The following is a 71,909-nucleotide window of genomic DNA, read 5'->3' on the forward strand; positions in this document are numbered from 1 at the left end:
TGTGTGGGCGTGGTGTTTTCTTCTCCCTCTCCTCCTTCGTTCTGGCCCCTCCCCTTGTCTCTCTCTGCCCCTGCCTTCTCCTTTAGGTCACACCTGCTGTTCATCTGCTCTCGTTACAACCAATTACCCTCAGGGGTGATATAAGCTGGAGAAGAGCAGTGTGGTGGAGGAGGGAGAGGTTTCTGGTGGATTTCCTCTGTGCTGGTCAGAGTGTGCTACTGGCCTAGGTGTGGAACAGCCTGCTGTGTGTGACCAGCCTTCTGGTGTGTGGCTCTTTGTGAGTAGTGATTGCCCATGAGTGACGGCAGCCTTCATTAGTTTGTGTGGCCTGCCTGGATATTGTTTGCTAGCATCGTTGCTGTCTCTTTCTGTTGAAGCCTTATTGTTGCTTTCTTTGTTGAAGTGGTCATTACCACTTTGGGTTGACCTCCCTGATTTCTCATTAAAGCAGCGGTGCTGTCTCCTTTTGTTGTTGCCATTTATATGATTATTGAGGTGTTTGCCTACAATAAAGATCTATTTTATGTTAAATACCTCTGCCTGGCGTTCTTTCATTCCACCTGGATCTAACTGTTACTGTCCCCCACCCTCATCGCCTAGCTTTTAAGTGGGGACGTAACAAACAGGAACACTAAAACTAAGCATGGCAACACAAACTTAACAGACCTAAATACATAATGATAAATACCATCCATCCATCCATCCATCCATTAGCTACCGCTTATCCTTTTTCAGGGTCGCGGGGGGCGCTGGAGCCAATCCCAGCTGTCATAGGGCGAGAGGCGGGGTACACCCTGGACAGGTCGCCAGTCTGTCGCAGGGCCAACACACAGGGACAGACAACCATTCACACTCACATTCACTCACAGATTCACACCTAGTGGCAATTTGGATTATCCAATTAACCTATCCCCACAAACTGCATGTCTTTGGACGGTGGGAGGAAGCCGGAGTACCCGGAGGGAACCCACGCAAACACGGGGAGAACATGCAAACTCCACACAGAAAGACCCCGGCCTGATGGTGGAATTGAACTCAGGACCTTCTTGCTGTGTGGCAACAGTGCTAACCACCGTGCCACCGTGCTGCCCATGATAAATACCAAAACCCCAAAACATAGAAAACCAAGGAACAATAAACAATAACAACCCAAACTAAAGACAGATAGGAACTGACACAAAAACTAATAACATATCAAAAATGAAACCAATACAAAAGAGAGGCTCAGAGCGCTGGGTCAGAGACCCAGCCTGTGACACAAGGAGGACCACCGGAGGAGCAACCGTGTCACCCTCTTGGGAAGAGCTAAGGAGAGCCACAGATGAGGGGTCACCCAGCAGCCACGGAGCAGAGAACCAGCTCACATTAACATGCCTGACTCAATAGTCTTCATGTGCATTAGGATGAATGATCACATTGAGGCAGAGGTGGGAAGTAACGAGGTACAAATACTTTGTTACTGTACTTAAGTAGAATTTTCAGGTACCTGTACTTTGGCAGCTTGTTTTTTTTACTCCCTACAATTTTAACACAAATATCTTAACTTTCTACTCCTTACATTTCCAAAAACAGGCTTGTTACTTTTGGTTTAAGACATTTGAGGGGAGTTATTATTTCACATCACCGTGCACCTTCAAAACTCAAACCAGTTTGAGCCTAAACACATGAAAAGCATCCAAATGGTGCAGAAATCAGCAGGAGCGATCGCATCTCCAATCGCGATCGCGATCTCCAAGATTACATCGATCGGTGCTTCCAGGATCTTGTAATGAAGAAGGCCCAGAGTGCATCTTCCCCGGCCAAATGTGAGACGCCGTCGTCGAAAAGATGTCGCCCGGCAGCCAGCCGGCAAAGATATTGCCGACATACTGGAGTCAAACGACAACCGATTGTCCAGTTTTGATGCAAGGCTGCAATTGGTGTAGATCAGGGGTTGGCCACCCTGGGCACGCGTGCCACAGCTGGCGCGCGAAGGGTTAACTGATTGCATGACCATAGCTGGACTGGCCATCGTCCATACTGGGTATGTGCCCAATGGCCGATGGTGATTTTTCGTTTTTATGGGCCGATGATTTTTTTTTTCTTTTTCTTTTTTGTAAATAACGGTATAAACAATGGAAGCTGGTGGATTGGCCAGGTGCTGGCAGATGTGTAAAAATAACTCTGGCGGTGGCTATGGCGGAGTTTCCACAGAGTAGATGAGGGAAAGGGGAGACAGGAGGAGGAGAGACCCGAGGCGGCCGCCGGTCCGAGTGTCAGGTGAACTGAACTTCAGGTAAGAAGTTATGACCTTCAGTCTATCTGGGTCAGATATAAACCAAGTTTAGGTGGTTTATTTTCGTTGTGCTGACTTTTTACAGTCAGTTACAATAACTCGTACTGCGTGCTAGCTAGCATGACGGAGTTTCTACAGCTGGGTGGTGCTATGATGTTACTGATAGTGAATTTTATTTTATTCATAAGGTTAGGTAGTAGAGTTGCCAACCGTCCGTAAAAAGACGGAATCGTTCTGTATTCAGAGACAATGTTATTCGTTTCTTGTTGAGGTGAAAAGAAACACAGTTTGTCCCGTAATTCAGCTACAATGAAAAAGGCACAAAGCTGGAGTTATTCTGTGTTTACGCTGCACAGCTGCCTCTTATTCTCTCATTCTCTCCCCTGCCTCTCCTGTTTCTACTTCAATCATGAAACTGATCAATGATCAGCTGATCGTCTCTCTTGTTTGTTTATCGCTCACTTTGCGCCAGAAAGAGGAAACCAGCAGATGTCGCGCTAAACAACAGCAGCACGTTTAAGCTTGATCAGCTGTTGTTAGAATTTATTTAATATTAATTTCTAGTATCAGCTGATGTTTGCTGGAGCCACAGCTGTAAAGCTGCTGGTCATGATGTGGGTTTGGATATGTGGTGAGAGGGAAACGTGAAGATGAAACCAGGAGATGTCCTTACTGGATCATCAGAGCTGAACAGGTGATGGAGAAACAGGTTTACCTTTTAGGTGACATGGATGAGTTGAAGTTATGAACTGTTTCTGAGAGACAAATAACACCAGGATCCTTTTCTAAGCAGCTGACAGCTGGTAACTGTGCAGGGGCGGGTCTAGCAAAGTGTTGCCAGGGGGGCAGGTAGGGCATTAACAGGGAGAGGGGGGCACAAAGAAATACTTTTCTTTCTTATTCTCATTTAAAATGTCTCACTTTTAATAAATAATTATCTGAATCTTACAACCAAAGTTTTTATCTGATGTAAAATGTATAGAAATTATACATATACCAACAAGACATGCATTTTCTGTTGTACAGACCATTTGCTGTTATGGAGTTCTTGTTATGGATAAAAAATTTGTTTCAAAATAGCTGATAACTGTTCGCTGATAGCTGCAAACATCTGCAAACAAATACAATTCTATAAAGTTGTTGTCAGGGGTTGCTGAGTGGATGTGGAGAAAAGGACTCAAACGCAGGACTCATGGTGAAGATGCAGGGTGTTTATTGTGAGGGACGAATGACGAAAACAGGAGATGGCTGACTGACTGAATAACTGAATGAACGGCTGACTGATCTGAACTTGGGAGGCAAACATGGGGCATAGACAGCAGTTACAACATTAATGACGCGACGCTGACCAGGAGAGAACTGAGGACTTAAATACACTGGCTGATCAATGACTGATAGGTGACAGGTGAGTGAGCAGCTGAACACAATTGAACTAACGATGCATGGAATAAGAACTAGAACATAATGCACACAGAGTTACGTAACACACAACAGGAAGTGGAACGTACAGAGGATAAACAGTGAACATGAACTGAAAATACTGGGTCAACGACCCAGAAACCCTGACAGTTGTTCTATATAGTGTGTAACTGTTGATATAGAGGGTTATTATATTTATTGCTAATGCAATTATATGGCACATTGACTTCTGAGGAAATTTTAGATGGCACTCATCATCAAAAAGCAGAATTTACACCGTCACTCTCCGTCAGTGATCTAATTGGAATGTTTCCGGGTTTTCATGCTGCTCACCCCTGTCCTTGGTTTCTTTCTTTATTTCTTTCACTGCTTCGATCACCTGCTTCCACACTCATCCACAAACAACAACCTTTATTTCAACACATACGCACAGCACGATCATGCACAATCATGCGCTCAACGGCAGCACATTTACATCAATCAGACAGCGCACACAGTCGTATATGATACACACACTTAAGTATGAGGGGCCGTACAAGCCAAAATTTATTCTTTGACTCTCACACACATACATTCTTCTTTCACACACATATATTTTCACTCTCACACACATATATTTTCACTCTCACATACATATATTTTCACTCTCACACACATATATTTTCACTCTCACACACATATATTTTCACTCTCACATACATATATTTTCACTCTCACACACATATATTTTCACTCTCACACACATATATTTTCACTCTCACATACATATATTTTCACTCTCACACACATATATTTTCACTCTCACACACATATATTTTCACTCTCACACACACATATATTCTTCTTTCACACACATATACTTTCACTCTCACATACATATATTTTCACTCTCACACACACATATATTCTTCTTTCACATACATATACTTTCACTCTCACGTAGTTTTATTTTAATTTTTATATTTAGATATTTTTATTCTCATGTTTACACATATTTAACACACACATTGCAATATTATGCTCTCTTATACATGTATTTTAATCTACATATTTACACATTTGCACTCTAACATACATGCATTTTCATTTATGCATTCCTACATTTTGCTCTCATTTACATGCATTCAAAATGCATTTAATCTTACAAATAATATATGTATGTAAGAAGAGAATGCATACATATCTGAAGAAAATATATGTATGCAAGAGAATAATGTATGTGAATGAAAGAGTATAGTGGAAACGGAAGGAGTTTAATGGAAACGGAAGGCTGGGTGTCTGTACCGCTGTGATTGGCTGAGAAGCACGCGCGGGTCACTTTCAAGTGTCTGACAGCATGGAGGGGGGAGAAGAAACTCGAGTTCTTCAGCAAGCTGTCGGGTTGTTAAGAAATATTTTATCATCTCCTGAAACGGTCACATCGTTGTCCTCGTCACTTGATCGAGATGGGATGGGCTCAACTGCACCCAGTGTTACCCACAGCACGGTGGAAAGTGAGATGAGGGAACTTTTTAGACCAGCTAACACCCGGGTATCTTCAACGAGTCAAGTAGCTACACGGAGTTCGACTGGAGTGGGGCAGTCTTTGCGATATCAGACCCAGAAACACTTTGGCAACTGGAACTGCAGATCAAGGAAAAGGTAAGAACAAAACAGTTTGCCACTTAACTATACAACTGCGAAATACAAAATACGAAATGTGCTTTGCTGATTTAGCAACGCACTTTTTTACCCTTATAAATTTTTAGCCCTAGCTAATTTATTCAGCAGCATCCACATTAAAAACAGTAAAGACCGTGGCATTTATTTCAATATTAGTGGCTGTTTGTACTTGTGACCCGAGTGTAAGTTGATGCTTACTTTAAGATTACTTTATTAAATCTTCTTTATTAATGTGGGAGGTGGTAGCTACATTAGCCTGCTAATTAAAAGGTTGGGTTAATTTTCTTGTTGTTTTTGTTTAGTTTTGTATTTATTTATTTATTTATTTTTTGGGGTAGAATTTTAATCTTGCTAGAAGACATCAATCCAACTCTGTGTTGTGAGTGGATCAATATCTGTACCACTGTAGAGGTAGATAAACATGGATGCCAAGTCATGCCTTCAGTCCAGTTTCTACAGTGTATGAAATAAGAAAAAAAGAAATATGATCGGTGTCCTTTTTGTTCTTTAGTCAAAGTAATAGCAAATGTTTCTTTGTATGCCTCTTTGTAGAGCAGTAAAAAAAAAATCCTTATGCATTGTACTATATATATATATATATATATATATATATATATATTTTTTTTTTTTTTTTTTTTTTTTTTTTAATTCAAGCGTCAGTGAATTAAAATGGTCAAACCCCAAAACATTTTCTATTTTACGTACATTTTCCATTTTTTTTCAAAGGCAATTTATAGGCATGCTATTACTTTATGCATTTTTTTTCTTTCAAATTATGTTTCTGTTATTTGTGTTTGCTATTATACTCAACTCTTACATGCACAAGCAACTTTAAACATATTCAAGTGGGCTAAATGGCTAGCTGCGATACTGTTTTTTTTTTTAATATAAACTGTGTAACATTTTATTTTATTTATAAAAGCTTAGCAACAGTTTAACATGTAAGCTGGTCACTACCAAGTGACATTAGCAACTTTCTTAAGGAACTGATAGTGTCTAAGTATAGGTAAATAAAACAAAAGATACATAAATCTGAATATAGTTTCTGTTTTGTTTCATAGGGCCAAGACACATTATCATGATACTTTCAACAAAGATGTCATCCTTCTTCCACGGCCATCAAGCAGTGTTGTTGTCAAGCATCGCACAAAACAACATTTACATGAACAAGGGCATATATTGAATGGATTTGAATTCCAAAAATCCTGGGACCAGAAAACTGTCTCTGAACAAATAAGGGACGCCTTTGGAGATAAACTTTCTATTGATGTAAGGTAGGTTGTGCTAGCAGTCGAAACCTAATGCGACACAGCTTTTGTCAGTAGTCTTTTCGATATCTAGGCATTTCAAAGCTTTACATAACGATTTAAGTCAGAGAACAGGTAGACATGAATCAGTAAACTAAAATAAAAGAACCAAATCAGTTATCCTTTCTTGAACACTCCATTTTTGGCATACTTTTTTGACATTTGTATAAAGTTTACTTCTGTTACTACTGGTTTAAGTCTGATTCAAAGAGGAAAACAAGATTAGCTCTAAAAAAGTTATTGGAACATTTTTGCTGTTTTGGATTTTAAACATTTTACAACTTACTGTAACTGTTTTCCAGCCTGGAGTTTCTGATGGCTTGTGGAAACAGACTGATTGCGCCCAAACTGCGAGCAGGACAGGAGCTGGATGCAAATCTCATACATAAAATTTATAAATCGAAAGCCCTATACATCAGACCATCAAAACCAATTTTGGTACGTTGGTTGACTTTTGAATGAATCTACATAACACTGTACAGTAATAATATGAAGACCAGAAATTGGTGCATAAACAACCTTTGAACTTTCTCATCTCTGTTCTTTTTAAACTTGCCTTTCACCTTTTGTAGTTGGATAGAATAGTACCAAGTTAATGTTCCTTTTTTAAAATGTTAATCCTAAGCTCTGGTATTGACTAAATTTACAGCTGCTCTGTTGGACTGTTTGTGAATTATAGAACGTTCAGGAGATGTGTTACAATTTTGTCTGCCTAGTATGTAAAAGTAATTGTGAGAAAGATCTATTAACTCTTGAAATTTCTCACCCTATGGTAGCTGGGATAGGCTCCAACCACCCCACCTCTGATAAGAATAAGCAGAAGAGGTTGGATATATGGTATTTAATGTTCAAATTCAATATATGTGAATTATTATAATTATTATTTTATTTCTAAGGATGATATTACAAGCTACAGCAGTGAGGAAAACTGTGAAGAAAACCCTGTTTCATCAAGGCAGCTGCGCTCATCATCTTCAGACAGTTTTGCCAGTTCAACAGCTGCCTTCCAACCAATCTCTGCTCCGACGCAATCTCCTGCCTCATCAGTTTGTAATGGAACATTATTAACGGAAACTCCTGCCTTGACCCATGAAAGTAGTATCTCACACAAGTACAGCAGCGCTTCAACAAACATTTCCTTCAGCCAGTTACCAGTGTCTTCATTGGAAATCTACCCTTCCACTAGTCAGCCTTCTACCTCATCATCTGCATCTTTAAGTGATCCAGTTCTGGTCCTGACGTGCCGAAATACCTCAAGCTCACCCTACCAGACCAGGAATCCAGAGAATGATTGTTCAGCATTACCCTCTACATCAACACACAGTCAATCTGTAAACTACGATAACTACCTTTCAATCATGACTCCACTATCTGACATGTCTTCTGATGATGAGGAACTTAACCAGGCTATACTAGCAAGCCTGCAGAGCGAAAGGTTAGTTTCAAATACAAATGTTTTACAGTAGCCAATTAAACACACCATATTTGTTGCAATCCAATACTGTAACCAGTGTTGTGAAGGAGTGTAATCCATCCTCAGATAGTTATATGCATATATGATATTTATATTTGCTGTTAACAAAACAGTTTTTTGAATAATGTCTACAGAGTCAAATGATAATGCTGTAATGCTGGCAAATTTTATTTTATTTGAAATAGGCAGCGAATTTTTAACAGCCTATCTGACAATGAAATGAAATTTACTTATTGTGCATTGAAACTATTTTTCTTTGCTCTAGTGCTTTCTAGTTCTCCAAAACATATAAACAATATAAAAAGCCACTGAGCAATATACTCCTTTGTACATTTTGCTTATGATTATGATAATTTCCTTTAGGGATTAATAAAGTATGCTGATTCTGATTTTGACAAAACTTTGTATGTCCTTGTAGCCCTTGTATGTGAATGTTTTTACTGATGTTCTTTTCAATATTTTTTCTTTTTTTTTCTTTTCTTTTTTTTAATCCTACAGGACTTCAAGTTGTTTGGTATCAGCAAAAGATATTTTGGAGGAACTTTCTGCAAAAGTAAACCAACAGAAGAAATGCAAGTTCAACATTAATAGATCAACAGTCCTGGATGGAGCAATTAGAGGTTTTAAACAAGCGACAGATGATCCATGCCACACAATTTCTGTCAGGTTTTCTGACGATATGGGAGTACCTGAAGAGGCTGTTGACTTGGGTGGACCAAGAAGAGAATTTCTAAGACTTCTGATCGAAGCTTTACCCCTGTCTCCAATGTTTGAGGGTGAAGAAGGCAAAATGAACTTGGCGCTTGATAGTGCTGGTATGTATTGATTTTAGGCTGATATCCCTGGAGTAATGCAATAAAAAAATCATTTTTATGAAGTTCGTGTCAAGCGCTTTCATGCATCTATTGACATGTAATGTTTTTCATTATTTCTAGCCATGAGGGAGGACAGGTACTTCATTGCAGGCAGAGCCATTGCAGTAAGCCTTGTACATGGTGGTCCACCAGCAGGCTTTCTGTCCCCAACACTCTTCTCTTGCCTTGTTGATGGCCCAGATTTGGCTAAACCGGTTTTAGAAGATGTTGCCGATAGTGACCTGCATGAAAAAATTAAAAGGGTAAAACTGATTTGTCAGTTGTTGGATAATGTTTTAGTATTGTGTGTGTCGCGCTGGCCTAGTAGGTGTGGCTGTTATTCCTCTCTTCCTCCTCCTGCCCACTACCTGTTCGGTGCTGCTGCGTGCGCATGGCCACTGATTAGACCTTGGGTGCAATCAACAACTAAGCACGGCCTGGTGTGCGCCGCCCTGCCAGGTGAGCCACATTAGAGCAATCAAGGGTGGGCGTGCCTAGTAGACCTTAAAATGCATGCAGCAGTCATTTGACCTGTGAGCAACATACTGAGAGGACGGCAAACAAAGCACTTTTCCACTGTGAGGAAGACTTTGAACAAGACGGGCTATCGGTAAGCTCTTGAGCTCACATTTGCTGCACATATATTTGGAACTATGGAAGCTCAGTTGTGCAAATGTTTTACGCTTAAGGAAATAGTTGCTGCATTTAAGTTTAAAAAATTATATTGACAAAAATGAATGTTTAAGTTTGAATAAATTGTTTGTTCAGTTAGTGTTCCCACATATTTATGTTAATTAATATTAAAAATAGTTACCCCCCAAATCCTTGGGTGGATCGTAAAACTAGTGAATAAATGTTTGGTTTTGATTTAAAGAAAATAATTCTTTGTAAAGAAAATCCTTAAAGTCTATTAAAATGTTTGAACTTTAAAATGTATACTTTAAAATACAATTGTTTATAAAAAAAAGTGTTAATGCAAAGAAGACACATTTTGTATATTTAAGAACCACAGTTAAATTAACACAGTTAACCACATGGTAAATGGCTTTACTGAAGTGTATTTTGTTATTTCATCTGTCTTCTGTGTAATGCATGTAATTTATCTGAATGGTTAATGGAATGTTCTTTATTTTTGTGTTGAAAGGTTTTTTTACCTGCTGCTACCTACCAGCTATCAAACTAGCTGGTCACAATAAAGTTGAGTGAAATTCAAAGTCTGGTCTTTTTCAAGTGTGGGCACCTCACAGTCAAAGGAACACTTGACAGTGTGCATTTCGTTCTACTCCATGTATTAATTGGGGCCCATTAATTTTTTATTTTTTTATTTGAAGGTTAAAGAGTGTAAATCCTTTGAAGATCTGATAGTAGCAACTGAGCCACTTCAGGAATACTTAGCCAATGCTGGCTGCCTGAGGCCGCTACGGAGGCTGGAAGACAAGGATCTGCTTATACATGACATTATCATGTTCCAAGTAATACACAGAGTCCGTGGTCCATTTGAAAGGTATGTATTTATTTATTGTTGTCCAATAAGTAACTCAAACCCATGCTGATTGCCTTGTATTCTGGGAATTTTGTGTGACATTTCTTTATGTGTAGGTACACCATGCCTCCAAAGGTGACAGCATCACATGAAAAATGCAGATTTGGGATATACACTTTTGATGATGTGAATAATCTGAAGTAAAAATTGTGTGTGTGTATATATAAATTCATATGTTTTAGATTATACTTCTTGGATCCATTCATTTTTGATGTGATTTTTAAAGGTAATTCTGATTATCATTTAGATTTCAGGATGGACTACGGACACTTGAGGTGCTGGACAAAATCCAAGATCACCCAGAGAGTTTTCGCACCCTTCTATGCTGGTCACCTTCAGTGCTTACAGCTGACCTTCTTGACAGCCTCTTTACCATCCGCCTTTCTCCAGCTGGGAGCAATAAAAGGCATGCTGAAGCAGTTGTCATTAGTTTCTGGAGAGACTACCTAACAGATGCAGAAGGTAAATTTAGCGTTTTAAGCATTGTGTTCAATTTATAATGCAGTGCATCTTTTCATTGAATCAGTTAAAAGTAGAAATGCTTGCTGTGTTTTTGTCTTTAATGCCATTTTTGACAGTATTGCTTTTCCTTTAGATCAAGACGGAACACAGAAGCTGGGGACAATTCTTGCCTTCGCCACTGGAGCCAACACTGTTCCACCAATTGGCTTCTCTCCACAACCGTCCGGTTCTGAAATTCTGTGGCAGCTCTTTGAATACGTGGCAAATATATATGATGAAGACAAAATAAATGGACCTCATTAAGTGAATCTAATACACCATGCTCCTCCATAAAATTGAAAAGATTAACAAAATGATATGAGACCACTCGATTTAATTCTGCCCATAATCGCTCAATTCTTTGATTATGCACAGACCTGCCAGTGATAACACTATGCCTGTTCAGTCCTTGCCTGTAAAGCATGAAACGGGCAACACCAGTGTTTTCTAGTCCATGATCACATCTCACGCTGGATGGCATTCCAAAGTTCTGAACACCAACCATGAACAGTGACAAAACACTTGATGCGCTGTTGTTATCTAAACACGCAAGGTAGACGTTGGTTCTACTGAAACCATCCACACAGCCATGGAACACCATCCTCCATCTCACAAGTTTGTGGTTTCCATCTATATGCCTATAGAAAAATGAAATAAGTATAAGTTATGTATGGGGAAACTATGACATGGTCAAGGATATGCACACGTTTGAGTAAATAAAACAATGAGTTATTTTGCTTTAGATAATCCATTTCGCTATAGACTTAGAATCAGGACTGTTTTCCTGTTAGAATTTTCTCACCATAACTGATTGGGGAAAGGAACACTGTACAGTCGTCGACGTATTGCATTGAGTCTTCTGAGGGAACGTCCAAAGGGGTCAATTTCTTGTAGACTTTGTCTTACACGCCACCTTTGAATTCGTAACCCACGTGATCTCAAGCTGCCATGCACATATCGTTCACCTGCATTTGTGGTATACTGAAGGATTTCCCTAACAACCCTGTTCAGGTTTTCATCGGATAATGTTGCATAAGTCAGTGGCTCAATGCCAAGGTCCTCTCTGTGCCTGTACAGAGTACGGGAGCTAACCCCTAAGCATGTTGCAATGCTTTGCCAGTTCATTCCAAGAGATACTAAATGAGATATTTGCTCTCTTGAAATGCTGTATCGCGGTCGACCTTGAGAGCAAGTCATGAGAGGTGGAGGTAGCAAGACAAGTCTGTTCTCAGATGTAGTTCCTTGTCTGGTTTCATAAGCAGTCAGTAAAAAAATTAGCCATCCATTTAAGGACTGTAATGTATTCACTGCTTCTCTATTTCTTGCATCGTCAACAAATCTTGAGATGGACAAAATTCCAGATAAGGTTTGAATGTGATCACCAAGTTCTCTATGGAGCCTCTGACGAACAAAAGAATCTGTAGCTTCTCTTTGAATTTGTTCCAAACATTCTAATACATTATTTAAAAAAGTTCTAATTTCATTTTCATGACTACTTACTCGACAAATTAACTGCAATACTAGCAAAGAAAGCAGGACAACTTTGAACAGCTTCATTGCTTGGTTCTTCTGGTTTAGGTCTGGGTATGTCAAGTAAGTTCTCCAAGTGTATTACATTTCCTGGTTTAAGAATAACTTCCTGCTTAAAGGATTAACTTCCTGTGTTAGGAAATGCAGATGTGAATGTCAGAGTGTATGTATGCAAGGGTAAAGGATAAACACTGGGATTGTATGTGTATATGAGTATAGGAGTACAAATATATGTGTTGAAAGGTAAAGGGTATGTATATATATGTATGACTAGAAAGTGCTGCACCTGCAAGGAGAATAAATATATGTCAACATAAAAATATGTAGCATTAAGAAAAATAAAATACATGTGTGTGAAAGGAAGATTAATGGATTTATGTGAGAGTGAATATACATGGATATGAATTAAGAATAAACAGCAGCGGAACCCGTCTGGCACTGCGGGATTTGATTCCCTGCCGTTGTAGTGTGTTACTGATGGTGACCTTTGTTACTTTGGTCCCAGCTCTCTGCAGGTCATTCATCAGGTCCCCCCGTGTGGTTCTGGGATCTTTGCTCACCGTTCTCATGATCATTTTGACCCCACGGGATGAGATCTTGCGTGGAGCCCCAGATCGAGGGAGATTATCAGTGGTCTTGTATGTCTTCCATTTTCTGATGATTGCTCCCACAGTTGATTTCTTCACACCAAGCTGCTTGCCTATTGTAGATTCACTCTTCCCAGTCTGGTGCAGGTCTACAATACTTTTCCTGGTGTCCTTCGAAAGCTCTTTGGTCTTGGCCATGGCGGAGTTTGGAGTCTGACTGTTTGAGGCTGTGGACAGGTGTCTTTTATACAGATGATGAGTTCAAACAGGTGCCATTCATACAGGTAACGAGTGGGGGACAGAAAAGCTTCTTACAGAAGACGTTACAGGTCTGTGAGAGCCAGAGATTTTCCTTGTTTGAGGTGACCAAATACTTATTTTCCACCCTGATTTACCAATAAATTCTTTACAAATCCTACCATGTGGATTCATGGATTTTTTTTTTCACATTCTGTCTCTCACAGTTGAAGTGTACCTCTGGTGCAAATTACTGACCTCTGTCATCATTTTAGGTGGGGGAACTTGCACAATCGGTGGCTGACTAAATACTTTTTTGCCCCACTGTAAATGGAGAAAGGGTGGGTGGTTTCTCTGCACAGTTGGATAAATGGTAAATGGCCTGTATTTATATAGCGCTTTACTAGTCCCTAAGGACCCCAAAGCGCTTTACATATCCAGTCATCCACCCAGTCACGCACACATTCACACACTGGATGTTGTATACTATTCAAAACCGGGTATCAAAATTACACTGAAGCCTATTGGTTGAGTTTTGGTAGCATCCTGGGTATCAGTAACTAGTCATCATTAGTAGTAGGTTTGAATCTCACCTCTACCTATCCAGTGTAACGTATTTTTGTTTCATTGGATGCTTCAAATTGCAGTGGGTCATATGTGTTGACTTTCACATCTTAACATCAGGGCTCCATTTTTATATCTCATCTATAGCACCTATGTGAGCCTGTCTCAGAGTACCTGAAATCGCAAAACAGCGACAGCAAGAGAGAAAGACACAAAAGGGAAAAAATCAAGCTGCTACTATCTTCAACTATGTCATGGTTATTAATAGACAGAGACTTTCACCAGCTGAAAAACTGCATGAAAACTTACTAGAAAATAATCTAGTCAGATTCTGATATTCCTGTTTTTGTTTTGATTTTTAAAGAATGAAATGAATGAAAGAAATGTGCAAACACACATCCTGTAAGTGTCTATTAGAGGAGAAGCTAAAGGCTTCTACAGAAACTGGAAGAAGAAAACATTCCGTTTGTATTTCCCTTAAACTTTCAAACTCAGTCACTTTTTGTCTCCGTGGACACACACAGCGTGTTAACGTCAAAGCTAGTCAGAAAGATTGAGACAATGAGGGAATGTTTTTAAACTAAATTCTTTTCACCCAGCAACTCTCCTGGTCTCTCTCACCCTTCTTATATTCTATCTCTTTGCAAAGTTCAATATTTCCCCCCATCGTGTCCTTCCACCATCACACGGATTAATGTGGTTCACGGGTGTATATTTGTAGCTATCACTAAGGTGTCAGCTTTCTGTCTGAAGGTTTAGTCATTCCAATGAGCAACAACTGAAAAGCCCTTTTTGGACATGAATTCCCAGCCTTCATGTGCACTTTGATGTGCATCCCGCTTGTTTTCAGAGTCTGTGTGTGGTTTTCACTATTCTTCCAAGTTCATTTGTATGTGTATGTGAGTTTCTAGTGTATTCGTGTGTGTGTGTGTGTGTGTGTGTGTGTGTGTGTGTGTGTGTGTGTGTGTGTGTGTGTGTGTGTGTGTGTGTGCAGTCGGAGGCTCCAAGCCCTCATGCGTCAGAATGCTTTTCTTTTTCTGTGGCCCCTGAGCAAACATATTAAGAACTACCTTATCACTGCTTATACAGCCATGTCCACATACACAAGACACACATATTAAACACAAGCCTAAGCACACACACACAGACACCAGATTCACAAAACAATACAGCTGACACCAAACACACAAAGCTTGCCGCCACACTCTCCAAATGTCACCGACCCATCGAGGAGGAAGGGCTGGGCTACGTGGCCTTTCAGGTCTCATTGGTTGATGCTGAGAAATCAGTCTGACGCTCTGGGACAAACCAAGGATTATAAAAGCGAGGTACGCTGACTGTGTCCGAAAAAGCAACACACTCTTGACAAGCCTTCTTTGAGAGGTGCATCCATGGATTATGAAAAGAAAAACTTTCTCTGTTTCACAGATGAAACTGATGCTGAACTGTAGGTTTTTTAGAGAAGCTGCAGAGATTTAATTGACAAATACCAATTTAGGTGTAGTATCACACCTGAAGATAACGCTGATTATCTCTTTGAGTAAACTGGAAACGACAGACTCTCCATAGACAAGTCACTAAAAGAACCCAGAAAATCTCCAGAGCTCATTTTTTGGATGGATAATTTGAGCATCAGGAGAAACAATACAGACTGAGAACTTGTAGAACAAAAACACTGTGGGAAAAAGATTCTTAGTCCAAGTTTGAAACTTTCAGAAAAAGTAAATTCATATAGACTTCAGGCCTGAGCATCATCTTTTCTTCTTTTTCAACTAAAGCCACAATGCTAAACAGAGCAAGAGCTTTGATGGGGATGGCGTTCATCCTGCACGTTCTGATGATTCTAGGGATGCAAGTGGAAGCAGCAGCTGATGAAAGAGGTAAAAAAATGTTAATAATACAAGACCGCCTAATTCTCATAGCCGGCATTTCCTTATTCTTGAAGAGTTACTGGTTAAAGGTTTGTTTGTGTTTAAAAAAACTGTGCTTTCATTTAAAGCACGTCACAGTTTTTAAAAAAGTCATTCAGTCTTCAGCCTCGGTCTTTGCATCAATCGTTTCAAAAGAAGGTGTATGATGGCTGGAACCGAATAGCAGCTTCTTGTGTTTCTGTGCACGCTCTTCATGGAAAAGCCAGCCTAATCGCTTTATTGTTATTTGTTTTGTAGGCTTTGTGAAACAACCACGTTCCCTTCGTAGTCTTTTTCATGTCTCAGCTGTTCCACAGAAGACCTTAGCATTCAATTCAAACCAATACCTGAAGCACTGGCTCCTCAAAAGCACAGCAGCTCAACATGATGGTACAGCACAAACCACTGACCGAACTGCCACAAGAACTATTGCAGACACCAAGTCCAAGCAACCAGTGGTCAACAGCAACACAGCTGGTCCTGGTACACAAGCCAAGCTGCAGAAGATGATCTCAGCCCTGGAGGAATTTCACCGGGCATTTAACAGAACCCGGAGCTCACAGCTTACCATCATGCCACGAGGTAATACCACTCTTCTTTTAACTTTTTTATGCATTTCCTTCTTCATTGTATTATAAAATGTATTACTCTTTAAGGTTCCAGCATTAGCAGAAAGAAAACGCCAAGAGAAAGGTCTCAACATAAAGAATATCTCTCCCACATTAAGACACTGTATCTGGGATATTTTCTACCATTGGCCTTTATCACAGCACGAAGGAGGAGATCAGATAATCAGAGCATCAGTCAATCACCTGCCCCTCCCCATGTACCTCGATGTCTCCACCAGAATGAATGAATATGCCTTTGTGAATATGTTTTTTAAAGTTCTTTGAGTACTCTGACTAGACTAGAAAAATATTAGTTCATTTCAAAACACTTTGTACTTACGAGTTGCTGCATTAAAGACTATTTAACATCAGACTAACTCAAACATGCAGCTCCTTAGGTAATGTCTGGAGAGACTCAGGACTGCACAGTATTTACAGGCTTGGCCTAAACCAAGAAGTGACCTCTGCTTTCCTGACATTTTTGTTTTGTTTTTCATTTCAGTAAGCAGCAGAAATGCCGGGGGGAAAGAGAAAGTGGTAAGTTAGACCCAAAGTCTAAAGATCTGAGTGCTGCATGAATGTATGAACAAATGTCACTTAGTAGGGCCCGCAGTCTGAAGCGGTTCAAGTGGTCAGTCAGATTAGAAACATGCAAAATAACTGCATTCAAATTAGACATAAAGAAAACAGATACGTGAATTGGCTGACAAGAAATGAGAATTTTGTGCTCCCTGCATTATTCACTTGCTTGAGTAGTCTTTGGTTGCTTGCAGGTTAATAGTCTATCTGAAGAGAAAACTGGCTTGTTGTTTAGTTTTATTCAAAACACTGGTCTTTGTCCCAAAGGTGGGCAGTTCTAATGAAGTGCTGGTTGCATTTTGAACATGACTTCTTAAATCCAGCAATAAAGAACTTTGACCAAAGGATTAAATGAACCAGAGTGTGACAGGGTGCAGAAACGAGGATGTCTTGAAATCCAAGCAAAGCCACTATGTAACAATTTCCACGTATAGGAGTGTAAAACAGCCAATGATGTTTGTGTGGTTGCATTCTTAAAAGGGGGGAGAAGGAAAGTATCTCGTTGATGACTCGTGCTTTGATTGCTGACAGCCAGTTTAATCTTTTTGTTACCGTTGTGATGGAAGCTCACTGCTGCTGAAGGAGCGGTGAATCCCACCACTGCGTGCCCAGTGTTACTTGACAGCACTGCATCCAAAGCCAGTGCAGACGTCATCCCAAGCCTGACTGGTCGAAACTTTAGGAAGTCCTTCCCACCACAGACCAAGAAGACCAACAAAAGAGGTGAGCAAAGTTAGTATATATCTTCTGACAGGTGGTGTATTTGGTTGACAGACCATAATAATAAACAGGTCAAACCTATTTATGTATTAAGCCAAGCTGCTCTCATTCAGCTTTGATTAATGCAGCACATTTGCAGAGCGGCAGTTCTTGGGGACTGGAGTGCATAATTATGTGTGCAATTTTTAGTGTGCATGAATTTATCATTGCTCTTTGAGGTGTTGTCACAGCTTTTTCACCAGCATGTCTTCAGACTGATTTATAACCACGTGTTCCTTCTTTGCTTCTTCCACAGTGTGTTTCTGGAAGTATTGCTCTCAGAAATGACAGCTTTCCAGCCGCGGCTCACTTTTGTGTCTCATCTTCTTCCTTTCGCTCATCCTTCCATCTACCCAAGTATGCGTCTCCATTTTTTATTCAGCCTCCATCCTCTTCTGTATCTCCTGCCTGACTTTTGAGTGCTAAGAAACTGTGGCTATGACAACAGAAAGATCTTCGTGCCGAACCAGGCCGGCGCCAGCCTTGGACCTTTTCATTCATGCATCAACTAACAAGACAGACCAGTCAAAACAAACCTTGTGCACCCTTGGTCAAGACACACACACTTGTTAACCCTTACACTCCTTTATAAGACAGACACGCGTCAGTTTTTCAATGTGTGTGCCATATTTTAAATAAAGTTTATCATTTGCATAGCAAATACTGACTGTGATGACAAAGGCTGCCATTTTATTTCCTACAGTCAGAGATCTGAAACAGTAACTTCACTTTGTGGTTTTTCTTTGATTACACAGTTTGTATTTAAAGGATTTTGTAACACTGGTTGTTGAGCTGAGATCAAATACAGTACTTTATTTAGATACAGCTTCAGCAGCAGTATGTTGCAATCTGACACTAAATCATCATCAGAGTTAATAGTATTTGATGAGTGACACCAGCTAGCCTCAGTAGTCAAACCAGCCTATGTCCAGACCAGCAGTGAATTCTTCAACCGGGCGTTTCTGGGGAAACTGGACTGTGAGTATTTGGTGTCCGGGTATGTAAATTCTGGGTCACTTCATTCAAAGGGTTTCTGCAGAAGTCAGCGTCATTGTCATCCAGCTGGTGATTATATACAAGTCTCTGTGTTAAATGTGCTTGACCTTGCAATCACAATCATTTTGTCTATTTTTATTTACCACAATGATTCAAGCATACACTGCTTTGGAAAGTCAAAAGTCTAGCACAGGACCAAGAGCAGGCTATTATATCAAACATCACACCACTGTTTGAGCACATGATGGACATGGACAGTGGTTAGGTTGTGGACTGTAGCAGTGATGTAGCAGGAAAATATCTAAAAATAGTCTATCCTCGCATGGCAATAATTTGTGCATCCAGCCTTTACACTGCTGCCTTCTTGTGGCCACAGTTAGCTACAGTCTGCTGCCCTTGCTTAAATTTCATAAGGGAATGCAACCCTTGCTGTTTTGAAGGTGTGTCAGTCAATTACTTTAGTGGGCAAGATGAGAGGCCAGGAGGTTTTTCTGATGGTTTGTGCGTAAGCATTGTGGATAAACCACTGGCCTTTGACTATAAACTGATTAGAGACCAGCATGTGGCACAAGCGACCACTGACTGACCTTTCACTGTTCTGAGATCACTTACTATCTGCGCTTCATATACAGCTAGCATTAGCAAGTAAAAGAGCCTCAGTGGTTTGTCAGCGTAATACGAGTCTCCTCTTTGTACCTACTTTGGCTAACATGTGGGATGAAGAGAAGATGGAGAATAAAAAAGCCGTTAATAAATTTTAGTACATTAACAAGGAAAGCTCTGATTACGATAGAGAGGGGATGGCAGCTCTAATCATATCTGATCTAATAAAATGCAGGCTCAGCAGTACTTATTAACATCTATGAGATTATCTGAATGTACTGTCTTTAACCAGCAGCTCCAAATTCATTTTCATTCATATTTTTAATCCCCTGTAGATATTTACAGTTAAAGCGTTTGCTCAAGCCTTTAATTCAGCTGATTTTTTTAATTATTAACTTACTTAATGTGCTTTAAAAAATCTAAATGAAGGCCTGTATTTCTGAGCTCACTAGTTTTTCAGAGATAAGTGGTCCTCACAGGACAGCAACTACAAACGTGATTTATTTTATGAACCATGTTGCTGGGCACTAAACTGTATATATGCAGTGTTGGGGAGTAACGGAGTACACGTACCGCCATTACGCATTTAAAATACAAAATATGAGTAACTATTCCGTTACAGTTACCGTTTAAAAAGGTGGTATTCAGAATACAGTTACTTTGTTGAAATAAAGGCATTACACGGCAGTCTTTTCCTGTTTCATTAGGCTATGCCCTCTCTATTTTTGGTTTCCACGCCGGTGATACTCCCCCACTGAAGCTAAAAGTGAGTCCGCTGGATCCATCCTGGTCTCGTCGTTCTGTCAGGGCTCTGTGTGCGGGCAGGCGGAGATGAGCATCCAAATGCAGGACTTGGAGACATAAATGTAACTGAGAACCTCAGTTTTATTGCTGGCACCACACAAAAAAAGAAACCAAACCGTGAAAACACAAACTGGAACACACAGGCAGGATCTGAGGGTACAATGCAACAGAGAGCAGAGGAAAGCACAGGAAAACACAGGGCTTATATACACAGGGCGGTAATCAGGGAATGGGCAACAGGAGGGAGACACAGCTGGGAGAAATTAGACTAACGAGACAGGGGGAGCGAAGCTGGACACACTGACATAAGACACAATCCTTCAAAATAAAACAGGAAACAACACACAAATCACAAAGACGCAGACTTGACACTGAGAGGCAGACAGAAAGAATATAAGACATGGAACTCAAACTATACTAAACATAAGACACAACCGAAGAACTAATCCCTCACCAAGAATAAGACATATATATTTATAATAATAAAGCACCAGAGAATAAGAAAATAATCCATAATGCAAAAAAATAAACAATGACAACTCAAAATGCTGCGTCAGAACTGACCCAGAACCGTGACATCCCACCGTTCATCTGACTCCTCAGGACTTGCCTGACCCTCTGCAGCTTGCAGCTTTCCCAGCAGTCTCTTCATGGTTTCTATTTGCCTGTTGTTCCCAAGTTCCTGTCTTGGATTTCCTCGAGCTGTCCTTTGTTGTTATCCGACTACATTTCTCTAGTCCGAATAGCATTCCAGTGTTATTGCAGTAGATCTTGGTGGTGTAGATCAGTGCACTGATGTCTTGTTCACTCTTGGCATACAGTTTGATGTCATAAAATAAAATTATTTGCGATACTTTCTGGATGTCATAATACAACAAAAATCGACATACTACTAGAAAGATAACTTTAGAGTAACTTTGTGCTGAACATTGGGGGGTTAGGGGTTAGGAGGTTAGGGGGTCTCTGGATCTCCGTTTAAATAAATAAATAAATCTGGGTAAATTCCCAGATGGTAAACATGGGACTATTTTGCTGGTAATACCTGAAATGAATAAAGAAAAGCAACAGCCTATTTATGCAAGAATATTCATAATTTTATTGGGGGGGTTATATTGGTTGGGTCTGATTATTGGGGGGCGGGGGGGGGGGGGGGGCGGGGTGTCATAACCCCCCTGACCCCCCTGGAGATTCTGCCCTTGTACAGACCATAATACTATTCTGAATGCTGACTGCTTTTAGTCTCCTTACCATTCTAACAATGCACCGTCAGATCTGCCTTCAGGAAATGTTTTCACTTTGATTACATTCATGTATACCTTACATAGAAGGGCTGCAACACAGACAGCAAAGGCAAAGAAAGTCCACAAAGTGATCCAATCAGTTTAATTCTAGCACTGAGCATGTACATGAAGAACAAAGTGATTTTAATACTGGGACAAGCACGGCTGAATCAGAGTGAACTGTGATCTGCATCCATCAAAAACACATTTACAGTAGACAAATCCAGAATCAAAGCACGGCCACACACAGCTAGTGACAAGCGTAAGATTCAAAGTATTTCCAAGATTATTACACTAAACAGTCCCACTGCATGAGCACACATCAGTGTGTTATTGATCTGTTTTGTTGAGACACACTGTGCTCTTTACTACCTAACAAATGCTTTATGTTTTCATTTTCTATTATCACGAAGTAGATCATGAGCAGTGATTATAAATCAGCAGTGATAGAACTGAATCACTAGCTAAGGAGTAAACACATCACACTGGAAAAATAAGATCTTTCCATGTTGGGATTTTAATGGTGTGTGAAATGAACATCATTAACATTTTCACTTTAAATAGAATAAAAGATGAAAAAATCATTTTGATTTCCTATAAACTGAGTGTTGTTATTGATCACAAAGTCAAGGCTGCGATAATTGTTGTCTTTGAGACTGCGTCTCTCACTCTCTCGCTGTGTGTGTGTGTGTGTGTGTGTGTGTGTGTGTGTGTGTGTGTGTGTGTGTGTGTGTGTGTGTGTGTGTGTGTGTGTGTGTGTGTGTGTGTGTATACAACGGTCAGAGTCAGTGTTGCAGTGACACGGTCCTGCCATTATCTGAAAAGTGAAGTAGTTGTGTTGTCATCATTTTTAAAATGGTCAAGATAGAGATGACACACACACACACACACACACACACACACACAGACCCGTGTGTTAGTGCTTTCCTCTTTACTAGTTTTCCTTATGTTCTTTACATATTTCTTGATTTCCTTGATTTATACGCTGCCCTACATTTTGTTTAATTCATTTTGCAACATGCAAATAGGCAAACTCAATCTCCCTCTCAGCAGGACAGGTGCCGGTGAACTCCTCTCTCTGGTAGGCACGGTTCAAATACCGCCACACGCAGGTCATCTCCCGAGGAATCTCAAAGCCACGATATTTCTTTGCTACAACCTGAGAAAAAAGGCATAGAAAATAACCAACAATGGGTCCTTCTGATCGAGCTCGTGTAAACGTTCTAGCAACCTGAATAAGCTGCAGACCTTTAGAATGTGGAGTTTGGGCAGCAGGTTGCAGTCAGCCAAGGTGAGCTCTGGCCCATCTAGGAAGCTCCTAGTTGACTCTGGCACATCTCCTAAGACATCAGCATCAATCTCTGCAGACAGGGGAGTCCTTAGGAAGTCATCAAGGCGCTGAAGAGACTTCAACAAAGCTTTCTGTAAGGCTACAAAGTCAGAGGGAGAGAAGTTCAAGTTCAAGTTCAAGTTCAAGGTTCTTTATTTGTCACATGCATAGTTATACAAGTATAACACACAGTGAAATGTAGCCTGACACGCTCCTCGACATGTGCAAAAAAAAAAATTGGGGGGGGGTGTAGAGGAAGAACATTATATATATATACATATAGTATATACATTGGGTGAATGTGCAGTAGTAGCAGCAAGCAGGTGAATTCTGTACATAATATGAATAGATATCTGACTATTTTACAGGATAGACAATATAAACATATTTAAAATTAAAGGAATTGAAATGTACATTGTGCCTTGGTTTAGTGTCTGGAAGAGTCCTGTCTCAGTCAATTATAGATGATGTGAGAGGGCGGGTGTGTGTGTTTAGGGCACGGATGGCTTGGGGATAGAAGCTCCTCTTGAGTCTCTCCGTCCTTGCCCGGAAGATGCGGAACCTTCTACCAGATTGCAGAAGTTGGAACAGTTTGTTGCCAGGATGGGACGGGTCCTTCAGTATCTGCGCTGCTCTAGTCCGGCATCTCCTGGTGTAGTTGTCCTGAAGCGGGGGGAGAGCAATCCTGCAGCAGCGTTCTGCTGTACGGATCACTCTCTGGAGAGCTTTTTGGTCCTTCACACAGCTGTTCCCAAACCACGATGTCATGTTCTGTGTGAGGATGCTCTCCACAGCGCCTGTATAGAAAATCCTGAGGATCTTTGGAGAGACCCTGAACTTCCTCAGTTGTCGTAGGTGATACAGGCGCTGCCTAGCCTTTTTGGTCTGGACCTGAATGTGGGCAGCCCATGTCAGGTCTGAGGATGACATGGGGATGAGGATGACATGACATCCTGTCAATCACACGCTGATGTGATTGACAGGATGAACTATCTGAACAAACACTGATGTTTTCCACAACAACCAGCTCCTTATTTACACACCAGTATTCACCATTTCCAAAAGACTTTTAATAAAATGCAAATATTTGCAGGTTTGTTTGGGTTTTTTTGCAAATCATTTATAGTTTAAACATATTGAATACTGTTTTTCAAAAAATACATGATTACTTTAAGGGTCTTTGAGGGTCACCTGAGCTACCCTCCCAACAATATGCTTTATCACAAAGGAGAGTTTTAAGTCTTAAGCTCATCTTAAAAGGGCGTCTGTCTCCTGAATCCAAACTGGGAGCTGATTCCACAAAACAGCCTCTGCCTCCCATTCTACTCTTAAATATCCTGAGAAGCACAAGTGAGTCAACAATCTGAGAGCTTTCTGTTCAGGTGATACCATGAGCTCTGTCACCTGAGATTGAGCCTGATTATTCAAGAAGAAAAAGAGTAAGTTATGGTGAGGGTTTCCCCACAGAGGTACGGCATGGGAAAACAGCTTTAGTTTAAATAGTTTCAATTTTCCAATATAAAACGAGGAAAAGTCTGCGTATTCCATCTTCTATAGTTTAATATAGTTTAACATCTGTATAACACTGCATGGCCATGACCAATGTTCCCTCACACAAACTCCCTGAGCGTCCCTTGGACCACTGTGAGCAACAGCAGACGTGTGCACTGTGGTCACGCCAGCATCCAGTCCATCCAAGTCACATGTTTATTAAAGTAATCAAATTACAGCATTTATGTTAGACGACTTTTAATGAACTGCTTTAGCCCACTTACAATGAAAACTTAAAAAAATCTTGTTCCTGACCTGTAGCATGTTAACACTGTTGGAAGGAAAAATAACTTCAACTCCAACTTTCTTCTTTTTTTTTATATAAAGCTCTGACTTGTATTCTGAGTCTGTGGTCTGGGAGAGAGTCTGTAACTCTGTCTGTAAAATACAGTAAACAATGACCAATGTTGGGCAGTTAATTATATAGTTACTTCTTCAAAAAAGTAACTGAGTTATGCAAACAAAGCTTTTTGCAGCTGTTTACCTAAAAATGCAGCCAAGGCGTTTTTTTATGCTGCAGTCACAAACAAACCACACACACACCTTACTAACTTTCTTGAATACATGTTTCCAACCTAACTGTGTCCCTTCTTACCATCTGTTGTGTCTTTTCTTGAGTTTTTGATGTACGCTGAGAATTTGGCAAAGATGTCGATGCCAGCTGTGTTAGCTTCTGGATGTTTGGGAGCCAGTCTGGGATATCTGGAGACAAAATGGAGAAATTTGAAATTAACCTCAACACGGCTTCCCATCGCAAACACATGTCTTTCAATGTGTGCTTGCATACCGGGGTGGAGTCAGTTTCTCCTCCAAGAATTCTTCTATCTTGTTGACATCAACCTTGACTTCACCATTAAAGGTCACAAAAGGAGGGTTGGTTCCTGGAGCAAGGTTGTGGAGGTCAGCCGGCTTCCTGATAACCCAAAAGTCAGGCGCATGTGGTCACTCTCATGTGTATCATAGTCACTGTATGAATACGTGTATGCGTCTGCACCATGTTACCGCTTGAGGTCGACTGTGGTGACATTAAAAATGACTCCTTTTAGCCACAGGATCATAAAGAGTCTCTGAGAGAAAGGACAGTTTCCGATGCTCTGTCCATCACTTCCTGCCTACACACACAAAGACCAGTCATCACGTGTCCTGCAGGTGATCTATGGATAAAAACTGTAGTGCTTCACTTATGAACAGCAGAACAAATGGGTGGATGAAGGAAATAAAGAAATAAAACCCCAAAAGAACGATACGGTGTAAGTGTAGATCTTACATCTCTTTTCTCATATTATAATTAATTTGACTGAATAAATCTGGACTCTGTGTTTAACAGAGATGTACAGGAGAATATCCTCTGCATGATAATTCCTGTTTCTCTCCCATGTGAATACACAAGCACATCAGCTATCTGTTGAAGTTCAGGTGAATCTAACACAACTAAAATGTGTCTGTGTCCTATTATTAGCTGAATTGGGATAAATATCTCAGTATGGTCACTGTTAGAGATCCAATACTGGAAAGAAATTCTAAAAAAATGATCTCGCAGAGGAGTAATGTAAAGAGTAACGTGATCAATAACTTTTATAAGCAACGTGCTTCATCTTTGCGCTATGAGTGTTGTGTAAAACAGTTTTCCTGTGAGTAAAGAATTCATACTGAATGTTGCTGCAACAGCTCTGAGCTCTCAGTAACAAACAGGAGGATAATCAGCTTACCCAGCGAGACTGCTGAGATTAACATAGCACACCAGCACTATTCAGACTATTTCATTCTGTACTCTTTTACAAACAAAAGCAGAAACTGTGTTTCAGCATAAGTTGAAAGTAAAATGCTTATTTTAAGATTTTCATGATCGTGCTGTTTTAAAGAAATCCTCAGATGTGAGGATTTACAGCTTTTCTAGACCACAGAGAAGGAAACCTGAACTTCTACATAATATTTGTATCTACCTCCATCTGTGCTGCCCACAGGGCCCGTGACAAAGGAAGGCTTTGTTTGAACAAGCTTGTTACGTGGACGCGGCCGACGCTCGGGTATTTGTGCTAAATCTCTCAGGTAATGAAAGTTATTCTCAGGATGCTGTTGAACCAGAGCACAGAGCACACAATGGTCACAGAAGTGCAAGCTTCATGTACTTTGAATCTTTTTCAAATCTCATTTAAAATTACATGCATTAAGTAATGTGGGTTACCATGGCGATGGATTAGAACAGCACTGTCTTAATGGGATGAGATAAGCAGATCAAGATTAGCTTTTTCACTTGCTGTTTGTCTGTCACGGTCCTGGGGTGGTGCTCCAGTTTGGTCACTCTTGTTGTTCATTTTTGCAGATTGTTGATGTTCACTGTGAGAGAGCTCAGCTCTTGTTCAGTTTGTTTTTCCTGTCCAGTGTCTGACACCCAACTGTGGCTGTGGTTCTGCCACATTAATAATAACAGTGACTCTTACAGGCAGCCGTTTAAGTTTATTGCTCTATTCCAGGAAGCAAGCTTAGCTAACAAGTTTGTGTGAGAGAACCAGCTGACAGACATCTGTGCTTATTCATACATTTCTGCCAAACTCACATTTTACATTTTTACAAAAATTCCAATTAGATATTAGTTTTCTATTTTGTGTGCAGTGATCAGCAGTCATGGATTAATCATCCCCTGAGTTCAGTTGCTTCCAGGCACTTTATATAGTAAGATAACAACCCTACAATGAAGCAGCAAGCTCAGAATACGTAGTCTCCATCCTTCTAACTCTCGTGATGCTAGGTTCTCGGGTTAAAATGTGTTCACAGATTGAGGTTGTAAATCATGATATCAAAGAACATTTTGAAGGCTTCTGTGTCTGAAATTCAGAGTCTGAACATGGAAATCCACTGAAATTCATCTAAATCAGATTCCACTTGCATGGCATGGATGGGTCACAAATTCAGACCAGATTCAGTTTGGCTCTGGTCATTTCCCAGCTCATCCTGTCTAGATCGGGCCAGTGTGACAGCAAACATGGATGCTGGGACGTGGAGGAGAAGGGAGATGAGCTGGTAGCTGACAGCTGAGCTAATGGGCAACACTGGCCTGAACAGGCAACTGTGTGAACAAACACTGTGAATACTGAAACAGTGTGTGCAATGTGCTGGGCCAAGACCAGGCTCGACCTCCCAAAACTATATTGAAATATTTAACCTCTGTAAAAGGCACTTCTTACAGCACATTTACTGATAAAACGAAAGACTTGGAAAGTCCCCCTGCATTTGTTTTCAGGGAACTATGAGCACTAGCAGTCACACGCACCGTCTGTCAGTGAAGGCTGAATATTAGAAGAGATTAGAAATGGGAAACATTTAAGCACTTTTCTCTATATTTATTACAGATTTTTATCCAGTACAACCAGAAATAATCTTATTCTATATATAGAAAAATTACATTCTCTCAGTGTTACTGAATAATTATTCAAAGAGTTTTTATTTAATTCAGCATGTTGTGTTAAAGTGGAGTCACTGCTCTTCCTATGGTGAAATGTGGTGGAGCTCCACCGGTCATGGCTCTCTTTGCGTCCTCACACAAAGTTGAGCTTATTGAACTAATTCAGCTGCTCTGGAACAGGAAACTCTCAGCCTCTCAGTTTAAAGTCAGAGTTTGATTAACATACTGATGAAGCTGCTACAGCCTCAAAGTTTCAGGCACCAGTGACACTACATGTGGGTAACAAGTTATAGACACCAGTGACATCTCCACACACTTTACTGAGCAGGTATCACCTGAGCTGCTGTCACAGCCTTCGTGGGCTCTATAACCCTCTCTGCTGCACTGCAAACATCGGTTCTATACATTGTGTGTGTCTGCCGTCTGTCACTGCCAGTGTTGTGTTTGTTTGTGCTCAGCTCTCAGCCTCTTTTCTTTGTATCTGCTTCCTCTTGGTTTGATGAGAGAACACAGCATTGCGTTTCACTTCTATGGTGCTGACTGTCAGATCTATGTCCCTCTGCAGAACAAAGGCTCATGTTCCACACAGCCATTACTTCAGTGTCTCAATTAAGGCTTGGATGTCTCTTAACTTTTTAAAATTCAGTGATAAAGAGACTGAGGTGATGGTGTTTGGTAGCCCCACTGAGACCCCCAATGTGTATTTAGATACCTTGACCCAATATGTTAAGCCAGCTGTCACAAACCTGGGGGTCAAAGTGGACTGTGATCTGAAGTCATTTACCGAGGGTGCAAAATGCTGCAGCTCGTCTGAAGTTTGAGCACATTTCCTCTATTTTAGCTTCATTTCACTGGCTGCCCATTTCTTTCAGGATTCATTTCTAAAATTCTTTTATTTGCTTTTAAAGCTCTCCATGGCCTCGCCCCATCCTATCTCTCTGAGCTGCTACAGCCTTATACACCCACCCACTCTCTCAGGTCAGCTGATCAGCTGCCCCTGATTGTGCTTTTGCTGTAGCAGATCCAGTGTTGGTTTATTTTATTTTATTTTATTTTATTTTATTTTATTTTATTTTATTTTATTTAGTTAATTCTACGTTGTTTTATGTTGTTGGGTTTTTTAAAAAAATATAAGGCTGTTTTAAGTCAAATCTTTATGTATTATGTGTTTATTTTATTCTATTGTTATTAACTTATTTACTGCACAGCACTTTGATCGTGTGCTGGCTATTTTAAAATGCTTTATAAATAAACTTGGATTGGGGTAGACAAATTGACTGTATTTTTGGAAGTACATGAAATATCAATAAATTACACTGACAGTGAATCAGTATGTTTAATGCTAAAGTAGAATGCCATGGAAAAATCAGGATCCTTTTTGTACCACATAAAAAGACTGTAAAAACACATCTAAGCATAAATTCTACTTAATACGACAAATGCATTTATAACATATGTGGCAGTGAAATATTAACAATAAAGGTCGTTTAGTCTCTGTGTAGATTTATTTGTTATTAACTGATATTTTTGTGTAATTAAGGAAGTTTTCACTAACAATGGTGTAACATGGAAAATTATTAAAAGCTATAATTGTGCTAATTTCACTGATGGCTTAGTATCTTATAAAATTGGTTACCAAAAACATAATAAGAACAAATAAGAAGATAAATGCATATTCTTTATGACTGAGGTATTTACCGTCGCAGATTCTGGGACTCTTACAAAGAATGTGGTATTTTTCACTTTTTTTTGCACAAGTATTTAGAAGCATCGAATATTTTACAATAATTAAAAAAAAACAATCAAATAATTTATTTTTATAACGTAGGTCTCATATTTATCAAAATTATTTTCTAAGTCAGGACAGCTTGAAGTTTTTTTCGTCACATTTTATGGAGCCAATACTCTGATCTTGATGTTCAGGAAGTCGTCTTCAGGTTTGTATCAGGTTCAAACACAGACGGAGGCCTGATGGCGAGTGGGATGGAAAAAGTCTTTGATATATGAAGCTAACATTTCATAACGTTTTATCAGTCTTTATTAGTTTTATCTGTGTTTCTTGTTCCTAATTCTTTTTGTATTCATATCATATTTCCTTTCATTTTCAGATTTTCTCTTGTACTAATGTCCTCCCTGTTCTCACAAGAACTTTATATTTCTCTGCTTATTTTCTGTGCACTTTCACTTTGCTGTATCATGAGCTTCTCCATAGAGACTAATTCATTATTCATTATGACAAAATGCTCTTTGTAAATTCCCACTATGATAATAGTAATAACTATCCGTCTGGCATTCATCACAGGCCAAAGGAACCATGGAAGAGTTGATTACCTTGACATACAGGGAGATTTCATAGGGTTGGTTCTCCAGTGTTTTACTGTCCACCACAGGACTGTCCGCTCTCCTGTCGGAGGTCACCTTGATCTCTTCCCTCGTCTCTGCAGTCATCGCCTCCCGCTGAGGGACATATGAGCAACCATGTTCCAGCAGCACCACTCTCTTTTTCTTCACCTGCTCGTCTTTCTTTTTGGGCAGCGATTCATCTTTGATAACTGACTTCAGCTCATTTATCCAATCCGCCTTCCTCGGTGAACTGATCTTTTCTGCTGACGTTTCTTTATCCACCCATTCTTTCCTTCCCCACTCATTCTCCCAGAACTCTTTTTTGATGTGCCTCAGCTCTTTACTCCAGTCCTTCCTTTCAGCAGCAGTCGTCTCTTCTTCTGGCTGATCTGTTTTAATCCAGTCTCTATCTTTTCTCCTGGGTGACAGCACTTTTACTTTCCCCAGTTCGTCTTTCCTAAGACCTTGTGGCTCAGGACACAAGAACCCATTCTCCATTGTTTGCTTCAGTGTTTTAATGCTCTCATTTAGATCTGCCTCTGCCTCACTGTTGTGCACTTTTAGCTTTACGTCCTGTGTCTCCATGTCCTCTTTACCCAGTATGGCCTCGTCTCCTGGCAGCACTTGGTGATCTTCATCTTTTATCTTGTCTGTGGCATCATCAGAACCGCTCATAATGGTGAAAGGATGTACTTCTTCTGATTTTTCACTGGGCTTCTCCTCCATCGTTTCAGTCTCATCATCAAGAACGGTGACTGGCTCTTCTGCCATCTCCACTTCTCCTTCCATTGACTCTTCTACTGCTCCTCCTCCAGTCTCAAATTCTACAAGCATCTCTGTCTGTGGATGTTCTTTTGTGTTGTTTCTCCAAATTGTGTCTGCTTCTTTCAGGAGCTGCAAAGGATGCTCTTGTAAAGCACTTCCTTCTGTTGTGGATTCATTTTTCTCAGATTTGTCCTCTCCTTCTGTCCCGTCGAGCTTCACCTCGATGCCTTTCTCAGATAGAGAAGCTTCCTCCACCTGGTCCTTTGTGTCTGTATGTACCTCTTCTCCAGTCTGGCCCACTGGTTCTGGAGGAACTGTTATAGCTTGTATTTCAAGCTTAGCAGCTTTTTCTTCTTGCATTTCTAGATCATTTCTTGCTCTGTGCTCTTCTTGGCCCATTAACTCTCCAGCAACATTATTGGCTATCGTTTCCTCCATTTCTGAACTCTTTCCTCCCCCATCCATCTCTGCCAAGTTGTTAACTTGCTCTTCTGCTTGCTCCTTCTGGGTGACGTCTTCAGTCCTTTTAGCTTTAGTGTCTCCATCTGACTGTGGCTGTTCTTCAGAGGTTAGGGCCGTCAGCTCTGGTTCTTGTGCCGTTTGATTGGTTCCTGCTCTCACGGGGATCTCAGAGCCATGATTTACACACTCCTGGACTCCCTGGCATTGCCATGTAAGATTATCAATAACAACCTCCTGTTTTATGGATTCTGAGGGATCTTCTCCATCATTGTTTTTTATTTCATTTTGACTCTCATTATCTAATTGGTAGGTTTGATTGGCCACCTCTTCAGCTGTAACACTTCTATCGACTGGTGTGTGATCAGTGCCCAGAGCTGAAGCTTGGATGCTGGCCTGTTCATTTATTCCAGAAGAAAAAGGAGCCACTTCTATGTTCAGATTAACCTCTGTTATGTTGCCAGCAGTGGGCAAAGTAGCAGTTTCTGTTTCGCCTCGGTCACCAGTACATGTGTTGGAACCGATTCTTGACTCCCACACAGAAGTACCTCCGTCCTGAAGACAGGACACGTGATCGTCGGTGCCTTCGTCCATGTTTTCCTGCCTTACATCTGTTCCTGCGCTTGCTGTTTCTCCCCCTTGTTTGTTTTCTTCACTTTCCTCCTCTTTTTCATCATCTCCATTGCTGTTTAATATTTGCCGTTTCCCTGGTTCAACCACAACCAATAGAGGGGAAAGAGAGAGATTTTCAGCCATCTTTGTATCTTCAGATTCTTTGTCTGTTGTCAGTGTGGTGGTTATTTCTTGATGTCCATCTCCCGCTCCCATTTCTCCATTCACCTCTTCTTCCAGTACTTCACATTCATCCTCCCCCTCTCCTATTTCTCCATCTGATAACAGGGTCACATGTGTAATCTCTCCTTTCTGCCAATCATTGTCTTCTTTACTTTCATCTTCAGTTTGTTCTGCTTCAGCAACCATCAAAACATCTTCCCCAACCTCCTCTGCCAGTTCCACCTCATCATCATCATCATCTTCTTCTTCTTCCTCGGCGTCGTCTTTGATTCTGTGGGTATCCAGGTCTGAAAACATACCTTGTGGGCTGTGGGCAACGGCTCCATTTGGCAGGTCTGGACTTTGGCTACAACTTAATTGAGCCATTAGGAAAATAACACAACTTATTTAGAAAGAAATGATAGTGTCCAAGTTTGCAGGATGAATGTGCAGCTTTATAACATGTAAAATTAGTGAAAATGATCCGGCGTTCTAGAAGAGTTCAAAGATGGGTATGAAGAGTAAAACTTACACTCCCAGTTTTAAGCTTGAATCCCAGAGGAAATCAAAGCGCTGATAGAAAACAAATGAATACAGTCTCACAGGATTTCTGACGAGTCCAGATTCTAAAAAGTAAAGATGGATGGTTACCAAAGTTTGACATCTGTAACAGCTCTAGGAGTGACACGAGGTTCCAAAGTTCCAAAGTAAAGCAAGAAGAAAAATCCAGATTTCCCCTGTAAGATGGTTATGGGGCTCTCTCATCAGTACTGTGCCTCAGGCACCGCTCCACGTCAATAAGTACGTTTCGCCTCCTCGCTTTCTTCTCTCTCTCTCTCACTAAGGGATTAAACCAAGGCTGATCCCACATGATCACAAGCTTAAACTCTGCCACCCAGAGGCCAGCACCATTTGATCTGGAGTTTCTTAACACATTCAACCACACATCACAGCTACATCTACGAAACCTACCCTCCAGTAGATAGACAAAGCCATATATACAACATCTAGTGAACTTCAGTTTTATTTGTACAGTGCAGGTTCACCAGAACTATTTTATTGAAGCACTCTCAGCCCAGTTTACTACATGAACGTGTTTAAATGCTGTCTTCATTTTGTCATACTAGCAGTCATTTAGTATCTTTAATAGATGATATTAAGATATGAAAGAAACTTGAATAAGTCCAGACGCTTTTCTTTCCAAGCTCCTTAGACTACGACGACCTGGATGACTGAGAAGCTTCACAGACACGTGAAACAGAAAAATGTTTTTGTTTTAATTCAGCTGAAACCAATAAAAGAAAAAGTGTGTTGTTTTTGAGTAAGAAGGTTAGAGAAGGAAGAGCCTACAGACCCTTTCCAAAAAATATGAATATCATGGAAAAGTTCATTTATTTCCTTAATTCCATTCAAAACGTTAAACTTTCATATATTATAGATTCAGGGTTTCAAGTACTTAGTTGTTTATTTAATTACATAATTTGGGCTTCCAGCTCATAAAAAACTCAAAAACAGGATTTCAAAAAATGAGAATACTGTCAAGACCAGAGGCGGAGCCAGACATTTGAAACACCCAGGGCTTAGCCCTAAAGGGTAGTATGCATGTGGGATTTTTTTTTTTTTTGGGGGGGGGGGGGTAAGAAATGACTGAAAGATTAATTGGCTCTGTTTTGAGTTTTGTTCAAAAAAGAATGACTTCATAGAGGGAAAAATATATATCATATGCAGGACACCTTAAACTAGTTTTTTAATTAAGCAGCGAGGCAGAACAAAGTCAGGGCTGTATCAAGACACGAGGACTAAACCCCAATTCAACCAGACCCAGAACTGATCCAGAATTAAAACAGGACTACAACAGTTCAAAATCAGGACTACTGAGGACTTAACCAAGACAGAACCAGAAAGCTAGATGATAGTAGCACTAAAAATCATCATAGACCTGCACTACACTTATTTTTTAAATTCTACCAAAGAACTCTGTTTAGATTGAGAAAAGTTTATATAATTATTTATCCTTGTTGTGCAAACAAGCCTGCAGAACTTAATAAATATAGAATTTGAAAAATAGCAAACCTAAAAAGAAACACGAGATACATGAGGACCTATGATACGGTGATACTTTTGGTAAACAACCATTTGACTAACATATGAGTCTCACCTGCTCTTGTTCATCTGTTCTGTCCTCATTCTCCATCTCCCTCTCTGTTCCTCTCTCTCTCTCTGTGCTGACAATCATCAAATATACAGTTGAAACCAGATATTTACACACTCTTCAGATCAAAACACAAACACTTTTTTAATTGTAACATCAAATCAGACTAAATGCTTATTTTTTTTTAGATTGATAAATAAATTATTTATCAATGTGTCGGTGAAGGTTTTCAGTCAACCAGGTCATCGTAGTCAAAGGAGCTTGCAAAGAAAAGCGTCTGGACTTCTTTAAGTTGCTTGAAGACGTTTCACCTCTCATCCGAGAAGCTTCTTCAGTTCTAAGGTCAAATGGTGGAGAGTCCCAGATATAAAGCTAGTGGGAGTTTCCCCCCACAGAGGGACAAAAGGACCCCCTGATGATCCTCTAATCGCCTGAGCCAAGGTGGGAAACTGGGCGTGGGTCCCAATCAGCCAGAGTTTCGGGTGAGTTCATTGTGAAACCTGGCCCCACCTTATCATGTGAATTCCTGAGATCAGATGGCCCAGGATGTGAGTGGGCGTTAAGGCGTCTGGGGAGGGATCTCAAAACTGGATTATAGATGGCAGAGAGTTGGTGTCGTAAACCCCGCCTCTGTTCAAAGATGGTCGCTCACAGTGGACATAGATGGCTTCCCATATGGAAAAGATATATCAGAATCAGAATCAGAATCAGAATACTTTATTGATCCCTGGGGGAAATTATTTTTTGTTACAGTGCTCCATTTTAAACCAACATTAAGACAAGACAGACAATACGCTAACTAAGAATAGTACAATATATACATATATATACATACATACATACATAAGTCACTTATAAATAAATAGTTGGAAAAGAAACATGTGTAGTTGTAGCAGCAAACAGTGTGTTAAGTGGATGCGTTGTACAGGGAGATGGCCACAGGCAGGAATGATTTCCTGTGTCGTTCAGTGGTGCTTTTCGGTAATCTCAGTCTCTCACTGAACGAGCTCCTGTGACTGACCAACATGTCATGGAGTGGGTGGGAGGTGTTATCCAACATTGTCTTTATCTTGGACAGCATCCGCCTCTCCGACACCACCTTGAGGGAGTCCAGCTCCATCCCCACAACATTGCTGGCCTTACGGATCAGTTTATTAAGTCTGTTGGCATCTGCGACCCTCAGCCTGCTCCCCCAGCATGCAACAGCATAGAGGATCGCACTGGCCACCACAGACTCATAGAAAATCCTCAGCATTTTCTGGCAGATGTTGAAGGACCTCAGTCGCCTCAAAAAATAGAGACGACTCTGGCCCTTCCTGTAAAGTGCTGTGGTGTTTTTAGCCCAGTCCAGTTTATTGTCAATGTGTACTCCAAGGTATTTATAGTCCTCCACAATGTCAACACTGACCCCCTGGATTGAAACAGGGGTCAAGTGTTTCCTGGTCTTCCTGAAGTCCACGATCAGTTCCTTGGTCTTTGCCACGTTGAGCTGCAGATGATTCTGCTCACACCACGTGACAAAGGAGTCGACCACAGCCCGGTACTCTGTCTCATCATCCCTGCTGATGCATCCAACCACCGCAGAGTCATCAGAAAACTTCTGAAGATGGCAGGTCTCTGTGCAGTGGCTGAAGTCTGTGGTGTAGAGGGTGAAGAGGAAGGGGGAGAGGACAGTCCCCTGTGGTGCCCCTGTGTTGCTAATCACCTTGTCAGACACACACTGTGGGAGACGTACATATTGTGGTCTTCCTGTCAGGTAATCAACAATCCAGGACACCAGAGAAGCATCCACCTGCATCGCTGCTAACTTATCACCCAGGAGGGTCGGCCTGATGGTGTTGAAAGCACTGGAAAAGTCAAAAAACATGACCCTCACAGTGCTCGCCGGCTGGTCCAGATGGGTGTAGACACGATTGAGCAGGTAGATGATGGCGTCCTCTGTTCCGAGACGAGGCTGATAAGCGAACTGAAGGGGATCCAGATGTGGTCTTACTATGGGTCGCAGCTGGTCCAGGATGAGCCTTTCCAGGGTCTTCATGATGTGGGAGGTCAGTGCCACGGGCCTGTAATCCTGGGGGCCACTGGGACGAGGCGTCTTTGGTACAGGGACGAGGCATGATGTCTTCCACATCACCGGGACCCTCTGCAGACTCAGACTCAGCATAAACAGTTTATGAAAGACTCCACACAGCTGGGGGGCACAGGCCTTGAGGACAAGGGGACTCACTCCGTCTGGTCCAGCAGACTTGCCTGAGTGAAGTCTCCTCATTTGCATCTCAACCTGGTATTGAGTGAAGGTGATGGGTGGGGGAGGGGTGTCAGGAATCTCACAGGAGGCAACATGTGAAGAGAGAGGCTGGCACAGTGGTGTGGCTCTGGATTCCAGGCTGACTGCAGGTGAGGTTGTGGGGGTGGGAGCAGACACTGTGGTGTCGAATCTATTGAAAAACAGATTCAACTCGTCGGCTCTATTCTCACCTCCCTCAGCTCCCCTGCTGTTGGTTGGCCTGAATCCAGTGATGGTCTTCATGCCCCTCCACACCTCTCTCATGCTGTTCTGCTGGAGTTTCCACTCCAGCTTCCTCCTGTAATTGTCCTTAGCCTCTCTGATCTTGTCCTTTAGTAACACCTGGACCTTCCTCACCTCCTCTTTGTTGCCCCCTCTGAAAGCCCTCTTCTTGTTGTTGAGGAGGGCTTTGATGTCCTTAGTCACCCACGGCTTGTTATTTGGGTAACAATGAACAGTCTGAGCTGGAACAATGGAGTCGGTGCAGAAAGTTATGTAGTCTGTGATACACTCAGTAAGCCCATTGATGTCCTCGGCGTGAGGCTCACAGAGTGTTTCCCAGTCGGTCACCTCGAAACAGCCCTGTAGTTCCGCTATTGCCTCCTCTGACCACCTCCTAACAGTCCTGGTGGTCACAGGTTCCCTCCTCACAATTGGCACATAGCGGGGGGTGAGGTGAATCAGGTTATGATCTGACCTACCAAGTGGGGGGAGGGAGGAGGAGCTGTATGCATCCTTGACGTTAGCATACAGTAAGTCTAAAGTTTTCTCTCCCCTGGTGGGACAGTCCACATATTGTTTGAATGTTGGTAGTGTATTGTCCAGTGATACATGGTTGAAGTCACCCGAGATCACAATAAAGGCACTCGGGTGCTGAGTCTGTAGCCGAGCTATGGCAGAGTGGATAGTGTCACATGCAGCTGTGGGGTTAGCAGAGGGGGGAACATAAACAGCCACCAAGATGACGTGAGAGAATTCCCTGGGTAAATAATACGGCCTGAGTCCAACAGCACACAGTTCAGTGTCCGGGCAACAAATCCTTTCTTTGATTGTTATGTTGGCAGGGTTACACCACCGGTTGTTAACTAAAACAGCAAGCCCACCTCCTTTACGCTTACCGCTAGCGATGCTGTCCCTGTCCGCCCGAACAGTGTGGAAGCCTTCCACGGAAGCATTCTCATCGGGAATGACCTGGTGCAGCCATGATTCGGTGAAACACATCAGGCTACACTCTCGGTATTCCCACTGACTCCGTACCAGTGCTGAGAGCTCGTCGATTTTACTTGCCAACGTATCTGTCTTGTGTGAAACTTGTATGAAAAGCATATAAGTGTGAAAACAGATATAAGATCCCTTGAAAAATTATATAATGAAACTTGTATGTTTTGGATACTTACTAAAACAATGTATGAAAGTAATGTGAGAGTGGCCACTTTCATGAATAATCACATATAAGTTTTTACTATTTCTTTTCTGTATGGGTTCTTTCACTCCTCTTTCAAACCATCTGTCCTCTCTGTCCAAAATGTGAACGTTGGCATCCTCAAAGAGTGACCTGTGACCTTAAGATGCAGATGGACAGCTGAGTCTTGTCCTGTGGAGGTGGCTCTTCTGTGTTGTGCCATGCGCTTGTGAAGTGGCTGTTTGGTCTCTCCGATGTAGAGGTCTGGGCATTCCTCGCTGCACTGTACAGCATACACCACATTGTTAAGTCTGCTTTTCTTTGCAAGCTCCTTTGACTATTACTTATCAATAACATATTTGTTAACTTTCAGAGTAAAGAGAGAAACTGTCTGTATTTCTTAATTGTAAATGGCACCAAATTGTATTCAAACTGAGCCACACTTATGGAGCTCCACAGTTCTGTTCCTGGTGTTTTGGTTGACATCTCTTGATGTTCCCATGTCACAGAAACAGGCTCTGTGTTTTGCCTTATATGCATCCACAGCTGTGCCACCAGTTTACTCACATGGACTCTACGAACCAATCAGAAGCTTCTTCAGCTCAGAATGGAATCGTCTGGAATTTTCTTATTAATTAACAATAAACTTAGTGTACATGTACTCCTACATTTGATGAAAGTGATAAAAAATAGGAAGCTCTGTCTCTCTTTATTCTGACATTTAACTAATTCAAAAGATATTTCAATATTTATCTAAAACAAAAGTTTACTCTAAATTGATGTTGTACAGTAAAAAAAATGTTCTTGTGTTTTCCATAAAGTGTAAATATCTGGTTTCAACTGTGAATATACGGCTGTGTATTGAAGTTCCTCTTGTTTTGCATAGGAATATACTGAACAACATACAAAGCATAATATATAAAATACTACCAGAGTTTTTTCTTTGAAAGAAGCCCCTTATGTCCATTCTTGTATATCAGTGCATTACTGAAACCGATTTATTTAGCCGTGGAGGGAAACAACTGAAAATATGAAATAAACACACATGTAAGCTAAGACTCTCTAAAGAAACAGCATTGTTGTTGTTCGGCTTTTCATTTCGCCATTTGTTGATTCACTTGAAGAGCAATAACGTAATATTGGTCAAGTGATCAGTTTGATATCTTTCGTGATGCACCGTCATATTTACATTATTTGTACGGTGCGAATGATTTTCTTTGGTACCTGGTCAAACTTAAGCTCTCCTTAGTATGGCTGGCTCCGTTTCTCCAACAGCGCACTCACAGGCGGCAGCTGCCCCGCCCCCTCGCTCAGTCGCTTAGTGCCTGAGCTCGGATCATACCAATATCAGGGGGGATTCACGCACAGTCGTAAATTCCCACAGTGTGCACTATGTGCTTCGACTATTGTGTGTACTTTTTGTTTTATACAGTTGTCAGCCAGACATCTAACTATGAAAAAATAACACCCCAAAAGACCCCGGGCCTCTGACAAAACAACCCGGGCTTAAGCCCAGTAAGCCACCCCCACGCTCCGCCACTGGTCAAGACATCACTGTTTAGTTCTCAGTTTTTGCAGGAAAAAAGAAAGAAATTAGGATTACAACAAATCAATCAAAATGTGGTACTTTCAAAATGATACGTCAATCTTCAATACTTGGTTGGGAAACACTTTGCCTTAATCGCTGCTTCAATGCGCCGTGGCATTGAGGCAATCAGCCTGTGGCTGTCGGCAAAGTTATGTGACATCAGTGATGTTTGTACTAACTTGGTTTTAAAGCCTTTACTTTCAAATATACGCCGTTCAATAGTCGACCTTAATCTTACAGAGATTGTGATGATTTTGTGGATAATTAAAGTCAGTCATATATCCACAAACACAACAAGCTGAAAGTCAGTGATGCTGCTCGGTTTGCAGTCCTATCACGGCACAAGCAGGATCCACTGCACTGTTAATGTTAGCTATGTTATATTGCTGCCTCTGTTCGGTGGTGTCGAGCCAAACGGACTTTAACGTGTGTTTGAACGAGCTGACGGTTCACTCGTTAAGCTGAAAGAAAGATGCTTTAATCACAGCAGTCACACGTGTCCACTGCACCATCTGGAACTCTTCTTGTTTACACTCGTAATAACACAAACACTAAATCCTCCTGTTTGTAGCAGTGTGTACACCTGAGACTGTCACCTGTCTGTCTGTCCTGCACTCTCTCTCTGTTTCTTTCTCTCTGATTGTGGAATAAAAGTATGAACATGTGTTTATAAGTTACACTTGTGTTTGAATCCTGCAGCTTATCACACATTTGATGTCCAGGTGTGACGACTGCAAGTGTCCAGAGTGAGGACAGACTGAGGGACCCACTGCTGCACATCATCTGTGAGGCTTTGCAGCCCTGATGATCCACCAGGACAAACTCAGCAGTGTGTGAGGAAGAGGAGGAGGAAGAGCCAGCAGCAGCTGACAGATGGAGAGAATAGACAGACTGTTCCCTGTTTGTGAAGCACTGCTAGGAAAGTTTAACATAACTGTCTGTGCTGAATCAGTCTTATTAGGTAATGTTCAAATAATGTGATCATCCCAGTGTTTCCAGTGTGGGAGAAAGTACTCAGGGCCTTCAAGTTACACACTATGAAAGGCAGCAACAAGTTTAATGTTCAGAAACCTAAAGTCTGTATCAGCAGCAGAATGGAGCTAAAAATAAATGTTGGTTTCAGTTCTATGAAGCTTTGAGGATTTTGGATCAGTAGCTGCTGTGTTTGTTGCATCATATTGCTGTAATTGTTTATATGCTTTATATATTCTGAGCTAAGTTGATCTATAGTGTTACATCATATTCTATAAGGATGTTATGTGTTTGTAGACTTTCTGCCCAGTTTGACCCATTTAGCAGAAGTCAGCCTGTTTGAGGCTCTGATATCTATTCTGTATGACTTAAAGCAGTTATGACATGGTCTGATTATTACGGCGCCCCGCAAGGGACATGGGAGGAAAAAAAATTACAATGAACTTTTGCGAGATCTCTGTGCCGGGAGAGCGGTGTTCCTCCCGGCTGTAGTAGGACCTCCTGTTAGCTTCGAGATGGTGGGTGTCAGATCTACGAAAACGTCGGAGCACTTTTGCAAATATGTGATGTCTTGTAAACCGAGCAGATATTTGACGTTTACACAGCTACATTCACGCCTCAAAATATCTTAAAAGTGTATTTTGTGACCCAGAAAGAGTAATATTACAACTGAGTAGCTGCCGCCATTGTTTGAATTCAACTTTTGTGAGATCCCGAGTTACCTTTGCGAGATCTTGCAAAAGTTTTGCGAGATCCCGAGTTTGTTTTGCGAGATCTCGCAAAAGTTCATCTTAATTTTTTTTCCTCCCATGTCCCTTGCGGGGCTCTGTATAAAAGTTTATTTTGTGACCCAGAAAGAGTAATATTACAACTAAGTAGCTACAACTAAGTAACTAATCTTAAATGACTGTTCAGTACAGAAATGAAGCCCAACAATTTTACTAGTGATGTGCGGATCGATCCTGAAATATCGATTCCTCCGATACCAGTCATTTATGTTCTAGAATCGATTCTCACATTAAAATATTGATATTTTAGTAATTTAGAGTCAATTTGTAGTTTATCATTAACAGGAACACAGTGGAAAGAAACTATAACATTCGGATTGTCTACATTCAAAGGAACTACTTCCTCTTCCGCCTTTCATAGTCATGTATGAAATACGGCTGTATAAATGTCTCGCAGCCCTTTGGCGTGCGCACTCACAACAATGGCTGAGCGTAATCGGAGTCATGTGCGGACGTATATTACCTCCACAAACAGCTGAGACGTGGTTTGCGATACATGTGGCAAAAAAGTGCTCCAAGAGTGAGGTGTTGTGGCCATACTAGGGAGACGTTCAAAAGGGCTGTTGGGGGGGGTTTAAATACATTTTACAGTGTTTATTTATTGGATAAAATACGTTAAATGTCACTGTTATTATTGGCCAGCCCGGAAACAGCGGGGTGTCCAAATTCAGAGGCTGCTTCCACCTGAGGACCCGTCATTGTTGGAGACTGGAATTGTCTGGGCCGCGCTATGAATTCTGCGATATGGTTTTTCAATTTTGTTGTCCGGGTGGAAAATCGGGAGAAATTCGGGAGAATGGTGGCTCCGGGAGATTTTCGGGAGGGGCACTGAAATTCGGTATTCTCCCGGAAAAATCGGGAGGGTTGGCATGTATGGTTGTGGCAACATCACTAACTTACTTTTAAAAGTTTACTCTTCGGTTGCCCCACTTCAGCCGTCCACCGTTTTTTCGGCAAAATTGTCCACACGCACCGCCGCGCTATGCATTCTGGGATATGTTGGGCTATGCAGTCTACACCACCACGTCCTTAAAATTCAGGGAAATGAAGGGCGCATTTGAGGGCCGCATTTTGAGAAGCCTTTGAAATGGGACAGCCTTCGTCACGTCGCTGTGACGTAATCGGCCTTAAAATGCGGCCTTTAAGGCTGCAGACCCCAACCTGAAACAGTTACTCATTTGTTTTGGTCATGTAAATTTACATGTAAATTCTGGAAGGACTTCCACAAGTTTATTACTGACTCTGTTCTACCTACTTTTCAACTATACTACAAGGATGTTGTCTTTGGCTATTATAATTTTAAAGACAAGGACAGTGATGCTTTCTTCTTTATAAATATGGCTTTAATTTTGGGAAAATTTCACATACACAAAAGCAAAGTCCTCGGCAGAAAGCCTGAACTTCTTGTATTAAAAATGGAACTCAATATATAGGACAATCTCCTCATCAAAAAACACTAAGGCTCTCAAGACTGTTAACATCTGTAACCGTTTGAAACAACTAACTTGATTTTGGCTCTTGCAAACTTTTGTTTATTTACGTTCCCCTTAATTGTGTGGATGCTTTAAGCATCCACACTATTGAGTTCCTGTTTCTCTTTATTCTTTATTGTGTGGATGCTTTAAGCATCCACACTATTGAGTTCCTGTTTCTCTTTATTCTTTATTATTCCGGGTGTTTCCGTACACTTTTCGCCGTGGAACTACTCCCACAGTTTTCATCCGATTTTCGTCATTCAAACTTTAAAAAATTCTGCTCTTTCTGCTAATGCCGGCTATGACTTTTGGTGCTCATAACTTCTATACTTTTTGAGATATTGAATTTTTTTTGCAATATTTTTTGCCCATTTCTGCCATATCATCAGTGGCCTCACTGATTTTCCTTGCCGGCTTGACCTGTGTTTTAGCTCAGTGAGATGAGCGTCCGTTCTCAGACTGGGTGGCCCGGGTTCAAATCCCGCTTATGGCAACATTTCTTTCAGTCAATACTTAAACTTTTTTAACTCTTTTCAACACAAATTTAAGCTTTTTCACCCCTTTTCAGCACAATTTTGAGTTTTTTCACCACTTATCCTCTTTTCAGCAGAATTCTTCTGATTGAACTCTTTTCAGCAAAATTTGGAGTTTTTTCTGCTGTTTTCAGCACAAATACCAGCTTTTTCAGCTGTTTTCAGCAAAAACCTCTTTTCAGCAGAATTCTGCTCATTCAACTCTTTTTAGCAAAATTTTCAGTTTTTTCTGCTGTTTTCAGAAAAAAACATTTTTCAGCAAAATTCTGCTGATTGAACTCTTTTCAGAAGAAATTTTGCTGATTGAACCCTTTTCAGCAAAATATTCAGAGTTTTCACCTCTTTTCTGCCCAAATTCTGCTTATTCACCTCTTCTGAAACATTTTCAGCCTTTCCACCTCTTATCAGCACAATTCTAAGCCTCTTCTGCTCATTTCAGCACAATTGTCAGTCTCTCCACCTCTTCTTTGCGAGAATTTCTGTGGCGCAGTGAGATGAGAACCTCCCTTGAGTACCAGAAGGGCCAGGTTCGAATCCCGCTCAGGGCAATATTTTTTTTGTTTTTTTTTTCAACTTTTTCAGCTTTTTTCAGCAGACATCCTCAGCATAAAGGCATCCACACAGCATTTTCGCAGGAAATGCAATTTTTTTCTAGTTGTGTGGATGCTTTAAGCATCCACACTATTGAGTTCCTGTTTCTCTTTATTCTTTATACTTTATTATTATTGTGTGGATGCTTTAAGCATCCACACTATTGAGTTCCTCTTGGGACTTCCGTACACTTTTTGGCACTTAACTACTTCCGCAATTTTCAGCCGATTTTCACCGTTCAAATTTTAAACTATTCTGCTATTTCTGCTAATGTGTGCTATGTCTTTTGGTATTTTTCACTATTATACTTTTTAAAATATTAAGCTTAATTTGTCCCATTGAAATGAATGGGAAACTTCTGCAATTCTGCTAAAATTTGCTTGTTTCTGAAACTTAACTACTTCCTCATATTTTCACGTAGAACAAGCATTCAAACTTTAAAATGTTCACAAATTATTGGGCTATTCATGTGTGATTCAGCTTTTTCAAATCTTTTACCGTTTTACTTTTATGCCTCTTAAAGTTTTGAGTTGCACAATTGTGATTTTTCACAAAATACATGCGTTGTTATGGTTGCTATGCTCTTGGCTTCCAGTGTGCCACTGAAGCTTTTGCAGTCTTCTCTTCATGTCCGAACAACTGTTTGCTACTTGCTCAATTTTCACTCAACTTCCACAAATTATACAGCAAAACGTAGGTATTTTTGCTGGCTTTCAGGAAATGTCACTATCATTGTTGTGGGATTTATAGAATTTTGGCAAATCTCCTCAGACCAACACAAACTCTCAAAACTCTGCATAGAAAGTCAATGGAGAGCTTGTTCAAAATCATCACTGGATTTCTGTAATGAGAGGCATATTTGAATCGTCATATCTCCTTAACGAAGCGACTTTAAGACATGAGGCTTGTCCCGGTATATCTTCAGACACTCCTGACGCTCACAATTCAAGAATTTCTTTCTCACCTATTACCGTTCTGAAATGAGTTGGACTTGTTTGAGGGTAGGAAATTCGTCCGTCGCACAGATTTCTTCAGATTTCAAACTCTGGAAATGAACCACTTTTTTCTCTCGTCATAACTTTTTGTTGGATTTCCACAGAGACCTGAAAATTTCCATGACTGTTCACCAAAGCCTGCTGTCTCTTACGGTGAAAGAATGATATCAATGCTCCAAATAGATTTCGAGTTACAAAGCGTTGTTTGAGGGCAAGTCAAGGCAGTTTTTGCTTCACTCTACTCAGTTATGGTGCATTACAAGTCAAATATCTTTAATAATTCATATTTTAATGATAAATTGTTAACACTGGAAGATTCCCCCATCTCTTCTGAACAAAACGGTGTAAGAATGACCGCTCTAGCCCCTACGGTTAGGAAATTATGGTCATTTGTTTGAGGGGAGTCGTCACTATGAGAAATAGACTGCAATAATCCTGTGCCTCTCTGTGCTGCGTGTGTAAACAGATGCACCTGTTTTGGCGGGAAAACGTAAACAGCCACTCTGATTGGTGGATTCAAATTCAGCAGCTCCCAGGCTGACCTAGAAACTTACTTCTCTCTCCCTGTGTGTGTGTGTGTGTGTGTGTGTGTGTGTGTGTGTGTGTGTGTGTGTGTGTGTGTGTGTGTGTGTGCGTGTGAGAGAGAGAGAGAGAAAGGCTTTTAATGGGATGATCTCATTCTAAGATTCAAATTCAATATATTTAGACTGGTTGACTGAATTGGATCTTGTGTGTGTGTGTCTCTCTGTGCATGTGTGTTTCCTTCTGTGTACATATTTCTGATTGTGTGGCTGTTATATATTTTTTTTGCTGATTTTTTTCATTTAACAAGTATATTTGAGGGACTCTCAGCATGTTCAGCATTTTTTCAGCTGTCCATTTTGCTTTTCCAATTTTTCTGTTTAACTTATTACTATTGTGCTAAATCAAACTATTTCTGCTATTTTATAAGATTTGTGCTTAATATACTATTTCTGCTTTTAATAGGATTTGTGCTTAATATAGTATTTCTGCTTTTTATAGGATTTGTGCTTAATATACTATTTCTGCTTTTTATAGGATTTGTGCTTAATATAGTATTTCTGCTAAATGTAGTATTTATGCTTAATCATACTATTTCTATATATTTCTGCCAGGCAGCCAATCCTCTGTGCGAACTCAGACACATATCACATATCAGGGCCTGCACGGCTTCCCAGCCAGCCAATCATGTCTGAGGTCTTCCGTTTCCTCTCTCGTCATATCTCAGCGACGGTTGTACAAAGAGCAATGAAAATCGCAGTCAAAGTACACCAAAGTCCGCTGATTCACCCAGCACAAGAAATATGCCTCTAGTCCACCTAGTTTTTGAGTTACACAACGTTTTGTAACTCCAAAAAACGGCGTTTTTCGCCTCTCACCGCGATCTAATTCTGACTCCTCATCACCCTGTTTTTCAAGACGGCTCCTCTCTTTCCCAGTGGCGCAGTTGGTAATGACACGGGTCTGCAAGCTAAAGATCGTGGGTTCGATTCCACCTTGGTCAACATGTTTTTTTCCCTACAAATTAATACACTGTCACAGACCAGTAATTCATATTCATCATTTATTACAATTCTGCAAACTGTTATGATTTTACCAGCTTTTCTAATATGGACCTCACATTCTTAACACTCCATGGCACAAATACTCTTCCCTTTAGGCTCTGTGTATGTGTGTGTGTATCAATATTTCTCCCATTTTAAAGTATTACTCCTCTATAATTGTATTTCTGTTAAATCAAAGTACTTTTACTACATCTTAGTACTTCTGCTCAATCATAGTATTTCTGCTAAATCATAGTATTTCTGCTACTTTTTGGTACTTGTGCTAAATACAGTATTTCTGCTAAATCATACTATTTCTACTATATTATATTTTTCTTTCTAAATATAGCATTTCTGCTATATAATTGTATTTATGCTATGTTATAATATTTGTGCTAAACCAGAGTATTTGTGCTGAAACATAGTATTTCTGCCAAATGATAGTATTTCTGTCAAATGATAGTATTTGTGCTAAAACATAGTATTAATTTAAAATTACAATATTCATAGTTCATCACAGTGTCTCTGGTAAATCACAATATTTCTGCTAAGTTCTGCTATGCTATTGTATTTCTGCCAAGTATTATGTTTCCTCTAAGATATTGCAGTTCTGCTAAGTTATTACATTTTAGCAAACTTCTTTTGCTTCTGCAAAGTTTTTACAATTTCTGCAACTTTTCAGCTTTTTCAGCTAGTTTTTGCAGACAGCTTCAGCTTAAAGCATCCACACTGCATTTTCGCAGGAAATGCAAATTTTTCTAGTTCCAGTTGCTTCCGTACACTTTTTGGCACTTAACTACTTCCACAATTTTCAGCCGATTTTCACCGTTCAAATTTTAAACTATTCTGCTATTTCTGCTAATGATCGCTATGATTTTTGCTATTTTTTGCTATTATACTTTTTAAAATATTCCACTTTTTTCCTTTAATTTGTCCCATTGAAATGAATGGAAAACTTCCAAAATTCTGCTAAATTTTGCTTGTTTTTGAAACCTAACTACTTCCTCATACTTTCGCCTAGAACAACCATTCAAATTTTAAAATGTTCACAAATTATTGGGCTATTCAGGTATGATTCAGCTATTTCAAATCTTTTACCGTTTTACTTTTATGCCTCTTAAAGTTTTGAGTTGCACAATTGTGATTTTTCACAAAATACATGCGTTGTTATGGTTGCTATGCTCTTGGCTTCCAGTGTGTCACTGAAGCTTTTGCAGTCTTCTCTTCATGTCCAAACAACTTCTTGCTACTTGCTCAATTTTCACTCAACTTCCACAAATTATACATCAAAACGTAGGTATTTTTGCTGGCTTTCAGGAAATGTCACTATCATTGTTGTGGGATTTATAGAATTTTCGCAAATCTCCTCAGACCAACACAATGTCAGAAAACTCTCCATATAAAGTGAATGGAGAGCTTGTTCAAAATCACCGCTGGATTTCTGTAATGAGAGGCATATTCGAATCGTCATATCTCCTTAACGAAGCAAAGTTAAGACATGAGGCTTGTCCCCGAATATCTTCAGACAACGCTGACGCTCACAATTCAAGAATTTCTTTCTCACCTATTACCGTTCTGAAATGAGTTGGACTTGTTTGAGGGTAGGAAATTCGTCCTTCGCTCAGATTTCTTCAGATTTCAAACTGTGGAAATGAAGCACTTTTTTCTCTCGTCATAACTTTTTGTTGGATTTCCACAGAGACCTGAAAATTTCCATGATTGTTCACCAAAGCCTGCTGTCTCTTACGGTGAAAGAATGATATCGATACTCCAAATAGATTTCAAGTCACAAAGCGTTGTTTGAGGGCAAGTCAAGGCAGTTTTTGCTTCGCTCTACTCAGTTATGGGTCATTAGAAGTCAAATATCTTTAATAATTCATATTTTAATGATAAATTGTAAACACTGGAAGATTCCCCCATCTCTTCTGAACAAAACGGTGTAAGAATGACCGCTCTAGCCCCTACGGTTTGGAAATTATGGTCATTTGTTTGAGGGGAGTCCTCACTATGAGAAATAGGCTGCAATAATCCTGTGCCTCTCTGTGCTGCGTGTGTAAAAAGAGGCACATGTTTTGGCGGGAAAAAGTACACAGGCTCTCTGATTGGTGGATTCAAATTCAGCAGCTCCCAGGCTGACCTAGAAACTTACTTCTCTCTCCCTGTGCATTTTTTTTGCTGATTTTTTCATTTAACAAGTATATTTGAGGGACCCTCAGCATGTTCAGCACTTTTTCAGCTGTCCATTTTGCTTTTCCAATTTTTCTGTTTAACTTATTACTATTGTGCTAAATCATACTGTTTCTGCTATTTCATAAGATTTGTGCTTAATATAGTATTTCTGCTTTTAATAGGATTTGTGCTTAATATAGTATTTCTGCTTTTTATAGAATTTGTGCTTAATATAGTATTTCTGCTTTTTATAGAATTTGTGCTTAATATAGTATTTCTGCTTTTTATAGAATTTGTGCTTAATATAGTATTTCTGCTTTTTATAGAATTTGTGCTTAATATGGTATTTCTGCTAAATTATAGTATTTCTGCTAAATTATAGTATTTCTGCTTTTTATAGGATTTGTGCTAAAACATAGTATTTCTACTAAATGTAGTATTTATGCTTAATCATAGTATTTCTATATATTTCTGCCTGGTCCCCAGGCAGCCAATCCTCTGTGAGGACTTAGACATTCAAATTTTCAAATCAGGGCCTGCACGGTTTCCCAGCCAATCATATATGTGTCCTGAGGCATTCAAATTTGCATATTGGGGACTTCATGGCTTCTAAGCCAGCCAATCATATCTGAGGGCTGAGGAATTCAAATCCACAAATCAGGGCCTGCACAGCTTCCCAGCCAGCCAATCATGTATGTGGGCTCCAGGTATTCAAATTTGCATATTGGGGAATTCGTGGCTTCTAAGTCAACAAGTCATCCGTGTCATATATCTCTAAAAATTCATATTTTAATGATAAATTGTCAACACTTGAAGATTCCCCCATCTCTTCTGAACAAAACGGTGTAAGAATGACCGTTCTAGCTCCTACGGTTAGGAAATTATGGTCATTTGTTTGAGGGGAGTCGTCATTATGAGAAATAGACTGCAATGATCCTGTGTCTCTCTGTGCTGCGTGTGTAAAAAGGATGCACCTGTTTTGGAGGGAAAGAGTGCACAGGCTCTCTGATTGGTGGATTCAAATTCAGCAGCTCCCAGGCTGACCTAGAAAATCACTTTTCTCTCCCTGTGTGTGTGTGTGTGTGTGTGTGTGTGTGACAGAGAGAGAGAGAGAGAGAGAGAGGCTTTTAATGGGATGATCTCATTCTAAGATTCAAATTCAATATATTTAGACTGGTTGACTGAATTGGATCTTGTGTGTGTGTCTCTCTGTGCATGTGTGTTTTCTTATGTGTACATATTTGTGATTGTGTGGCTGTTATAGATTTTTTTGCTGATTTTTTTCATTTAACAAGTATAGTTGAGGGACCTTCAGCATGTTCATCATTTTTTCAGCTGTCCATTTTTGCTTTTCCAATTTTTCTGTTTAACTTATTACTATTGTGCTAAATCATACTATTTCTGCTATTTTATAAGATTTGTGCTTAATATACTATTTCTGCTTTTATAGGATTTGTGCTTAATATAGTATTTCTGCTTTTTATAAGATTTGTGCTTAATATAGTATTTCTACTAAATGTAGTATTTATGCTTAATCATATTATTTCTGCTTTTCATAGTATTTCTGCTTTTTATAGTATTTCTGCCAAATTATAATATTTGTGCTAAAACATAGTCTTAATTTAAAATTACAATATTCATAGTTCATCACAGTGTCTCTGGTAAATCACAATATTTCTGCTCTGTTGTACTATTTTTCTAAATCATAGTGTTTCTGTAATGTTTAAGTATTTTTGGCTAAATATATTCTTTCTGTTATCTTATACTATTTCTCCTAAATTCTTGTATTTTTGAGAAGTTATCATGTTTCTGGTAAGTTACAATATTTCTGCTAAATTCTGCTATGCTATTGTATTTCTGCCAAGTATTATGTTTCCTCTAAGATATTGCAGTTCTGCTAAGTTATTCCATTTTAGCAAACTTCTTTTGCTTCTGCAAAGTTTTTACAATTTCTGCAACTTTTCAGCTTTTTCAGCTAGTTTTTGCATACAGCTTCAGCTTTAAGCATCCACACTGCATTTTCGCAGGAAATGCAAATTTTTCTAGTTCTAGTTGCCACTTTTTCTGCTTTCTTTGGCACTTAACTACTTCCACAATTTTTATGCTATTTTCACCGTTCAAATTTTATACTATTCTGCTATTTCTGCTAAACATCGCTATGATTTTTGCTATTTTTTGCTATTATACTTTTTAAAATATTCCACTTTTTTCCTTTAATTTGTCCCATTGAAATGAATGGAAAACTTCCAAAATTCTGCTAAATTTTGCTTGTTTTTGAAATTTAACTACTTCCTCATACTTTCGCCTAGAACAACCATTCAAATTTTAAAATGTTCACAAATTATTGGGCTATTCAGGTATGATTCAGCTTTTTCAAATCTTTTACTGTTTTACTTTTATGCCTCTTAAAGTTTTGAGTTGCAAAATTGTGATTTTTCACAAAATACATGCGTTGTTATGGTTGCTATGCTCTTGGCTTCCAGTGTGACACTGAAGCTTTTGCAATTTTCACTTCACGTCCGAACAACTTCTTGCTACTTGCTCAATTTTCACTCAACTTCCACAAATTATACATCAAAACGTAGGTATTTTTGCTGGCTTTCAGAAAATGTCACCATCATTGTTGTGGGGTTTATAGAATTTTGGCAAATCTCCTCAGACCAACACAAGGTCTCAAAACTCTCCATATAAAGTCAATGGAGAGCTTGTTCAAAATCATCGCTGGATTTCTGTAATGAGAGGCATATTCGAATCGTCATATCTCCTTAACGAAGCGACTTTAAGACATGAGGCTTGTCCCGGTATATCTTCAGACACTCCTGACGCTCACAATTCAAGAATTTCTTTCTCACCTATTACCGTTCTGAAATGAATTGGACTTGTTTGAGGGTAGGAAATTTGTCCCTCGCTCAGATTTCTTCAGATTTCAAACTGTGGAAATGAACCACTTTTTTCTCTCGTCATAACTTTTTGTTGGATTTCCACAGAGACCTGAAAATTTCCATGATTGTTCACCAAAGCCTGCTGTCTCTTACGGTTAAAGAATGATATCGATACTCAAAATAGATTTAGAGTTAGAAAGCGTTGTTTGAGGGCAAGTCAAGGCAGTTTTTGCTTCGCTCTACTCAGTTATGGTGCATTACAAGTCAAATATCTTTAATAATTCATATTTTAATGATAAATTGTTAACACTGGAAGATTCCCCCATCTCTTCTGAACAAAACGGTGTAAGAATGACCGCTCTAGACCCTACGGTTAGGAAATTATGGTCATTTGTTTGAGGGGAGTCCTCACTATGAGAAATAGGCTGCAATAATCCTGTGCCTCTCTGTGCTGCGTGTGTAAAAAGATGCACCTGTTTTGGCGGGAAAACGTAAACAGCCACTCTGATTGGTGGATTTAAATTCGGCAGCTCTCTCCCTCTGTGTCTGTGTGTGTGTGTGTGTGTGTGTGTGTGTGTGTGTGTGTGTGTGTGTTTAGTGGGAGAGGGAGAACCCTACCCTTATTTGGCAGCATGTCATTGTAGGATTTAAATTGAATATAGTTAGACTGGTTGACTGGATTAGAGCCTGTGTTTGTGTGTCCCTCTCTGCATTTCTGTTTCAATATGCCTCCATATTTGTAATTTTGTAAGTTATTGCTATTCTGCTAAATCATAGTATTTCTGGTACTTTTCGGTACTTGTGGTAAATACAGTATTTCTGCTAAATTATAGTATTTCTGCTTTATTATACTATTTGTGCTAAATTATAATATTTCTGCTTTTTATACTATTTGTGCTAAATTATAATATTTCTGCTTTTTATAGTATTTGTGCTAAAACATAGTATTTCTACTAAATGTAGTATTTATGCTTAATCATAGTATTTCTATATATTTCTGCCAGGTCCCCAGGCAGCCAATCCTCTGTGAGGACTGAGAAATTCAAATTTTCAAATCAGGGCCTGCACGGCTTCCCAGCCAATCATATATGTGTCCTGAGGCATTCAAATTTGCATATTGGGGCCTTCATGACTTCTAAGCCAGCCAATCATATCAGGGCTGAGGAATTCAAATCCACAAATCAGGGCCTGCACGGCTTCCCAGCCAGCCAATCATATATGTGGCCTCAGCCATTCAAATTTGCATATTGGGGAATTCGTGGCTTCTAAGTCAATAAGTCATCCATGTCATATATCTCTAAAAATTCATATTTTAATGATAAATTGTCAACACTTGAAGATTCCCCAATCACTTCTGAACAAAACGGTGTAAGAATGACCGCTCTAGCCCCTACAGTTAGGAAATTATGGTCATTTGTTTGAGGGGAGTCCTCACTATGAGAAATAGGCTGCAATAATCCTGTGTCTCTCTGTGCTGCGTGTGTAAAAAGATGCACCTGTTTTGGCGGGAAAACGTAAACAGCCACTCTGATTGGTGGATTTAAATTCGGCAGCTCTCTCCCTCTGTGTCTGTCTGTGTGTGTGTGTGTGTGTGTGTGTGTCTGTGTGTGTGTGTGGTGTGTGTGTGTGTGTGTGTGTGTTTGTTTAGTGGGAGAGAGAGGACCCTACCCTTATTTGGCAGCATGTCATTGTAGGATTTAAATTGAATATAGTTAGACTGGTTGACTGGATTAGAGCCTGTGTTTGTGTGTCCCTCTGTGCATTTGTGTTTCAATATGCCTTCATATTTGTAATTTTGTAAGTTATTACTATTCTGCTAAATCATAGTATTTCTGGTACTTTTCGGTACTTGTGCTAAATACAGTATTTCTGCTGAATCATACTATTTCTGCTTTTCATAAGATTTGTGCCTAATATAGTATTTCTGCTAAATTATAGTATTTATTCTTTTTATAGGATTTGTGCCTAACATAGTATTTCTGCTAAATTATAGTATTTCTGCTTTTTATACTATTTGTGCCTAATATAGTATTTCTGCTTTTTATAGGATTTGTGCCTAATATAGTATTTCTGCTTTTTATAGGATTTGTACCTAATATAGTATTTCTGCTTTTTATAGGATTTGTGCTTAATATAGTATTTCTGCTAAATTATAGTATTTCTGCTTTTTATAGTATTTGTGCTAAAACATAGTATTTCTACTAAATGTAGTATTTATGCTTAATCATAGTATTTCTATATATTTCTGCCAGGTCCCCAGGCAGCCAATCCTCTGTGAGGACTGAGAAATTCAAATTTTCAAATCAGGGCCTGCACGGCTTCCCAGCCAATCATATATGTGTCCTGAGGCATTCAAATTTGCATATTGGGGCCTTCATGGCTTCTAAGCCAGCCAATCATATCAGGGCTGAGGAATTCAAATCCACAAATCAGGGCCTGCACGGCTTCCCAGCCAGCCAATCATATATGTGGCCTCAGCCATTCAAATTTGCATATTGGGGAATTCGTGGCTTCTAAGTCAATAAGTCATCCATGTCATATATCTCTAAAAATTCATATTTTAATGATAAATTGTCAACACTTGAAGATTCCCCAATCACTTCTGAACAAAACGGTGTAAGAATGACCGCTCTAGCCCCTACAGTTAGGAAATTATGGTCATTTGTTTGAGGGGAGTCCTCACTACGAGAAATATGTCGTGTCCAAATTCATGGGCTGCATTCTCCTGAGGCCGCATTTGTAGACCGATTACGTCACAGCGACGCGCCGAAGGCTGTCCAAATTCGTAGACCCCTCCGAATGCAGCCGACAAATGCGTGCTCCTTTTTCCGAATTTGAAGGATGGGTCGGGTGTGTCCTTCGTGGCCCACCATATCCCAGAATTCATAGCGCGGCCCAGCCAAGCTCCAGTTTCCGGCTAATGGCGGCCGCTACTAAGTTTTAAAAATTACTCTTATTAATCTTTCTGGGTCACGAAATAAACTTTTAACATATTTTCAGGCGAGAAAGTAGCTGTGTAAACATCAAATATCTGCTCGGTTTATCAAGATATCGCATCTTTGCTAAAGTGCTTCGACGTTTTCGGAGACGTCTGCTACCCACCAGCTCGATAGCTAGCCGGGAGCTCGAGGGTTACTGATGCGGCCGAGAATGGCACAACTCCCGGCACATCATTTTCAGATCACCGCGGACTTTCGCTGCTCGGGTTAAACGTTGTCAGCCGGTGATCAGCTGTGATCAGCTGATCACGGGGCCGGGGTTAAAAGAGAGACGCCACCCACCTGTTCGCCGCTCAGACATCATTCTCTTCGTGTCAGGAGCTCCGAAACTCTGCCGACGTCAATCTCCGCCTGATTCAGCAACCGTGAGTGATTATCCCTTCAATCCTTTTTCTCTTCCCGGCTCCGCTCGCTCTCTGTCGGTAACGACCGTTCCGAAGCCACGCATCGTGCACTGATCGTTACTAGAATAACTGCGTGCCTGCTCCAAACCCACCGCTAGCCTTCGCCGCGCTTGGGTCTAGCCAGCACGCCACACGGGCACGCCGAATTACTGTGTGTAACCCGCCCGGCCGTGACAAACGTAATATATAAGTCACTTAGACAACCTAAAAATGTTATTGTTGGGCTTTTTTCAGTGTTTTGTTTGTTCGTGAGTAAATCGGTTTGGCTGAGATTAAAGTTATTAGATTAGATAAAATAAAACTTTATTAATCCCCCGGGTGGGTTCCTCCTTGGTTTTTACACAGCTGACTAAACGTCAAACAGAAAACTGATTAAACAGAAGTGTGAGATGGCCGAGAGTTTACTCCAGTGTCCTGTTATATTTTAGACAGCAAGGAGCAGACGGCTGAGTTTATTAAACTCCACCGAGACAGCGGTGACGCTAATCAGAAGGCTAGACCGTCCAATTTCACGGCCGTTTACTTCCGGCCTACCCGATCTTCTGAGGACCCGGCCCACGTAGACCGCGAAGGCCGGGTCCTCAGGAGAATGCAGCCCATGAATTTGGACACGACCATAGACTGCAATAATCCTGTGTCTCTCTCTGTGCTGCGTGTGTAAACAGAAGCAGCTGTTTTGGCGGGAAAAAGTACACAGCCACTCTGATTGGTGGATTCAAATTCAGCAGCTCTCTCCCTCTGTGTGTTTGTGTGTGTGTGTGTGTGTGTGTGTGTGTGTGTGTGTGTGTGTGTGTGTGTGTGTGTGTGACAGAGAGAGAGAGAGAGAGAGAGAGAGAGAAAGCCTTTTAATGGGATGATCTCATTGTAAGATTCAAATTCAATATATTTAGACTGGTTGACTGAATTGGATCTTGTGTGTGTGTCTCTGTGCATGTGTGTTTCCTCATGTGTACATATTTGTAATTGTGTGGCTGTCATTTTTTCAGCTGTCCATTTTGCTTTTCCAATTTTTCTGTTTAACTTATTACTATTGTGCTAAATCATACTATTTCTGCTACTTTATAAGATTTGTGCTTAATATACTATTTCTGCTTTTATAGGATTTGTGCTTAATATAGTATTTCTGCTTTTCATAGGATTTGTGCTTAATATAGTATTTCTGCTAAATTTAGTATTTCTGATTAATTATAGTCTTTCTACTAAATCATAGTACAGTATTTCTGCTTTTTATGGGATTTGTGCTAAAACAAAGTATTTCTACTAAATGTAGTATTTATGCTTAATCATACCATTTCTGCTTTTTATAGGATTTGTGCTTAATATAGTATTTCTGCTAAATTATAGTATTTCTGCCAAATTATAATATTTGTGCTAAAACATAGTCTTAATTTAAAATTACAATATTCATAGTTCATCACAGTGTCTCTGGTAAATCACAATATTTCTGCTCTGTTGTACTATTTTTCTAAATCATAGTGTTTCTGTAATGTTTAAGTATTTTTGGCTAAATATATTCTTTCTGTTATCTTATACTATTTCTCCTAAATTCTTGTATTTTTGAGAAGTTATCATGTTTCTGGTAAGTTACAATATTTCTGCTAAATTCTGCTATGCTATTGTATTTCTGCCAAGTATTATGTTTCCTCTAAGATATTGCAGTTCTGCTAAGTTATTCCATTTTAGCAAACTTCTTTTGCTTCTGCAAAGTTTTTACAATTTCTGCAACTTTTCAGCTTTTTCAGCTACTTTTTGCATACAGCTTCAGCTTTAAGCATCCACACTGCATTTTCGCAGGAAATGCAAATTTTTCTAGTTTATTTTATTTTTCTACTCACTTTTGTTTCACTGTCCCTGTCACTCTCGTTGTTCCTCACTGTAACACCACAATGTCATCTTTTATGTGATTCCTGTTTTACTTAACTCATTCACTGCTATAGCCGTCAATTGCAGTGAATGAGTCAATGGGTTTAACTCATTCACTGCCAATGGCTGGCAGTGAATGAGTTAACTGTATGTCTAAAATGTGATAAATAAAGTTTAAAAAAAAAGGCTGCAGACCCTGAACTGGGATACAGCCCCTGTGTGGAGGTAAGTCATCGGACCGCTGAGGAACGTGAGACGGCAGTAACGCACCGTGAACGGATGTAAACTGCCGCGAAGGCCCGGCGAAGAAGAAAACCCGGAAGTGCTTCCGCTGTTCCGTGTAGCTACAGGTAGCTGTAAGTGCAGCTGATGTCAGACAGTAGCTCGGGTTTGAGAGCACAGTGAGGAGCCAGCGGCCGCCTGAAGGCACACACAGAAAGGACATCGCTGCTAACACCGGCGGGTAAACAGCGCAGCGACGCCTTTGTCATAATAATATGTTTATCCACAAAAATAGCTTCATGTCCTGGTTTTGATACGCGGCATATCAAAGGTGTTGGTAGGTGTAGAGTCAGGCAGTAAGCAGTATGTGTCGGTGCTGACGGAAGGCTGTCGATGTTTCCAGATATTTGGGTGATGCAGCAGGCGGATAATGGCGGCGAGGAGGAGGCGGCCCCGGTAGATGTTCAGTTCACGGATTTACCGGACGCCCTGGTGGCCTGCAAAGTGGCGGAGGATTTATTCAACGAGGAAAGGCTTAAGGTAAGCTGTCAGGCACTGGCCTGTGTGCGGCGCAGCTAAACAGTGCTTACATATGAACGTGAAACATGAACCAATAGCTTTGGCGCTTTTGTGTAGTTCATTAGAGACTGTTCTTTGTTTTTAAACCAAAATATGAAATTATCTGATAGTATGACAGGAATAAACGTGTATCTATGGAGCACAGTAGCCTTAAATGAGAAAGATGTGTGTGCAGGAGAGCCACAGGTTTATGTGGTTTCATCGCTCCATCTGGTGGCAGGGGGATTACTGGCATCCATCCATGAAAATCAATGAATTAGCTCCATTAAAGACTAGTATAGTAGTAGCTATAGTCACGCCCCAAACTGATTCTGCTGGAAACCGTCTCTGGGACTTTGGAATTTCTTTAGTTCATTCCTGAGGTTCGACTTTCCTCTGGTTTGGAGTCTGTTTGCTAGCTTTAATCAGAAAAGAAGGTCCAGTTGGGTTCAGACCCAAAATGCTCCTGGATTAAACCGAATAGTCAGGGTGTTCGTTGATGTCACACAGGGGAACATGGCTGAAATGAAATGCATAATGGATGGTCTCCTACATCTCCTGCAGCTTCTTGGGGGAAGGAGGTGAGCAGGTTAACAGGTGGTTCTGTCACCAAGGCGAATCCCAAATCGGTGAGCATTTTCGTGGACTCCCCATCCTGTAAATCAGAAATGTCACTGCATTAATATTTGATGAAAATAAAACCAGCAGAATCATTCTGAGGCAGGCAGGGAGTATTCAGTCCCAGTGGACATGTGCTGTGTGGAAAAACAGATTTGTGCCGGTGAAGCCAGGACTGTGTGATACTAATAATTTGTGCAGTTACGTCACTTTCACCTTTGGAGCAGTTTCTCCTGTGGATGCTGGGTGCAGCAATGTGCAGCAATGTGCAGCAGCTGGTGAGAGACTCAGTTGAGTAACAACACAAACATCAAAAACTTCTCTTTTGATGTTTGATGCTCATCTAATTAGTTGCTATTGTGATTTCAGTAATGAGACATCCTCACGGTAACTAGCTTAAGCATAACGTTTTCAACAACGGTTCGTAAACAATAACCGGTGGCTTCAGTTTGATAGTGGCTGAACTCGAGATGAACCTACGTGACTTGTTTGTGGCATTTCCTCACACGACATCCGTTTCTTTTTCTTTCTTTCTTTCTTTTGTCTTATACGTGACAGCTCAAAAGTTTTGAATGAATTCTGATAAAACTGAAGTAGTGTAGTGCGGGGTTATGTTACCAGTCCAATCAGATTTGGCTGACAGCCACCAAGGTCAACTCGTTTTTGTTGTTTCCTGTAGTCCACTGTCGCCTCCTTTGTTTCGCTGATGTTGAGAGAGGTTGTTGTCCTAGCACCAGTTGTTTGGTCCCTTCATGTCCACTCTGTAGACTGTGTCATCGTCGCCCGTGATGGTCATATCATCTGTACTGTACCGTGTTTGTGATGAGCGAGGAGGAAGTGTGTTTTCCAACTCTCACTGTCATGTTGAGTGCTGAGCTGTAGTCAGCTAAGGGCTTTCACACATATATGTTCCCTTTTTCCAGGTGGGCAGGGCAGTGTGTGTGTGGCCAATGCAATGGCAACGTCTGTGGCTCGGTTTCTTCTGTAGGCTAATTGGACCAGCGTGTAAGGGAGGTAGACTGGATGTGTAGTCTGACTGTCTGCTGGCTTTGTGATGACTGATGTTAGTGCAACAGGGCAGTAGTCATTTAGACAGACCACTTGTTTCTTGGCGATGGGAATGGTGGTGGACGCCCTGAAGGGAGATGTTGAAGATATTGGCAATCACCTTTGCCAGCTGGTCACACGTGCTCTGAGAACATGACCAGGAATGCTTTCTGGTCCTGGAGCTTTATATAGCTTGACCTTTTTGAAGGCCATTGTGGCAGCCTCACTCCCCACTGGAGGACATGAAACTGTGTTTGAGTGAGCATAGAGGGTGTTTAGCTTGTCTGGGAGAGATGTGACGGACTGAACACTGACCTGGTTTTTCTTTTATTAGTCAGTGATACAGCGTAGTCGTAATCGCTTGGGGTCAGAGGAGCGCAGAAGAGCGGTAAGTGGACTCCTGTGGACTTTGTCCTGGTAGTCCCACTTGGCCTTGGTTGTGACCTCAACACTGATCACTACAAAGCGGGAAAATACCTCCAACAGGCCCCTAATCTGAGCTTATACCGTTAGGTTTTAGGGGTTTTAAGCATTCTAGCCATTTTTAATAAAATGACTTCTTATATAGGACTTCATATGTTTTATATAGCACTGAAATTTGATATAGCGCTGATTAAACTTATTCTATTCAGACATTCTTATAGATGCTAATCTGAAAGTGCTGCTGAGCCTGTACTTTGGTCAGCTCGTCATGCCCTCTCTCCATCATGCTGTTGTTAATGTAATGTAAAGAAGTCATTCACTTTTTCAAAACTCATATTCTCTACATTTCATGCTTTGCCTCTCCAAAACGTGAAATAGACATGCATGCAGAAGTTGCATTACTGCATGCAATAATTGCATTACCAGCAGGGGGAGATAATATATTTAAAGCCAGGAAGTCAGTAGTGAGCAAGTATGAAGAGCATTCTAGGGTTCATATTCCTTAGAAAAGATTAAGCTAGGCAGCTAATATGTATGTACATGCAAATGTGTTAATAACGTCTGTTTAAACACTTGCCTTGAAATAAAACATATCTCTGGTGTTACTGCAGCTTACTGCATGCATGTACATTTCATATTTTGGGGAGACGAAGCATTAAATGGATTTGAATATGTTTCTAGGGCAAACACTACCTAGGCTGCTTTTGTAGTTTTGTTTCTACTGTGGTATATACTGCGTCAGGCTGAACAGGGAGGGGAGCGACACCCTAATCCCATTGTGGAGTTCACCAGGAACAAGAGAAATGTGACAAAATATGTCGAAGATCAAAAGATACTGCAAAAGCAGCCCTAAAGTTTCTCTGCACTGGTTCTTATACAGCGCTTTACACAACTTGCCTCAATCATGTCTTTCTATGCTTTGTCCGTAAGTGCTTCCTATCTAACATTCATGTGCGTCCACACTGCATCACGTAGCTATTCAGGGTTAGTATCTTGCCCAAGGATATTTGGCATGCAGACTTGAGCACACAGTGGTCAAACCATCAACTTTCCGATCAGTAGGTGATCTGCGCTACCACCCCACCTAAAGAATTAGGGTATTCTTCAAAGACAAGAAGCTCAACCCAATGGAGCACACGTTTCAGCTATTAGATACAAAAATGAATGCAGAAACACCCAAAAAACGAAGAGTCGCTGACAGCAGTAAGGACCTAGCAGAGCGTTTTAAAGGAGGAAGAACAGCGTTTGGTGATATCCACGGGTTCTAGACTTGAAGATGTTATACCTGCACCGCGTGGGCCAACCTCATATTAAACACTATGGATTAAGAATGGAATCGCACTCAGGTTCATATTCAATCACAATTTGGGCAATGTTCTGCTAGGAAACCTTGGTTCCTCTCATCCATGTTGATGCTACTTGGACACGTAACACCTACCTAAGCATGGTTGCAGACAAATGTGCACCATTTCATGGAAACTGTGTGCTCTGATGACTGCAGTGTCTTTCAGTGGGTTAATGCTCCCTGCCATAAAGGGCCAAACAAGGTTCAGTGATGGTTTGAGTAGCATAACAAGGAGTTTGAGGTGTTAAGTGTTCCTCCAAATTCTCCAGATCTCAGTCCAACATCAGTGGGATGTGCTGGACAAACAATCCGATCCATGAAGACTTGACACTGGAACTGGGATTTGAAGAAGTCCTAAAACAAAGATTCTAAGTTCATTGCATTGTTCTACCTTCTAAAAACATATTTGCATGTCCAAATTGCTGCTATGAATGGAACCTTTCACCTATAAGTCACAGCTGTTAATAGTGATACTGATGTTGGTCATGTTCAATGTGTATTTCATGGAAGTATTTTAAGAGTGCACTATTAAATTTGTAAAATGGCAAAAAGCATAGTTGCATGCAGTTCTGGCCTACAAATAAATGATGCAGGAAGCAGCAGGAAGAAATAACATACTGTGATTGAGTTTTAAAAGCTTAAAAACTGGAAACAAGTTGAATATCTTTAAAATGCACGTCAGAAAAATGCAGATTGGCTCAAACAGAGTTTGTGAAGGTTTTACCAAGGAAGCAGTTTTTTAATAGAGCCTCTTATATATTTTAGCCAAAGGTGTAGGGCTGTTCGGTATAACGATATATATCAGCTCACGATATGAAAACGTCTATCGTTTCATATTACGCTATCTATCGTTTGTTTTGTGGGGCGATCGTGGCTCAAGAGTTGGGAGTTTGTCTTGTAATCGGAAGGTTGCCGGTTTGAGCCCCGGCTCCGACAGTCTCGGTCGTTGTGTCCTTGGGCAAGACACTTCACTTCACACTTCAGCCTCGCCTCTGTCAGTGCGCCCCAGGGTGGCTGTGGCTACAATGTAGCTGCCATCACCAGTGTGTGAATGTGTGGATGATTGTGTAAAGCGCTTTGGGGTCCTTAGGGACTAGAAAAAGCGCTATACAAGTACAGGCCATTTACCATTTTTACCATTTGTGGTGTCGCAAATGAAAGTGTTTACGGCAATATTTTTCATGGTTTTGATGGTCACTGTACAACTGCTTAAAGTTCTCTCATTCTCTTATATTTAATATAACCACACTACGGACAGACAAGCGACTGTTTTTATGCGTTATCGCTAGCAACAACGATCGTCTGGCTCCGCCGTCCGCTTGTTTAATTTCCACATAAACCTTTCACAATAAAGCTGAAGAGCCTGTTGAGATTTTTCAAAATAAACTGAATCATGTGAAATAGTATGCAGAGTGTTTATGAATGAGAGGCCAAAAGGAGCCGCCAGGTGCTAAAAAATAAACCTTAGAGCAGGCTTTTCCCCGCAGCATGCTGTGTAATAAATATTCACAAAGAAAAATGCGCCTGTTTCAACTTATCTAATACTGGACTCCAGGTACACAACACCCAGCTGAAAACACTTCACGCAAGTCGAGCTGCCCGAGATTCACAGAATTAGCTGAAAATGTTAAATTTTTGTGATATATATCGTTGTCGGGACGATAAATGTCTTATATCAGGATAAGATCGTGGCACCCAGACTCTGGAATAACCTCCCCGTTCATATTCGCACTGCCGAGTCTATCCAGTCTTTTAAATTACGTCTTAAAACTTATTTTTTTACTTTGGCATTTGATTCTGTCTAGTTGGCTGTTTTTAGCTTGTTGCGTTGTTACCTATTGTTTGTTGTCCTCTTTTATTGTTTGTTTTAACTGTCTCATGTTTTTATTGACTGTGAAGCACTATGATCAACACTGTTGTTTTAATATGTGCTATATAAATAAATTTTGATTGAGGAGATTTTGGTCATATTGCACAGCCCTGCAAAGGTGTGCAAAACACTGAAAACTCTTTTTAACAAACAAATGTTTTTAACTAGTGGACACAGTCAGGTTCTGCTAGAGTTTTCTAAACTTTCTTGGTTCTACTAACCTAGTTAGCTGGACACTAACTTCATTTTTCTCTAAGACCTGAAGGTTTGTCAGTATTATCAGCAAAATGATGATTTTCCAAATTTTCTGTTATAGTTTTGCTATGCACCTACTGGCCTCAGGAGGGCAGTAGAGGCCTGTCTCCACATGATCACTGTACCCCAGTATGAACTTAAATACTAATGTTTGCTGAGCTGTGCAAGTTTTATTTCTGTGCTAGAAAGGAGAGCACGGTGCCATAAAAATGTGTGCTTGTTTTGTGTCTGCCTGGTGAGGCAATGGAAACAAATGTGTAGATGAAACAAAAACAGTGGGATGGAAAAAATGCAGGGCTGGGCTTGCACACACAGTGGCTGCAGCAGGGTGAGGCTGAGACCTGCAGGTGATTAGTGCAAGTATGTCTGTAGTTTCTGTAGTGTTGCTTAACATCAATACACAACACTCGATGGACACTGAGCATCAGCAGACTGTCAGGAGGCTCACTAATATTACAGCACTGTGTTTGCACATTTCTGTCTCTCACACACACACAGTGTGGATATTATACATGGTTATGCTGAGGATATGTCGGCCAGTTTCCACTGGAAATGCCTTTTGGTTAAACTGTCAGCAAAGAATTTGCACTGATATATTTTTATATAACTTTAATGCAGATAAAAAACAGCTGCTTGTTTGCACAGACCCAAAGCAACGGGTTATTTCCCTTTTCTACATCTGTTCTCTAAAAACAGGAAGTGATTTAGTAGCTGAATAAGTTCATCACAAAGTTATAAGGTGAAAAATCATAGACATGTAGATTGCTTAAAAAACAGAAAAACACATTTCATGAAGCTGATCAAATTATATAAAAACAAAAATCTCTTGACAAAGTGAAAATACATTGATGGGTTTTTTGCACTAATAAAGTTGTGGAGTTGTAAAGTATTTTGTGTAGTGTCACTTATATCGTCAGTTATATCGTTATTGTAAATTTTCAAATGTATATCGTGATAAATATTTTTGGTCATCGCCCTGCTCTAGCATGTATATAAGAATTCACAGCCTTTGCACAATACGTTGCTGAAGCCTTTGGTCTTTCTGAGTATGATGCTGAAAGCTTGGCACCTGTTTTTGGACAGTGTCTCCCATTCTGCTTTCTAGCACCTCTGAAGCTCCTACCGGTTGGATGGGGAGCACTGACGCAGAGCCATTATCAGAGCTCCTCAGAGACCTTTCTACATCTGCTTCAGTTGTTCCCTCAGCCCTGGTACCTCTCGATTTCCCCGTGCTCGTTCTTCCTGATGTTCTAAGCTAGGACAGGATCTATCACAGCTATGGTTTTCTGCCCACCACTGTGTCTGGTTGGTTGTCCAACAGCTGCTTATCTGGAGTCCCACAGGACCTTAGCCTCATTGTTCTCAACAGCGTTTGATGATGGCTCCCACCAGGACTTGGGACTGTGTTGTCCACGTGCCACACAGATGATCCTGTACATCAGTTAAGCTACTTGGTCGTGCCTCTCAGTGAACACTGTCACAGCTTGCATCTTACATCCTGCTGCGATGTGTTGGATAGTCTCCGGGGCAGGTTTGCATAGTTTGGGGCTGAGGTCCTGGATTGTGGCTCTGACACTCGCTAATCCTTGTCCTCCCTCTTTTATAGGGACATAGAGTGTCGTGGTCATGGACTTTGGGTGGAGGGTTTTCCCTGTTTCTTTCTGTGCCTGCTTATTGTTACAGGACATGTATCTGTGAAGGTTCTCAGTCATCCAGGTCCTCGTAGTCAAAGCAGCTTGCAAAGAAAAGCGTCTGGACTTCTTTAAGTTGCTTGAAGACGTTTCACCTCTCATCTGAGAAGTTTCTTCAGTTCTAAGGTCAAATGGTGGAGAGTCCCAGATATAAACCTAGTGGGAGTTTCCCCCCACAGAGGGACAAAAGGACCCCTGATGATCCTCTAATCGCCTGAGCCAAGGTGGGAAACTGGGTGTGGGTCCCAATCAGCCAGAGTTTCGGGTGAGTTCATTGTGAAACCTGGCCCCACCTTATCATGCGAATTCCTGAGGTCAGATGGCCCAGGATGTGAGTGGGCGTTAAGGCGTCTGGGGAGGGATCTCAAAACTGGATTATAGATGGCAGAGAGTTGGTGTCGTAAACCACCGCCTCTGTTCAAAGATGGTCGCTCACAGTGGACATAGAAGCTTCTTTCACTCCTCTTTCAAACCATCTGTCCTCTCTGTCCAAAATGTGAACATTGGCATCCTCAAAGAGTGACCTGTGACCTTTAGATGCAGATGGACTGCTGAGCCTTGTCCTGTGGAGGTGGCTCTTCTGTGTTGTGCCATGCGCTTGTGAAGTGGCTGTTTGGTCTCTCCAATGTAGAGGTCTGGGCATTCCTCGCTGCACTGTACAGCATACACCACATTGTTAAGTCTGTGTTTTGGCGTTTTGTCTTTGTGATGAACCAGTTTTTGTCTGAGCGTGTTGCTGGGTCTGAAATGCACCGGGATGTCGTGCTTGGAGAAAACCCTCCTGAGTTTCTCTGATACACCGGCTACATAGGGGATGACAATGTTGTTGCATCTGTCCTTCTTATCCTCCCTCGCTGGTGTCTGATCTTCTTTTCTCTGCCTCTTTGCTGACTTTAAGAACGCCCAGTTAGGATAACCTAGGGCTGTTCGATATAACCGTATATATCGGATGATGATATAAAAACGTCCATCGTTTCATTTTACGCTATCGTTTGTTTCGTGGTGTCGCAAAATAAACTGTTTACGGCAATATTTGTTCATGGTTCTGATGGTCACTGTAGGGGCTATATTAATTTCTTAAAGTTCTCTCTTTCTCTTATATTTAATATAACCACACTACAGACGGACAAGCACCTGTTTTTATGCGTCGTCGTTAGCAACAACGACGGTAAAACCATCGCGTGTCCGCTTGTTTATGTTCCACATAAATCTTTCACAATAAAGCTCAAGATCCTGTTGAGACTTTTCAAAATAAACTGAATCACGTGACAGAGCAGATTATTGACAGATGAGAAGTAAAAAAGAGCCGCCAGGTGCTAAAAAATAAAGCTTAGACTCAAACGTTAGAACAGGCTTTTCCCCGCAGCACGCCGTGTAATAAATACTCACAAAGAAAACGGCGCCGTTACAACTTATGTCTAAAAATGTATCGTTTCATGCATCAGTTAAAACACTCGACTCCAGCTACACGACGCGCAGCAGGAAACACTTCACGCAAGTCGAGCTGCTCGAGATTCACAGAATTTACAAAAATGTTACATTTCTGTGATTTATATCGTTATCGGACGATAGATGTCTGATATCGGGACATGAGGTTTTGGTCATATCGCACAGCCCTAAGATAACCACACGTTTTGAGTGCTTCCTTTACATGTGTGTGTTCCTTCTTTTTCCCTTCAGGCTTAGAGGGAACATGTTCTGCCCGGTGGTGTAGGGTCCTGATTACTCCAAGTTTGTGTTCAGAGGGTGATGGGAGTCAAAGAGGAGGTACTGGTCCGTGTGTGTGGGCTTCCGGTAAACTTCGATGTTGAGGTTGCCGTTCTCTTCAATGTGCACGGCGCAGTCCAGGAAAGGCAAACAGTTGTCCTTTGTGTCTTCCCTGGTGAACTTGATGTTTTTATCCACAGCGTTAATGTGCGCAGTGAAGGATTCCACTTCTTGTGTCTTGATTTTGACCCAGGTGTCGTCCACATATCTGTACCAGTGGCTGGGTACTCTTCCTTTGAAAGAGTCAAGAGCCTTCCTTTCCACTTCCTCCATGTAAAGGTTGGCTACAATAGGTGACACGGGGGAGTCCATGGCACAGCCATGTTTTTGTCTGTAAAAGCCTTCGTTGTATTTGAAGTATGTGGTGGTGAGGCAGAGGTCTAACAGTGTGCAGGTCTGATCGGGGGTGAAGTTGGTCCTGTCTTCTTGTAGTCGTTTTCTGACCGTCTACACTGGACATATGCATTTACAGCTTGGAGCTTATTCGTACCATTCAGCTGGCTTGTCAGCACCTGCTTTTCCTTCTGGCTGTACCTGACTGTGGCTGACCTTTGTGCATAGTCATCATGTTCCCACTGGCCTGTGGGATATCCAGGTACGTGTAGCTTTTGTACTACATCTGCTGTTGTTCCTCCACCCCTTCAGTGCGGATGAGCTTGCCTGTCTTTGCAGCCATTCGACTGTACTTATCCAGTCTGAATAACATCCTGATGCCTTCACTGTACATCCTGGTGATGTGGATCAGTGAGTCTGTGTCCTGGCTTATAGCTTGTCACCCATGTACAGTAGTTGGCTGATGGTTGCTCCACTGCAAAATTTGTAGCCATGTCCACTGTTAAATGGTAAATGGACTGATTCTTATAGTGCTTTTCTACTCTCAAAGTGCTTTATACAACATCCATCCATTCTGTCGGGGTCGCAGGGCAGCTAGAGCCTTTCCCAGCTACCATAGGGCAGGAGGCAGGGTCCACCCTGGACAGGTCTCCAGGCTGTCGCAGGGCTAACAGACAACCATTCACACTCAGGTTCACACCTATGGGCAATTTAGACTTACCCAAGTAACCTAATTAAGCTTGACACACTTTCATACTCTGATGCACCGGAGAACAACTTGGGGTTAGTGTCTTGCTCAAGGATATTTGGCATGCAGACTGGAGGAGCCAGGGATTGAACCACCAACCGCCCGATCAGTAGATGACCTGCTCTACCTAGCTGCAGCCACCCCAAGTGTGACAGATGTGTGACAGATGTCGGTGATGATCAGGGGATTGAGGTCTAACAGCAGCAAGAACATTCAGTTGGCGTCCAGTGTTGTTTTTACAGTCCCACTGAGTTCCCCGTGAATATTATCAGTGTGTTACTAGCTTTGTACAGCGTAAATGAAACGTGTGCTTACTCAGCTTGGAACTTCCAGGTTGGAGTAATCTGCTGGTAGCTTCATGGTGTCTGTAAACTTGATTTTTCAGAGTCTTAACAATCCATTCAAATTTGGCTCAGATCTACCAAAGTCTCCAAGGTCATTGTTCAAAACATCGACCTCTGACCTCTCCTTCAAGGTCAGTCATTTGATTTAGCAGACATCTGCACTCTAAGTGCTTCTTGGTGATCTTTGTAAATATTGTGACTTTTTTCCCCCTCAATGAAATGAAAAGTCATGTATGTTGTATATGTCAGCCGTCATGTTTAGTCTTTGGCTTTCGGCCTCAGAGAGACGTAGTTCTTCTTGTAATTAAATTAGTTAATATCTAACTAATTAAAGATTATACTTTTTCTTTTATTTGGCTTTAATTGATATCTTATGTAACTGTATTATTCAGTTCCAGTGTACGGCACTTTGGTTGTTTTAAAGTGCTTTATCAATAAAGATGATGATGTTGACTGTATGAGCAGTCACAGTGTTGTCTGTCATTGTGTGAAGCTTTAAGCTCTCTGCTATTAATGCCTCACAGAAGCATGTTATCAACCTGCCTCTGGATCCCTTCATGCTTCTCACTTGTCCTGTCTTTCTACTCTTCCTTCACCCCTTTTATTTTTTACTTTGGGCGTCAGTCTCCCAGCTACCTGTGTCATTTCTCTGTCTTTCAGTCATATATACAAAGAAAAGATATGAATGTATGTTTTTGTTCTGCGTGTGGAATCCAAAGTGAGGCTCCCTGTCATAGTTTCCACTAAGAAACAGCATCAGGAGGCAGTGATGTCAGCTCTGTCTCCCACTCTCTCGCACAGACGCAGTCACTGCCCTTCATTATGTATGTATGATTAGTCAGTGTTGTATCTGTCAGTGGAGGAATAGGAAGAGAGAAGAAAATAGATTTCCCTCCTCCTTCCACCGATGATTGGCCTGCAGTGAATGAGACCAGGAAAAAGAGAGGAGGGGACTGTGGCTAATGCGTCATAGGCTGGCAGGGCCTCATTTAAGTGGCTTTGGATCTGGGAGAGAGAGAGAGATTAAAGTGTGAGTGACATTTTCAGCTCTCCACACCTAAATCTCTGGAAAATTCCTTGAGTTTTCAGTCTGCTGCTGAGCGAGACAGGAACAAGCTGTAGCAGAAGAAAACGCAGATTAGCAAATGTTAGATGTTGTTTTCAATTTCTAACTTTAGATTCTCGTTTCATAATCTTGGAATGTGCCGCACTGCCTCTCTAACGTTGTGGACTTGATGTACTGTGGGCACCGAAGGAGAAAAACTGCTGCTGCGCATGTGAAGCCAGTGCTGGGGAAGAACCCGACCACGGTCCTGTTTGGAACATCCCGTTGTCTCTGCTCGTCCGTCACCCTGGGGAAAGCAACAGTCCTCCAACCTCGTCCCTCCTCTTCCTCAACTTCATTGACTGTTACAGCATTGCATCGCACCCTGAACTCAGTTATCAGGTGGAAAAGGTTGCGGATCGGCGGGTCGCCTGTCATGCACATTAAGACCACTAAATGTAACCGGTTCTGCCTGGTGGCCTCGGTGACCAGCCGGGAATTATTCCACCACTCTGAGGTGCAGGTAACAGTACGGTGTCACTAAAGGATTTCCTGGAATTTGACTGCAGCTGACCCTGTGTGCATCCTGAGACATCTTTACTGGCTTCCAGGCTCGACCAGCAGCTTCCAACTGCATTTTGTGTTGACTGTATATAGGTTTTATGTGCAGTTCATCATGTAATGTAGCTATTGAGAGGTCTGCTTAAACGTGATTTTACAGCTGAATCAACCCAAGCATCCAGCTCAACTACCCTCTAAAAACGGTCTTTCAGTAGTAATGCAGCAACTCGACTGTTAGATGGTGTAATGACAGCCAAGACTGACTGTAAAACACAGTAATGAGGATTTTGCAGCATGGCCGTGCTTTTTAACATAGTTTCCTTAAGCTGTTGGTGCAACTCGATAATAAAACAGTGTTAAGAAAAAGATGAATCCTACATCTGCACTAATGTGTGCTAATCTGTAGGCGTTTAGGTAATATCGATCATTTCAGTGTGTCTGCATGATCAGATGTCTGTGCCTTTATTCATAGAATCTTCAAACTGGCTCTTGCTCAATATTTTTAGTGAAGAAAGTGCTAAATGGGCTGAACGGAGTTGAAGTCTGTAAGATGGTTCAGAGATCTCAGTCATTACTTCAGTCTCCTCCTGCTGTCTGCTTCCTCTGTGTTTCCAGGCTGGCTTTGAGGCCTTGTTCCGTTCATTCGACTCGGAGGTGCAGTTCCAGTACTTCAAGTCGTTTCGGCGGATCAGGATCAGTTTCAGAGATGCTCTGGCTGCAGCGGAGGCGAGACTCCGACTACATAAGACGGACTTCAACGGCAAAGAAATGAGACTTTACTTCGCTCAGGTAATATCTGTAGGCTGAGATCTATCAGACACATGAATGTAACTTGTTCAGACCTTCAACGCGCTAAACCAGGCGGAGCTCTTGATTCACTTTCTGAATGTCATCTATGGTTGTCCCAGAGTTTGGAATAATAAATGAAAATTGAAATAATAACTAAAAAACAGCTTGTACATTGTGGAAGAACATTAGCTTGTGTGTTATAGCAGTGTTCGTTCTTCTCTTATAGAGATGTGCATACTTTCACTTATTGTGACACCGGTCAGCATCCTCCAGACTAAATTTGACATGTTAGCTTCAGTTTAATATGAATGGAGCTGCTGCTCTGTATATGTATATAAGAATAGAATAACTTAGTGTAGTTTATAAGTGTTACATTCTGTCTACCTAAACAATGTTGTTAGCTTGCTTTATGTCAGCTAGCTGATTAATTCATCCTTTCTAATGCTACAAAATAATAAACATTTCAGTTCAGTTTTATGTACACAGCGCCAAATCACAACAACAGTCGCCTCAAGGTGCTTTATACTGTAAGGTCGACCCTACAATAACACATGCAGAGAAAAACCCAACAATCATATGACCCCCTATGAGCAGCACTTTGGCGACAGTGGGAAGGAAAAACTCCCTTTTAACAGGAAGAAACCTCCAGCAGAACCAGGCTCAGGGAGGGGCGGGGCCATCTGCTGCGACCGGTGCACAATGCCCTGTGGTGAATGACGCAGTGGGCAGTGATTAGACGTTCCACTTCACAGTAGGGCGGATCCCAGAAGCATAGGATTTCCACCTCCATGTTTGCTGTGGGGACTTTGGGTGGTACTCTCACTGGAGCAGTGGGATGATGACAGTTACATGCAAATCAACGTAGAACCTTTGCAACGTTTTTTCTTCTTCTACTAGAATGAAACTACCCTAAAAATGAGAAACTGTTCATTTGTTTTTAAGCAAACTTACAAAGTCAGAGGAGGATTGAATAAATAATTTTCTCACTGTAGTTAAAGTTGGTGAAATACACAGGAAAAAATATCCAATAAATCACTGAATCTACAGTTTAATGTGACTGTGTGGCTTCAGTGGTACGACTATAGAAGCACTGTATAAATATCAGTGCATTAGTTAGCTGGGTAGGTAGGTGACAGAAACATAATCATCAATCCATTTCTTTCTATATGATGCTACAGTCTCAGTAAACCTGTGATATATTGCTGGTTATTATAAAGTGCTGCCCTGCCTTTGCACTGTGTAGTCTGTGCACATAGGGAGTCCTCGGCTGGAGCCTCCCAAGCCAGAGAAGCAGTTCCTGATCTCGCCTCCTGCTTCCCCTCCAGTCGGCTGGGAACAGTCTCAGGACGCCACACCGGTCATCAACTATGACCTGCTTTGTGCCATCTCTAAACTGGGGCCAGGTATACAACACATTATGATTTGTGTTTTCCATCCGTGTGTGAATGTGTGACAGGTTTGTAAAACACAATCGACACTTCCTGCAGCCTCAAATGCAAACTGAAGGCTCT

General features: G+C 40.9%; 3 protein-coding genes and 2 long non-coding RNA genes across 5 annotated transcripts in view; 4 read left to right on the forward strand and 1 right to left on the reverse strand.

The window, feature by feature from the left end:
• The first annotated feature begins 7,968 nt into the window (after positions 1-7,968).
• LOC308394297 lies at positions 7,969-9,205 on the forward strand. The gene is made up of 3 exons (XR_013971161.1): positions 7,969-8,098; positions 8,636-8,952; positions 9,073-9,205. It is a non-coding gene; the product is annotated as an uncharacterized lncRNA (long non-coding RNA).
• A 1,133-nt stretch (positions 9,206-10,338) lies between these two features.
• On the forward strand, positions 10,339-11,251 carry LOC308394298. Its single transcript, XR_013971162.1, has 4 exons — positions 10,339-10,495; positions 10,591-10,674; positions 10,782-10,996; positions 11,130-11,251. It is a non-coding gene; the product is annotated as an uncharacterized lncRNA (long non-coding RNA).
• Positions 11,252-15,316: 4,065 nt separating this feature from the next.
• Positions 15,317-18,700, forward strand: urp2 (urotensin II-related peptide). Its single transcript, XM_080878288.1, has 5 exons — positions 15,317-15,833; positions 16,122-16,445; positions 16,974-17,008; positions 17,617-17,773; positions 18,066-18,700. The coding sequence occupies exons 1-5, from the start codon at positions 15,737-15,739 to the stop codon at positions 18,095-18,097; spliced, it is 645 nt and encodes a 214-aa protein (XP_080734414.1). The 5' UTR covers positions 15,317-15,736; the 3' UTR covers positions 18,098-18,700.
• Positions 18,701-21,737: 3,037 nt separating this feature from the next.
• Positions 21,738-31,173, reverse strand: LOC308394007 (chloride intracellular channel protein 6). The gene is made up of 6 exons (XM_080878095.1): positions 30,108-31,173; positions 25,376-25,485; positions 25,161-25,286; positions 24,969-25,075; positions 22,741-22,922; positions 21,738-22,651 (listed from the first exon to the last, which is right to left on the reverse strand). Exons 1-6 carry the CDS (start codon positions 30,951-30,953, stop codon positions 22,499-22,501), a joined length of 1,524 nt encoding a protein of 507 aa, XP_080734221.1. The 5' UTR covers positions 30,954-31,173; the 3' UTR covers positions 21,738-22,498.
• Positions 31,174-57,087: 25,914 nt separating this feature from the next.
• rcan1b (regulator of calcineurin 1b) overlaps positions 57,088-71,909 on the forward strand; it is a 20,641-nt gene continuing 5,819 nt past the window's right edge. The window contains exons 1-4 of the mRNA XM_080877541.1: positions 57,088-57,245; positions 57,408-57,544; positions 70,225-70,398; positions 71,642-71,801. Of these exons, the coding sequence (XP_080733667.1) occupies positions 57,419-57,544; positions 70,225-70,398; positions 71,642-71,801 (460 nt within the window). The 5' untranslated portion in view covers positions 57,088-57,245; positions 57,408-57,418. The remainder of the gene's footprint in view (positions 57,246-57,407; positions 57,545-70,224; positions 70,399-71,641; positions 71,802-71,909) is intronic.

The sequence above is a fragment of the Rhamphochromis sp. 'chilingali' genome (assembly GCF_963969265.1).
Source record: "Rhamphochromis sp. 'chilingali' genome assembly, chromosome: 3".
In the NCBI taxonomy this organism is placed as follows: domain Eukaryota; kingdom Metazoa; phylum Chordata; class Actinopteri; order Cichliformes; family Cichlidae; genus Rhamphochromis; species Rhamphochromis sp. 'chilingali'.

Coding starts and splice junctions, on each gene's coding strand:
- LOC308394007 (XM_080878095.1), bottom strand. CDS start 30,953: ATGCTTGTAGAATTTGAGACTGGAGGAGGAGCAGTAGAAGAGTCAATG. Junction 25,287..25,375: donor ACCACAGTCGACCTCAAGCG/GTAACATGGTGC, acceptor TTGGGTTATCAG/GAAGCCGGCTGACCTCCACA. Junction 22,652..22,740: donor CCAAACTCCACATTCTAAAG/GTCTGCAGCTTA, acceptor CTTTTTTCTCAG/GTTGTAGCAAAGAAATATCG.
- urp2 (XM_080878288.1), top strand. CDS start 15,737: ATGCTAAACAGAGCAAGAGCTTTGATGGGGATGGCGTTCATCCTGCAC. Junction 15,834..16,121: donor AGCAGCAGCTGATGAAAGAG/GTAAAAAAATGT, acceptor TTTGTTTTGTAG/GCTTTGTGAAACAACCACGT. Junction 17,774..18,065: donor CAAGAAGACCAACAAAAGAG/GTGAGCAAAGTT, acceptor CTTCTTCCACAG/TGTGTTTCTGGAAGTATTGC.